The 72,089-nt window shown below is 40.9% G+C and overlaps 1 protein-coding gene and 1 long non-coding RNA gene across 4 annotated transcripts in view; both read left to right on the top strand.

Moving 5' to 3' along the window:
• Window positions 1-17,660: 17,660 nt before the first annotated feature.
• Window positions 17,661-41,622, top strand: LOC136699861 (uncharacterized). 3 transcript variants are annotated; one of them, XM_066674901.1, is made up of 3 exons: window positions 17,661-17,792; window positions 18,406-18,471; window positions 37,089-41,622. In XM_066674901.1, the coding sequence occupies exons 2-3, from the start codon at window positions 18,469-18,471 to the stop codon at window positions 37,890-37,892; spliced, it is 807 nt and encodes a 268-aa protein (XP_066530998.1). In that variant the 5' UTR covers window positions 17,661-17,792; window positions 18,406-18,468; the 3' UTR covers window positions 37,893-41,622. The 3 variants fall into 3 exon arrangements, with proteins under 3 accessions (XP_066530998.1, XP_066530996.1, XP_066530997.1); XM_066674900.1 differs by lacking the exons at window positions 17,661-17,792; window positions 18,406-18,471 and adding exons at window positions 34,795-34,923; window positions 35,531-35,596; XM_066674899.1 differs by lacking the exon at window positions 18,406-18,471.
• A 26,105-nt stretch (window positions 41,623-67,727) lies between these two features.
• Window positions 67,728-72,089, top strand: part of LOC136699832 (uncharacterized) — a 15,312-nt gene continuing 10,950 nt past the window's right edge. The window contains exon 1 of the long non-coding RNA XR_010803678.1: window positions 67,728-68,187. This is a non-coding gene — a long non-coding RNA (uncharacterized lncRNA). The remainder of the gene's footprint in view (window positions 68,188-72,089) is intronic.

The raw sequence follows: 72,089 nt of genomic DNA on the forward strand, positions 1-72,089 counted from the left end.
TGTCATTGCCCACATGAGCTTTGAAGTCCCCCAGCAGAACAATGGAGTCCCCAGAATGAGTGTTCTCCAGCAACCCCTCTAGGGTCCCCAAGAAAGCCTGGTACTCTGAACTGCTGTTCGGTGCATAAGCACAAACAACCGTCAGAGCCCTTTCCCCAACCCGAAGGCGCAGGGAGAGAACACACTCCTACACGGTTTAAAAACATTGGTGAATTATTTACCTGACTCTATTTTAAATGAATTCAAAGTGAATTTAAAATGAATTAAACATGCCCACCCATGTTATTCCTCTTCTTCTTTTTCTAAACCGCTATTTTACAGAGAAGGTCTTACCTTAATTCCCAAGTAAAATCACTCGAGATTAAATCCTTATAATAATTTTCCAGAGGAAATAAATAGGTTTTGTTTGTTTTATGATGGTCAGTAATATTTGTACGTGTTCTAATGTTAGATAGTGTTTTTCCAGGCGATAAAGCAGTTATGTCCAGAGAAAGGGTTTCAAACCATGCGTTAGGCTCCAATAAAAACCTCAGTAAAAGCCCGGGTTCACACTGAACCTGTTTCAGAAATAAACTGCCGCCCTCTAGTGACAATTCACTGTAATGTAGATTTATTCCCACATCTTTACAGGAAAATAAATGTGTTCTCAGTATCTAGAGCCCGTGTTCTCCTGCAGGGGAACACAGAGTGTGTTGTGTGTGATTATTACAGTTAAGAGTAACACAGTCATTGTGTGTTCTACAAACCCCAGTTTTATTAATGCATTCATTCTACTGAAGCTTTATTTAAGAACAGAGTCAAAACAAATCAGAATAAAATCAAATGAAATAAGAGCTGAGGAGTTGGTGTGTTCTCCCTGTGTCTGTGTGGGTTTCCTCCAAGTGACTGTCTGTGAGGAGTGTGGTGTGTTCTCCCTGTGTCTGTGTGGGTTTCCTCCGGGTGACTGTCTGTGAGGAGTGTGGTGTGTTCTCTCTGTGTCTGCGTGGGTTTCCTCCAAGTGACTGTCTGTGAGGAGTTGGTGTGTTCTCCCTGTGTCTGTGTGGGTTTCCTCCAAGTGACTGTCTGTGAGGAGTGTGGTGTGTTCTCTCTGTGTCTGCGTGGGTTTCCTCCAAATGACTGTCTGTGAGGAGTGTGGTGTGTTCTCTCTGTGTCTGCGTGGGTTTCCTCCGGGTGACAGTCTGTGAGGAGTGTGGTGTGTTCTCTCTGTGTCTGCATGAGTTTCCTCCAGGTGACTGTCTGTGAGGAGTGTGGTGTGTTCTCTCTGTGTCTGCGTGGGTTTCCTCCAAATGACTGTCTGTGAGGAGTGTGGTGTGTTCTCTCTGTGTCAGCGTGGGTTTCCTCCGGGTGACAGTCTGTGAGGAGTGTGGTGTGTTCTCTCTGTGTCAGCGTGGGTTTCCTCCGGGTGACAGTCTGTGAGGAGTGTGGTGTGTTCTCTCTGTGTCTGCATGAGTTTCCTCCAGGTGACTGTCTGTGAGGAGTGTGGTGTGTTCTCCCTCCCTACAACAAAGTCCTCATACGTCATCAAGGGGTGGAAAACTGTGGACGGCAGAATCCCGGACAGTTTTGGAATCCCACCTGGACGCTTGTTTTAGGTCCTGAAAAGAAGACATGTCCGGCGAAAAGAGGACGTCCAGTCACCCTAGTTTTATCTACTGCTAACTATACGCTTATATACTGTTTAAACTACTGACTCTGAATATCGCCTTAGCCCAGAATCTGAAAGCTGCATTGCAGCTTCACTGATGGAGAAATATTGGCAGGGCCCCTGTTGGCAGATTTTTCAAGGCTGTGTTTCTCTTGTTGAACAGTAGGTGTCGCAAATGTTCGCTTGCTGTAATTTTCTATTATCCAGACATGGGATCATTTTGACACCTACCGTTAGAAAAGAGAAATACATCCTTGAAATATCTGTCAAAAGTAGCCCTGCCAATATTTCTCCATCTCTAATGTCCATGTGTTTTATTTGATGTGCATTAAAACACATTAATGTGTGTGTGTGTGTGTGTGTGTGTGTGTGTGTGTGTGTGTGTGTGAATCTATGTCTGTGTGCAGTTCTCTGCTCTTGATCTTCCAGAAAATGTTTGGGACTCAGTCACAATCTTCAAATCTAGGCTGAAAACTAGTTTATCTTTTGGTAGTTAATGCTCCACATAGATAAAGGCGGCAGATCCCGGGGGTCCATGGACACGGGGAATTATAGTAAACTGAGACGCTGGTGTCGTCCGCCGCTTCACGCGATCACTCAGGTTTGTTGACGGTGGAGCGGAGGGATGCCAGTGTTTCAGGAAGCTCCCGCGTCTGTGTCTCCTTCTGGTTCTCTCCTTTTAGTTAAAGCTGTCATAGTCAGATCTGCTGGAGTCATTAGCCACACTCTGGAAATGTTCACATTCTCTGCTTCACAAACACCAAACAGATTCCCCCTACATTTTCCAGAGTAAATGACCACCCACCTGTCCGTCTGGACACTGATGGATGACTGTCGATCTCCTGCTCCACGCTTCAGACCAGCTGCCCAGGCTCCAGCCACCACCACTGCCCCCTACACTGAAGTTCTCACTGACTCCTAACTATTATCACAGTTACTATTACCACTATTATTATTATTATTAATATTATTATTATTATTATTATTACCACCACCATCATTATTTTCTTTATTTACTATTAATACTTCTATGATTGTATCAGGACAACATGAGCATAACAGCAGACCTATGCGATGGTACTGTGACCTTTTGTAAGTAATGTGTAGGTAGATTGACCCGAGGAGGGTACGTCCCCCGTGTGAGCCTTGGTTCCTCCCAAGGTTTCATCCTCAGCTCTGAAGGAGATTCTGTGTGTCACTGTTGCCCCTGGCCTCTCTCTCCTGGGGGGATTATTATTATTGTTAGTTACACTTACATAGTGCCTTTTACATACCCAAGGACACTTTATAATTGAGAGGGAAAAAATCATAGGGAGATAAAGTGTTCTGAGAAAAGACAGGATTTGAGCTGACTTTTGAAGACGTACAGAGAAGAGCAGATGGAAAAAGCAGATGGAAGTAGTTCCAAAGTGTGAGGGCAGTAAACAGTGAAACACCTGTCGCCTATAGGAGAGCCTATATCTAGGAATTGTCAGGAACCTAATTCAGAGTATCTGAGTTTATGCACTGGGGTACAGGTTTGTAGAAGTGAGGACAGAGGAGAGGGAACAAGGCCAGGTAAGGCCTCTGAATGTACTGTGATGTGCTGAGTGTATTAGAAGGTAAGCCAAAGAATAGAGAATTACAGTAGTCTAGCTGTGATGTAATGAAACTGAGAGCTTTACAGAAAAGCAGAGGGCGGAGTCTAGCTATACCATGCAGATGGAAAAATGCAGACTTAGAGATTTGATATGTGACACAAAGCTGAGAGTACAATCAAACAGGACCCAGAGGGTTTGTAAAGAGGATGATGGGCTGACAGGGATATCATCTGTAATGAGGGAACAATCTGAATAAGTAGAAATGGCTGACTTGGTACCAACAAACAGAAATAGCTTTAACCAGTATGTTAACTCCTGAATAAAGGGTAACAGTGGGGATGGAGGGAATGATGGAGGGCAGGTGAAAGCCTGTTCTCCATTTATCTGTCCTCTTATCACCAAGGTTATCAATGCTTCACTTAGTTCAGGAATGATCCCAGCTTCTTTGAAACTGACAGCTATTTCTCCACTTCTCAAGAGGCCTGGGTTAGATCCTGAGAATCTCATCAATTACAGGCCCATCTCTAATCCCCCATTCCTTGCTAAACTGTTGGAGCGAACAACTGCTGTAAGTGTAGTGTTTCAGGTCATAGGTCATGTATAAATACTGCACTTGAATTATTAGTAAATATTTGCAGGGGCTGCTACAATATATACTGCTATGTAAATCTCTGTTACTGCTCACAGGGCAACTACTCACATTTCTTGTGTGTGTGTGTGTGTGTGTGTGTGTGTGTGTTCAGCCACCATCATGGAAAACTGAAGTAAATATGATGTCTACCTTTGCATGCAATCAGACAGAAACTGCTTTAGAGCTTGGCATCTTTTGCAGAATAGACTCATACATATATACACACAAGGACATATAGTACGACTATCTTTAGTATAGTATGACTATCTTTACATGTGAGTTCAGTGAAAGCTTTCATTTATGCCAGATATTTTTGTTGATTTTGCTTGTTTAGATTTCTTTTTTCATTTTTTTCCAATAAACTGTGATAAGACGACTACTGCCTCTGGTCTCTTCTCTTTTGACAGCTAGTGGGGGGATGACAGGTAATGGGCCTTTACCTTGACAGTGGGGAGGGGACCTTTCACCTGAGTTTACACACTTATCTCATGCATATTCAATGTAGGAACCAGTGACTGAGAAAAACACTGTAATAATTCGGGTTTGTAGGAGTTGCCAAGGAGCAAGGGAATGAGGTATATGCAGGAGACTTTAAAAACAATAAACAAAAGGTAACTAGACAGAGGTAAGATAACACTAAACAAGACTCGATACTAAATACAAAACACAGGTAAACACTAAACAAAGCTAAACAGCAAACAAAGCTAAACCCTAAACACTAAACAAAGCTAAACCACTAAACAAAGCTAAACCCTAAACAAAGCTAAACCACTAAACAAAGCTAAACACTAAACAAAACTAAACCACTAAACAAAACTAAACCCCAAACAAAGCTAAACCACTAAACAAAGCTAAACCACTAAACAAAGCTAAACACTAAACAAAGCTAAACACTAAACAAAGCTAAACACTAAACAAAGCTAAACACTAAACAAAGCTAAACACTAAACAAAGCTAAACCACTAAACAAAGCTAAACCACTAAACAAAGCTAAACACTAAACAAAGCTAAACACTAAACAAAGCTAAACACTAAACAAAACTAAACCCTAAACAAAGCTAAGCACTAAACAAAGCTAAACACTAAACAAAGCTAAACACTAAACAAAACTAAACCCTAAACAAAGCTAAGCACTAAACAAAGCTTCTAAACATCAAACACGGTTAAGCATTAGACAAGGACTATACAGAACAAAGGGGTGAAACACATAGCAAGGTTAAACATAAAGCAAGGCTAAACACAGAACAAGGCTAAGGAACAGAGTCATTAAGCACAGACCACAAACACACATACAACATTGATACATTCAATGACCCACAACAAGAAACACTGAAGAGGACTATATAAAGACCACACCAACAACAGACACCTGGACACTAGATACACAAGGGAAGGGTATCACATGACCTGAGAACAAGCAGGAAGCAGACACAAGACAGGGGGAAACAGTCTCATGACGAGGGGAGCACAAACAAGAAACAATACAAAACAGAACACAAAACTAAGCACGTTACAAACACAGTGTCACCTCACATTTGTTACGCTCTAAGAATAAAACCACATCCAATTTATAAAAAATACAATCAGCAGTGTCCCAGCTAGCAAGGTAGATCTGGCCCAGTTCCAGCTGCACGTTGGCACTGTCGGCTGGCGAGGCGAATGCCACTGCAGTTAGCACACTACACGGATCAGAGCACTTTATTAAACATCGCGTATTAATCGTATGTGGCCCACATCTAAAAATAAAAGTCAATACTGGTAACTGTCTGGAAAACAATGTAATTAATGTTAAATAAATAGAATCCTTATTTTAACGTGTTAAATGCCATACAGTTATAGGTAAGCTTTGTTAATATTGTAATATTTTAGAATATTGATGTAATGACTGGGACACGAATGACAGAAATGAAGGGAGGGCATTGTTATTTAAGTTTTTGAAGATGACTGGACTGGAACGACAGCTTTAAAATGAATGAACTCTGAATGAGAAAACGGAAGGTGACAGAAGTGAACCGCTGTAAAAACACAGAAGAAGACGATGAAGATACGCACTATATTCAGTGACCGCAGCGCGCGAGCACCTCTCACCAGCCTCAGGGAACAGCTTCATCCCATAAGTATTTCCCGTAAGTAGCCTTTAAGTTATTTAGATGAGATCTTTAGCATCAGTTGTAGCATAATCATTTGTATAACCGTTTGTACTACAACCTGATCATCTTTTACATTTGAAGTTCTGTAGTTAATGAATCTGCATGAATAAGCATTTTACAGTTTTTCGTTAAATATTTTTAAAGAAAATATATTGAAGAGAACAGAACATGTACATAATCTCTATATGTTTAATTACAGAGCTGGAATTCAACAAGGAGTACAACTGAGGTGACTACACTTGAGTGTTCTTTCACTACACTGCACATCCTGAATATGAACAATGTTATTTTGTGTCTTGCTCTGCTTGTGTAAGGTGTCAATGGTCATCTTTTGGACAACTGTCAAGTCATCAGTCTTCCATTTAAAGGCCTTTGCAGGTGTTTTGAGTTAATTCGCTGATTACAGTGTGGCACCAGGTGTCTTTAATATTGAACCTTTTCATAATATTCTAATTTTGTGAGATACTGAATTTGGGGTTTTCATTAGCTGTCAGTTACAGCGCCCTCTATAATTATTGGCACCCCTGGTTAAGAAGCATTCTTTGGCTTCTAATAAATTATTTAAAAAAAAAAGTAATATAGGACAACAATGCAAAAAAGAGAAAAATCTAAGCTTTAATTAATGTGCCTTTATTTGGTGGGAAATAATAACACATTAAGAAATAAATCTTTTAAACGAAATCATGTGTGCCACAGTTATTGGTACTTTGTACAACCTCCTTTTGCCAACAAGACAGCACTTAATCTTCTCCTATAACTATTCACAAGATGGGAGAATACAAAAAGAGGGATCTTCGACCATTCCTCTTTGTACAACCTCTCTAAATCATCCAGAGTCCTGGGTCTTCTCCTACGCTCTCTCCTCTTCAGCTCACTCCACAGGTTTTCTATTGGGTTGAGGTCTGGGGACTGAGATGGCCATGAGAGGAGCTTGATTTTGTGCCTTGTGAACCATTTTTGAGTAGATTTGGCCACATGTTTAGGGTCATTATCTTGCTGAAAGACCCAGTGGCGACCCATTTTCAGCTTTTGGGGAGAGGCCTCCAGATTCTGATTCAAAATGTCCTGATATTTCAAAGAGTTCATGATCCCATGTGTCCTTACAATGTTCCCAGGTCCTTTGGAGGAGAAACAGGCCCACAGCATCACCGATCGTCCCCCATACTTAACAGTAGGCATGAGGTGTTTTTCTGCGTACTCATCCTTGGTGTTACGTCAGACCCACTTAGAGTGTTTGTTGCCAAAAAGCTCTATCTTTGGTCTCATCTGACCAAAGCACACAGTCCCAGTATAATCCCAGTACCGCTGGCAAACTCCACCGGTTTACGCTTATAACTCAGAAAAGACTTTCTCCATGCATGCCTCCCAAACAGCTTGTTGGCATGTAGATAGCACCTGATGGTTGTTTGGGAGACCTCGTAACCCCAAGATGCTACCATTTGATTCAATTCTCTTACAGTGAGCTTTGAAGGACTTTTTACTTCTCTTACCATCCTTCTCACGGTGTGTGGTGGCAAGATACATTTGCGTCCTCTTCCAGGCTTGTTTGTCACAGTTCCAGATGTTTGTCACAGTTCCAGATGTTTGTCACAGTTCCAGATGTTTGAATTTTTTGATGATTGCTCTGACTGTAGATCTGCAGGTGGGTGGCTATTTTCTCGTAGCCATTGCCTGATTTATGAAGGTCACACTTTTTTATGAAGTGTGTTTACACTACAGTAGAAATGACATAAATGGTTCAAATACATTTATTTTCAAGAAATTGTTAAGGATGCCAATAATTGTGGAACAGGTCATTTTATGGAAAATAATTATTTCTTAGTCAGGATTTTCTCTTTATTCTTTTTTTTCACTTGAATTGAAGGATGCTTTTTATATAATTTGTTTTCAGAGTGAGATTATGCTTCTGCAATAAAAAAAAATAATTTATTTTAAGGCTTTTAACACATTTAAACTAGGGGTGCCAATAATTATGGAGGGTGCTGTATAATCATCAAATTAAAAGAAATAAACACTTGAAATATATTAATCTGTGTGTAATGAATGAGTATAATATACAAGTTTCACTTTTTGAATGGAATTACTGAAATAAATCAACTTTTTTATTTGTAGTAAACTCATCCCTTAGCCTGGGCCATGTACCCAAAGCTTTTAAACTAGCAGTTATTAAACCTCTGATCTAATTTAATAAGCTAGCACATGTCTAATTACAGGCCTATTTCTAATCTGCCATTTCTATCCAAGATCTTAGAAAAAGTTCATATCTACATAAGAATCATATATATGAAAAATTCCAATCAGGATTCAGGCCACATCATAGCACTGAGACAGCTCTAGTCAAGATAACAAACAAATTCTTCTTGCCTCTGATCAAGGCCACATTTCCCTGTTGGTGCTTCTTGACCTTCGATACGATAGACCACAATATTCTATTAGAAAGGTTAGAAAACATTACAGGGAATTACAGGGACAGCCCTATCATGGTTCAAATCTTACTTAACGGAATGTTATCTATTTGTAAAAGTAAACAATTTATCTTCCAATTTGGAATTCTGCAAGGCTCTACTTTAGAACCGTTATTATTTACATTATACATGTTACCGCTAGGCACAGTTATAAGAAACCATGACATTAACTTTCACTTTTACGCAGACGACACACAATTGTATATTTCAGCCAAGCCCGATGACAAACACAGATTACAGAAAATAGAGGATTGTGTGAATGATTAGATAGGACAGAGGGAGTTTTTCTTGCCACTGTAACCCTGGCCTCGCTCACGTGGGCATTTTTGCATTCTTTATATTGTTTACATTTTTACATGTCATGTGAAAACTTTGTCTTTACTGGAATGCTGTGAAGCCGCTTTGTGACAACATCCGTTATAAGAAACGCTATACAAATAAATTTGATTTGATTTGACCCTTTACTGACACCGGGGGTTTGTAATCACATTAGATCAGTGTCCAGTGCAAACCGACTAGAGAGCAGCAAATAGTGCAGAAACATCTACTGAATTTTATGAAAAGTGTTTTTGATCACAGTCGTGAACGTTGCCTTCAAGTCTCTGTCTAGGGCTGTGGAACAGGCAGCAGTTACACAGCTCTTTTAGCCCTTTTTCATTCATTCATTTTCTGTAAGTGCTTATCCAGTTCAGGGTCACGGTGGGTCACATTTTCTTCTGTTTATGTTTCGGTTTGAAAACCTCAGCTCTTGCAAAGTAAAACACGTTCATTTATAAAAATATTTTTAATTGTCTGGTAAAATGCTGTGACACAATAATTTTGTCTGTTTTTATGCAGTGCTTTTCTACCATTGAGCAGCTGTGTGGTCTGCTGTCTTCTTAGAATTGACAGAATTGTCTACAGAGTGTTGTCACTGGTCTAAATATCAGTGAAAGGTTTCAGAACGTCTTATTTCTCTCAGCACCTCTTTCATCCTCACACACATGCAGTCATGGGGAGAGCATTTTTAATGAACCAGAAAGCATTTTAAAAATGGTTATAGTGAAGAAACTCAGATAAAGTAAATGTATGTTGCACAACAAGACTGAATGTGAGCCGGTTCAAGAGTTCTTTCGACTATGTGACGTACAAACTCGGGTAAAATTACCATTACCATTTTTGACAATTCTGACTTTGACACCACTATTCCAGTACTGTAACATGTCAAAGTGTGGTGTAAAAGGAAATGGTACCATGATTTTACTTGGTTCTTATGGATTATTTTTTTCACTCTATCGTAATGTAAAACATTTCTTTTATTATACAATTTTACATTGTTTTAATCATTTACTCATTTTAATCTTTTTATGTAATTGTTTTATTGGACTTTTATGATTTTTATTCTGGCTTTTAATTTAACAGTTTTTTGTCTGTAAACCACTTTGAATTGCTTTTGTGTGAAAGATGGTCTATAAAAAGCTCGACTTACCTTGCCTTCTACAGAAAGAGAGGTGAATATTTCTGGGGATTACTGTGTAAAATAAAAGAACACAATGTAAGTTCAGAAGATGAAAGGAGGCGTATGAAATCAACACAATTTAAAAATCCACAATTATAATAGAATAACTTACAATTATGTTCCCGAACTAAAGGGAAGTGAACATATACCCTTGAGAGTTCAAGTTCAAGAAGTTTATTGTCATTTCAGCAGTATACAGTGTTTACAGTACACAGTGAAACGAAATAGCGTTCCTCCAGGACCAAGGTGCTACATAAGACAATACACAACATTAAAGTGCAACTACTGCAAAGCTAGTGCAACATAAAACAGTGCACACACATTAAAGTGCAAAAGATATGGCTAAGAAAATACAAAACAATGTCCATACAGTACAATACACTGCAATTTAAAGTGTATTTGTGCTGTAAACAGTAACTGGATGTAACCATGACGTAAACAGGATATGTGTAAACAGTACACTCATTTTCAGTCCAACAGACCAGTGTTTGCGTGAAGAAGTGTGTGGTGTGTGTGTGTGTGTGTGTGTGTGTGTGTGTGTGTGGGTGCTTCTTCAGTCCAGTCTCAGTCTCTAGGTGTTCAGGAGTCTGATAGCATGTGGGAAGAAGCTGTTACGGAGTCTGGATGTGAGAGCTCGAATGCTTCGATACCTTTTTCCAGACGGCAGTAGGTTGAGGAGTGTGTGTGAAGGGTGTGTGTGATTTCCCACAATGCTGAGTGCTTTGCGGGTGCAGCGAGTGGTGTAGATGTCTGTAATGGAGGGAAGAGACACACCGATAATCTTCTCAGCTGTCCTCACGATCCGCTGGAGGGACTTACGATCTGCCACAGTGCAGTTTCCAAACCAGACAGTGATGCAGGAAGTAGGGTTTTGATGTGCCTCATGACGAGCCTCTCGAAGCACTTTGTGATGACAGGTGTGAGAGTACCATTACAGTGACAGCAAAAGTTAGCACCATGTTGAGTTTACCGACAGTGCAGCAGCAGAACAGTCTAAAAGTGATACACAATAAAACAAGCACTTTACGTGCACTTTTGCAATGTTCAGAAATGTTTCGTACACAACAAGAACATTCTTCAGTTTTTGAAACTTGGGTGTATCTCATGCTCTATATGTCAGAACAAACAAAGGGCACCTTGCCTGAGGTAGGTTGGTAAGTTCATCCATTTCAAGACTGCCTTCTAGGATGATCCTGACACTTGAAGGGTTCAGTAGAGGTGATGCCTAGTTTTGGACCAATGACCTGGAAATCTGCATCATCCAGATTCTATAGAGAGCGAGAGACAAAAACAGTGTTGAGTGTCAATTACAATTTGTCTAAATATAGACAGAAAGACAGAGGTCTATAGATAAATAGTTAGCTGTAGAGGAACAGGTAGAGAGACAGGTGTAGCTAGACAGTCAGGTGTAAAGAAACAGACAGATAAAGAAAAGATACTCACAGAGCTACTTATGAAGAACTTAGAGCCTTGAGGGGACTTCCAATGATGTGTCTATGGCTGTTAGCTCAGGGGTCTGGAAGAGCGTGACATGCATGAGACAATTTGGGTTTTATTTCTCCAGGTTTTAAGAAATTTGTATCTGACATTTTTGCCTTAAGTTATGGTCATATTTCAATATTTATTTTCACAAACAGTATAATGTACAAAGTTTAAATAATTTAATATTAATTTTTAATGTTCCTGATGCTACCAAGGACAAGGCTCAATCCTTGTGCTCTCTTCACACAGAGAAAAGGACAGTATTTGCATTTCCAATAACTTTATCTGTGAGGCTGGTAATGTCTGATATTAACTCTGAGGCCCAGAACATTTAACGAAGTAAAGGAAACTGTTAACCTCAGCCAAACCACTAGGACCAGCACAGATTAAGAATATAAAAGTTCATTTGTCTAGTTAGAAAACTGTGTTTGGTTTACAGTTGAACACAAACCACCTTTACACTTTGTAATGACGCTAAAATTCACACACTGTAATTAATTTTCTAACATAAGATAAGCATAAAATCATCCCAAGACTAGACTCATTGGAACTGACCAATGAAAATCTGGCAAAGTGCTATAGGGTGTGGTCCCGGCTACAAATTGATATTTTAAGTTTGTTCAAATTAAAAATATTAGTGCAGTCAGTTATTCTCTCAAAATAGGAGCACATACTAAAACATTTTAAATAATGCAAAAAAATATAATTTCTTTTGAGTAGTGGTTACTCAAACTGTTTCCATAGAAACAATCTACAGGTTAATAGTGTGGGTTTAAAAAGAGCGTCTCAGAGAGGCAGAGTCTTGCTGGGCTTTTCCTCCACTGTAGTTTCCTGAAGCTGTTCCTTTCTTTCCACTCTGTGGTCCATCAGTGTCCCTGAGATTACACATTCATTTTTTTATTTTTTATTACCATCCACCAAATATTATAAATATAATTGTATATAAATTCAATGATAACATGTATATATTTAAACATTACTTTAAAATGGCCCCTCCCTGGGTCACCACCTTAACGTGGTGGAGGGGTTTGCGTGCCTGCGTGAGCCTAGGAGCTATGTTGTTGGGGGCAATAGCTCCTGGTCTCCCAAGGCAAACTGGTCCTAGGTGATGGGCCAGATAAAGAGAGTAACCAAGATAAACAGATCAAGAACAGGGACACAGCCTCCCTTGCCTGGAGTAGGGTTACCGGGCCCTTACCCTGGAAACAGGCCTGGGGGAGGGGCTCCTTGGCGAGCGTTTGGTGGCCAGACTTTCACTCATAATTTCAATCTATTCACAAGCTCAGGACAAGGTAAATTAGTCTCATCAGCAAACTACACACACATTTAATACTTTATTTGGATTTAACATATAAAATACAATATCATAAAAAACCCAAATAATGGTTCAGAGTCATTGCACAGTTCATAATTAAATTCACAGTATGCATTTCTCATGGAGACAGATGACAGCGTCTTCTCCAGATAAACAGACTCCCTATAACTGCAGAAACAGAACAATACTTCACTATGTGCTTGGCTTTCTTCTTTCCCAGTCCTACAATCCGTAGGCCACGCACACACACACACACACACACACACACACACACACACACACACAGCCTGTGAACGTGCCCTAAACTTCCAAACACCAAGGCAACTACTTTACAGGAGTAGCCACTCTCATTAAGAATCTCCATCAGTGGCTGATACTTTAGGACTTTAGAGGTGTAACACAACTCCATATATCCATCATAAGAACATCCGACTTCTACAATCATCACACTCCTCCTCCCTTCATTAATCAGAACAATGTCAGGAGAATTTGGACAGTTACTAAAAACGACCTGTGACCTCTCCTGGTTCAAAGACAAAAGCCACTCTACCTTAACCCTTTCATTCACATGAATTACCGTTTTTGAACGACACATAAATACAAACTCCTTACTTAATAAACGTACAATTCGGTCATGTCTAAGAATATAAAGTCCTTTAAGAGCTAGACAACCGTTCATGATGTGTGCTACAGATTCAGCCTCTTGATTATCGTGCAATAAACAATAAGGTTTATGCTGTAACGGATACCAAAGAGACAGATTATACTTTGTTGGTAACACTTGGAGGCGAGCTTTAACTACAAAGCTAAAGAACTGTTCATCAAGTTCAGAGCTTCCCAACACAACATGAGACACTGACTGATCCACAAAAGGCAAACATGCTAATTTGCCTTGTAAACGCAGCTCCATCCAGCGCTGTCGCAACCGAGACTGAAAGACATTCAAAATCTCAGTTCTACAGTGATCCATATTCAATTTCTTAAATATCCCATTGTTCTTCCATCTCTGCCTCCACACAGACATTTGAATCTTGTATCAGTTCATCACTAACCTTTACTAACTGACCTCTACTATCCCTCCAACTCAGCTGTATATGAGCCCTGTTACAGAGATCATTTAAATCAGGCCAGTCTGATCGTACTCCAAATCCACTCACATTCACATCCAGCTTCCCATTCAGCTTCTTCCTAAATCCCAAAAAATGATCTTCTCCTTCTGCTCCAGTCGGGATCTTACGCTTAGTGAAATCTAAAATAAGTGAAGCTCGAGCCAACTGTTGAACTGCTAAATCATCATTATTCAACATCCGCAGCAAATGACAAATCCTAGTTGCTACATAGAGCCACTCAATATTTGGGACCCCTAGTCCACCTTCCCTTCTGTTATGAAACAAAACACATCTTGTTGAATGAGAGTTTAAACCTATCCACTTCCTCACCACATCCACTGTTTTATTATTCATCTCATCCAAAGTACATTTTGGTATGTGAATGTTAGCAAACAAGTGCTGCACATTAGCCAGCGCAACTTCATGAACTGCTTGCAGTTTCATAACTACAGGTAAAGGTGAGGAACTTATTAAGTCCAACCTGGAGGTGAAGCTTTTTACAATGTCCTTTCTTTGCTTCTCCCATTCTCCAGCAACATTAAACTGATGTCCTAAATAACTATAAATTTCATGCCTTTTGTACACTCTAATCATCTCTCCATCAATAGTAAATGCAGGTGGTTTATCACTTTTAGCTCTATACCATCTATTCCCCCCGCTGCGTCTTTCATAGAACACAGCGCACTTTGAACTCTTCATCTCTAAGTGAGACCACTGCAGGAACTTGTCCGTACACAGAAGCATGTTTCTGATGACACTCTCCTCCCTCGATGCCAACAGCACATCATCTGCAAAACCTTGAACTGGGATCGGAGATCTTACATCCAAAGGAGCACATTGACAAAGCCACTTGATCCAATGATTTATGGCGATGATAAAATTAACTGCGCTCCAAGGACATCCAGTCTTTATCCCTATGTTAAGTTTGATTGGTTCAGTGATTTGATTTCCACAGATCACTTGCAGAAATGAGCTGCTGTATACATCTCTAATTATGTCCACGTATACTCTTGGTACATTAACTTCTTCCAGCGATTTTATCATTATGTCATGGGGTAGTGTGCCAAAAGCATCTCTAAAGTCCAAAAACACCGCATAAAATTTTGCAGATTCATGCTTAAAATCATCAATTCCAGTTTTCAAACTGAAAACATGCTCGTTCATGCCCTGTCGATTTCTATAGGCTTTTTGATTTGGGGATAACAATCCTGTCTCCTTCAGCCATGGTAATATACGGTTGAGGATACATTTCATAAAAACCTTATAAACAGTAGGAAGCAGAGAGACATCCCTCCATGTAGTCGGGTCATCAGGCACATTGTCCTTTTTCGGGATCCAATGGATAAGAGCACCCTTCCAAGAGTCCGGTACTTTCTTATTAATCAGACAAACATTAAATATTTGTTTCACTATTCCACAAATTCGCTGTTTATTAGCTTTTATAATTTCATATGTGACACCATCTAATCCACTGGCTTTATTCTTTGGAAGGCCCTTAATCACACTTTCAATTTCTTCTAATGAAAATAGGGAAGTATCAGGCTCCTCACTTGGAAGATTTAGATCTAACAGTTCCTTCCACGGAGGACTTCCATAGTTCTCACAGGGTTCACAATCCTGATATTTCGTGCAGTAATATTTATAAACATGATTCACATCGCTGGCACTGGGCACTGTTTCTGGGTATGTGCTGTTATTAAGAACAATCTTTATAGCCTTCGATCTCCTAGTCTTCCACATGTAGGCTAGCTCATCTTTGCCTACCTTCCTCGGTTCTCTTTGTCGTCTCCCTGCCGTTACGTTTTTAAAAGCCGGTTGGATGACTTCTCGCGCGTACCGTAACTGATTCTCCACCCAGTCACTTAGCGTTGCAGCTGTAGGGTCAAGATCCGAGCAGTATATTTCATCAAAGGCACTCCAAAGGGTCGCCCGTCCTTATGACATGCCGAAAACGTTCCATTTTTAACAAAAAGCCTGCTTAGAAACGTTATTAGTCTATTCCAGTGTGTGGGCTCACTCCCAGTAAAAACAACTTTCTGGTCCCCGTTGAGCTGTTTAGTGTCTAAAGTCCTCCTAAATTCTCTCTCCAGGGACTGAAAACACTCCCATTCCTGGTTAGAAAGTGTCCGCACATAGTTTGTAAAGTCTATTTGAGCATAGACTTTATGCTCCCTGTGTTTCCCTGATCAGATGAAGGTTGAGTTGATGTTGTAGAGATAGTGAACCCCTCCTCTACACAGAGTGTGTATTAAAGTTTCTGATGAAAAAGGCTTGTGTTTTGTTAAATTTGTCAGTAATTTGGAGACATTAGTAGGTTTCTATGGACTTGAACATGGCAGTGTTTTGAAGGCTGAAAACAGGAGAACTCCACTGCCTTTTCTGAACACTGCTTCTGACTGTATCCACTTGTTGGTGCTAAGTTACAGTAGATTCAGCCCTGTCCTACAGCTGGGGGGTAGCCTGCTGTTCTATTAATAATGTATTTGCAGTAAGCTCCAGGACTTCTCTTTACAAAGTGATGGATAAACCCCATTTCCAGAAAAGTTGGGGTGCTGTGCAAAATGTAAATTAATACAGAACGCAGTGGTGTTAATTATTAATCCTCTAATATAAAGTAGCACAGATTTCAGACGTTGAAACAGACATTTATTAATAGTTTTAGTTTCAGAGGCCTACTACACTACCTTTCTACACAAACACCCTGTTCCCTTATTGAGAATATAGTCATTCTGATTAATACAATGTAAAGGTCATGTTCATCAAAATGTGTTCTACTGATTGTCTGTTGAATTGTCTTACCCTCCAATACATTTAGGCTTTAGGTCATTGCCTGGGTCATTACCTGCAAAAGTGCTGAACATGTCATAATCTCTCAGGCCTCATTTGTACATTTCTATGAAACCTCTTTGGTAAATTTTGGTAATTTTTCCTAAACTGATTAAATTGTTCTCAGGTGAATCTTGGCTTTCAGTGAAGAAGGGGAATTTGTGAAGGTTTAGATCAAACAATGATCAAACAGCTCTCAACTATAGCTCAGAGGTGCATCTCATGAACCTTCAATTGACAAATACATATAGACACCGAACACTGCAGTGTCACACAGACTCACAGTGGAAAGACAAGGCCGTGAACAGGGTGAACAGTGGAGAAGAGGGGTAAGGCTGGGTGGTGGAAGACTGAGGGGACAAGACAGAGGAAGAGGAAGGAGAGTCCATGCCCATAGGTTTCTCCCAGATGAAATAAGGGCAACAATTGTGGACCATGTTTTAAATCACGGTCTTTGTGCTGAAGCTGGTCGCCGGGGGCAGCCGAATATTGGAAGAACAACTGTGTCTTCAATCGTTCAAACGTGTCGTAGAGAGAACAGGTGTGTGATTCAGAAAAGTGCACTCTGCTGTAATGCTGCACATTGACATCAATTCTGAAATGTTATTCAATCCTATGATTTTTTAAAGAGATGTAGCTGTTTTGTTAATCACTGAACTAACATTTGATTGTTTTACCTTTATTCCTGATAACTGCTTTACGTCTGTTTGGCTGTTGGTAGTCAATTAACATCTGACACCTTCAAACAGATATTCCAGCCCAACCTGATTGGAGTACATTACACAGTTCTGCATTCTTCACATCAAAAAAGTAATGTGTAACCCATATGAAGTATTGGGCTACTAAGCCTGTTTATGTTATTTAAGTTGCAATACTTGTTTGTTCCAGTAGAGTGCGCCTTGGTGATGTATATTTATGAGAGCACGCCACAGCACTCTCCTCACTCTGACTTTGACAATGCCAGAATCAACCAGCAGTTAGCTGAAGCTGACAAGTATAAATAAATAAAAACGATAAATAAACGGGAGTTGATAAACGAGTCTGGACCACAGGAGTGCAAGTAGATGAGGAAATTACACAAGGAAGTCCCGGTTAGTCTCAACCCTGTTTACTGTTAGCCTGAAGCTAATGGCTAATGCTGATAAAATGTAATTTTATCTTGATACTACAGCCAGACATTTTAAATACAAAACCAATCGGGAGTTTATATGAATGTTGTCTAATGTTGCCACGCTTTGGTGCATGCTGTATCATTGCTAATTACGGAAATCAATATTTTATGTATGCTAATGCTAACTTCATAGCATAGATAGCATCTGCTTATGCAGTTGAGATTAGCATAGTGGTGAAACTACACGTGCTGTTAGCCTGTTGTTAATACAGTTCTAAAAACGTAAACATTTTTATTTCATGGTTAAAACTCTTTAAAAAGCTTATTTTAGTTAATATTGCATTCTCTGTTTATATTATACACATGTTAAACCATTGTATTTGGGTGGATGAGTACTGCTAATTATGATGCTTCATCATAATTTTAAGCTGTCTAAGCTGCACTAAAGTTATAGTAGAAATATGTTTACTGTTATGCAGTTATCCTGAGTATTGGATAAAACATTGATGCTCTTTTGAGAGTAACAGGACTAGATGAAGTCTTGTAAAAACTAGATGTGGACATGGATATTTACTTTCTACATTGTTGTGTAGATTGGTTTTTTTGTATAGTGATCTTCGTTCTGTGATGGCGAGCTCAGCCCACGGTGATTGTGAATGGTGAGACGGTGTGGCCAGCCTGAACACCCATTCCCAGGAGAACCCTGAACTGAATATTGTCCACTGGATTACAGATAAGATGCACTTTAAAACACTACCCGGGTAGTAACGGTTGCAACCAAGACTTTGAACACTGCGCAAACATATTTTATTTTGGGAATTTTCTATTTTATTTAGCGTTTTTGTATTTTATTTCTTGAGCATTGTACAGTTGTTTTATTTGTCCTGTGAGGCAATAAACCACAGCTGGTTCATCCGTTTAATAAATTGTGGTGACTAAGTTAAATTACTCCTAGTACCGGACCTAGAAGATGTCTAGTACCTGAGATTACGCTGGTCCACATTAAAGGTGCTACACAAATCTTGGCGAGCCAGCCAGCCAGGAGAGCTATAACTTAAATTAGAATAAATTTAACAGTGAACAGCTTGTTTCTTACCTCACCTGTGAATATTGACATTTCGGGTTAAAATGGAGGTCATTCAAAAACAAAATGTTAAAATACCTAACTCTGTTTTGGTAAAGCCTATCACTGGTACTGAGCTTGATAATAAAGTGCTTGAGTATTTAGCACATGTTGGTTCTATTGAACGAGTCATTAATGTAACCAGTCACGACCCACAATTTAAAGATTCTGCCATAGTGGAATTTAAATCAGGTGAATCCATTTCAGTTCTTACAGGATAGTTTGCCCTTTGAAAAAACTAGCAGTGATCCCACTGTCATCCATAACATTCAGTTGTTATCAGAGCTATATGCTTCAGACAGAGGTTCAAGCATCACTAATGCTTACCTATCTCAGCTTCAAGGTATGGCTAAGCTTGTTGGTGCTGATTTCGAAAAAATTTTGCTAGACGAGCTAGCTCGAATCCAGAAATCCACCACAAACCCTGAAATTGCAGATGTGTCTGTCACATCCCAAGAACCACAGCCCTCAAGCAATGTGGCTCTAAAAATTGCAGATGAGAGCTATCTCTCTAGAGATGAAGACATTTTGAACAACTCACCTGAACACGACTTACCAATATCCATTATGAGTGCAGAAGCATATGCTGCACCCAAAAAAGAGACAGTGCACTTAAATACCAGACATCTTACTACCCCAGATATCCAAAAGGTTGTTGTAGAGCATGTTATATAAAATACTGACTTGCCTTCACACAGTCATGCCAAAATCCGACCCTTCTCAGGTAAAGTACCATGCCCTTACCCCGAGTCTGATTATGACACATGGCGTAGTAATGTTGAGTTCCATCTTTCTGACTCCACTATGTCCAACCAACAGAAGGTCAGAAAAATAATTGAGAGTCTTGTCCCACCTGCTGCTAACATTGTTAGGCACCTTGGGCCAACTTCATCTCCCTATGACTACCTCTCCTTACTCGATTCAGCATATGACACTGTTGATGATGGGGATGAGCTTTTCGCAAAGTTTCTGAATACCAATCAAAACCCAGGCGAAAAGTCCTTTGAATATTTACAGCGCTTGCAAATGGCTCTTAACAAAGTCATCAAACGTGGTGGCATAGTTCCCAGTGACTCAGACCGTCAACTGCTCAAGCAATTTTGCAGAGGCTGTTGGAATAATTCCATCATCACAAGTCTGCAACTGGAGCAAAAGAAAGCCAATCCACCATCGTTCTCTGACTTACTTCTTATGCTTCGCGTAGAAGAGGACAGACAAGCAGCTAAGTCCAATCGAATGAAACTCCATTTTGGCAGCTTCAAAAATAAAGCTCAATCAAACCAACTCACTGTAAACGATGGAGCACGATGCTGTAAATGGCCTACTGATGAAACGTACCCCCCAACGGTAACTGAAAAGATACCTTCAACCAACACCCAGAAGCTTGAAAAGCAGTTTGCTAAACTACAGGCCCAAATGGCATCCCTAAAGGCTTCTTTGTCTAGCACCTCTAACCAGTCTTCTGTTAAATCTGATAAGAAATTCCGACCCAAAATCAAATGCCCAAATAATCCAAGCCCCACCTACTCACCTGAAGCTAACACTTTAAGGAAACCACGTCCAGGGTATTGTTTCAGATGTGGCCAGGACGGCCACATAGTGTCTTCATGTGACAATAGCCCAAATCCAGTGCTAGTCGAAGCCAAACGCAAAGAGTTCAAGCAAAAGCAGAAAGCTTATGAAGAACAACACCACAAACTTTCTTTCAACTGACCTCAGTTCCTGTTGAGGGACATACAGGGGCTGAAGCAAGTCAGAAACGTCCCATCCCAGTTTCAGAACAAGCAAAGAACAAACAACCAAAATTACTTCTTCATTCCCACACTACAGAACAAAAGCAGATCCAAATACCAAAAGGCCTAGTAGGTCAGAAATGCACAGCTAATGTCACAATTGCAGGAGTCCCGTGTAATTGTCTCCTGGACTCCGGGTCCCAGGTGACGACTGTGTCTTCATCCTTCTATCACACTAACCTGTCAGAACATCCCATTTACCCCATTACAGGTTTGGACGTTGAGGCTGCTAGTGGTCAAAATGTTCCATACTTAGGCTATGTAGAACTAAGCTTAAAGTTCCCAAAAACCTTTGTTCAAACTGAGCCTGAAGTGTCCACTTTAGCTTTAGTTGTTCCAGATCTACGGTCAAACTGTGACTTGCCAGTACTCATTGGTACTAATGTACTTGACGTTGTATATGATGAGTACTGCGATGGAAAAAATCCAAATGAACTCTCTCCAGTCTATGGCTATCGACAAATACTTCGAACATTACAACTCAGAAAAACAGTTAACGCAACTGGAAAAGTTGGCTTAATGACACTAAAGTCCAAGATACCGCATGTCATTCCCGCTCAAGGAAGAATGCTTTTGGATGGATATATCAAAGCCAACAGCACTAGTGAATGTGCAATTATCGAGCAGCCATCGACATCTACCCTGCCTGGTGGAATCATTGTGGAGTGCTGTCTTGTAAGCTTACCTAAGCAGCATCCTCAGAGGTTACCTGTCTGGGTTAGGAATGAGACCAGGCACGACATAACACTTCCCAACAATTGCATAATTGCAGAACTCCACACTCCTGAACATATTTATGACCACATAACTGTTCCAGGTAGCGAATCAGATTCCATCCAGTGTTGTGCTGCCACTGTCCAACCTACCCAGTCTTCTACCGGATGCAATTTAACCTTTGACTTTGGAGAGTCTCCTCTTTCGAAAGGATGGAAAGAGAGAGTGACAAACAAACTGAATGAGTATGCAGATATGTTTGCCCATCATGACTTAGATTTTGGGTATGCAACCAAAGTCAGACATCACATAAACTTACATGACAATACACCTTTCAAGCAACGATCTCGCCCAATTCACCCAAGTGACTATGAGGCTGTGAGAAGACACCTGCAAACACTGCTGGAAGCAGGAGTAATTTGTGAATCAGAATCACCATACTCCTCTCCAATAGTAGTGGTTCGCAAAAAGAACGGGGAAGTCCGGCTATGCATTGACTATCGCAAACTCAACACCTTGACAATACGCGATGCATATGCACTTCCCAATCTTGAGGAAGCTTTTTCGGCTCTCTCTGGTTCTAAATGGTTTTCAGTTATGGACCTAAAATCAGGCTATTACCAGATTGAGATGGAAGAACGTGACAAGCCAAAAACTGCTTTTGTCTGCCGATTGGGGTTTTATGAGTTTAATCGCATGCCCCAGGGCATTACCAATGCCCCCAGTACTTTCCAACGCTTAATGGAGAAGTGTATGGGAAATTTGCACCTCAAGGAAGTGCTTGTCTTTTTGGACGACATCATAGTGTTTTCCAGTTCACTGGAAGAACATGAGTCCAGGCTTGTACACGTCCTCCAACAGCTAAGAGAGAACGGCTTGAAACTTTCTCCTTCCAAGTGTCGCTTCTTTCAAACTTCTGTAAGATATTTAGGACATGTAGTTTCAAGAAATGGTGTCCAAACTGACCCAGAAAAGGTTGCAGCTCTTCGTACTTGGCCAAGACCTCAGACACTCAAGGAGCTGAAATCATTTTTAGGCTTTGCAGGGTACTACCGTAGGTTTGTCCAAGATTACTCCAAGATTGTCAAGCCCCTGAATGATCTAACTGGAGGCTACCCTCCTGCAAGGAAAGGCAAGAAGTCTAATCCCTGCCCTGAAGGGTACTACAACCCCACAGAGCCCTTGACAAACCGGTGGATCCCCAAATGCCAGCAAGCCTTTGAGCAAATCATTGAAAAACTCACTACTGCACCAGTACTTGGATTTGCTAATCCAAAGTTACCGTATGTTCTCCACACTGATGCAAGCACTAATGGTTTGGGGGCAGCCCTTTACCAGGAACAAGACGGTGAAATGCGAGTTATTGCCTACGCTAGTCGAAGGCTCTCGTCCAGTGAAAAGCGATACCCCGCACATAAGCTAGAATTCTTAGCTTTAAAATGGTCAGTGGTGGAGAAGTTTCAAGACTATCTTTACGGTACAACATTCACAGTTATAACGGATAACAATCCGTTAACATATGTTTTGAAGTCGGCAAAGCTAGATGCAGCCAGTTACCGTTGGCTAGCTGCTCTTTCAACATTCAATTTCAGTATTAAGTACCGTGCAGGGAAGAGCAACCAAGATGCTGACGTTCTTTCCAGACGCCCTCACGACACCCTGAGTGATGACTATGCATCTCTGGAGGAGAGAGAGAGGTTGAAACAGTTTACCTCTCACCATCTGGCAACGTCACCTAACCAAGAAGTTCTTCTAGCTAACACAGTAGATGTTTTGTGTCACCGCCATCTGTTAGACCAAGTTGAGAACTTACCCTCTATCACCTTGGTAGAATCCCTTGCCATGCATGTAGATGCAGTACCTGATCTTTACGCAAGTGAAGAAATGCTAGGCTGTACCACCATACCAGCTTACACAGAGGCAGAACTCCAACAACTCCAACAATCTGATCCACTTATCAAAACTGTCATTAGTCTAATACAAGCTGGGGAAACCCCAACTGTTGATTCTCACTCTGACTCCCTCTACCTTAAGCTTATGCTTAAAGAATGGAAATGGCTTACTTTGAGAAATGGTCTGCTCTACAGAGCCCGTCAGCTTGAAGGTGACATCAACTATCAGTTTGTTGTCCCTACTTCTTTACGACCTACCATCCTCACATGTCTCCATGATGATATGGGGCACATGGGTCTCGAAAGAACACTTGACCTTGTCAGATCCAGGTTTTATTGGCCTAGGATGATCCTGGATGTGGAAAAAAAAATTAAATCCTGCGGTCGATGTGTCCGAAGGAAGACACCCCCTGAGAAAAGTGCTCCTCTTATAAACATTCAAACCACCCGCCCCATGGAACTTGTGTGCATGGACTATTTGTCCTTAGAGCCAGATAGTCACAACACCAAAGACATCTTGGTCATAACTGACCATTTTACAAAATATGCTGTGGCTATACCCACTAAAGATCAGAAGGCTACCACAGTCGCAAAGAGCTTATGGGAGCAGTTTTTTGTGCACTATGGATTTCCGGAGCGCCTGCTGAGTGATCAAGGCAGAGATTTCGAGTCTCAGCTAATTAAAGAACTCTGTACCCTAGTTGGCGTTACAAAAGTCCGCACAAGTCCCTATCATCCAAGAGGAAATCCGGTTGAAAGGTTCAACCGAACTCTTCTTTCCATGCTTGGAACTCTAAAAAACAAGGAAAAAAGTCACTGGCGTGATTATGTAAAACCGCTAACACACGCCTATAACTGCACTAAGAATGAGGTGACTGGGTACAGTCCATATGAGTTGATGTTTGGGCGCCAGCCCCGGCTCCCAATTGACATCTCATTCCATTTGCCTGTTAAAGATGTTTCTCCAAAATCTCACTCTCAGTACGTTAAAAACCTAAAAGCACGTCTTGCGGAAAGCTATGAAGTAGCCACTGAAGATAAAAATGTTTCTTTGGACCGTTCTCAAAGTATTTAAAATTTACCAACTCATGAGAAAATAACAAAAAGGTCCAAAATACACTCTCCCTCTTCGGGGGAGGCATGTCCATTACGAGAGAGTCGCAGACACCAGTCGAGTGAAGTTCAAAGCAAATCAAAGTATTTATTTACCAAAATACTGGATCCAGGAGAACTTACACATTGAGAACAGTCTAATACCCCTCCCAAGTGAAAATTCTGACCTCCCATGATCTGACTCCAAGTTATACCCTAGATGACGTATAGCCTGTGGTGAGGCGTTTCTGGCTGATTAGCGTATATTAATATGCATAATTTCACGTGTTAGTACTCAGCTCTTCACGTGCAATATTCAGGTGCCTGTTGTGACCCTGAAGACATTCTTTATCTGGTCAGGCTGACAATGGGCCTCTCTTCTCAGCACTTTTTCCCAAGAGACTAAAATTTAGGGAGTTAGAAATACACTTCAAGGCCACAAACAGAAGCTACAGATCAGCGCCTCCGTGCCCAACACTATGATGTCAGTGTGTTACAATCCTGGAGTGCACATCTGTTCAAGGTTAGACGTTAAGAATTAAAACTGTGTGTAAATATCAAGTTATCATGCCATATAGTGAAGTTAGCTTATAATATGTCTTTAGGAGTAATTATCATATGAGTTAGTAGTGCAGGATCAAGCAAAAATGTTTAACTACATGTGTAAGTAATTCATAATGTAAATGCTGGTTAGTCATTCATATAAATGCATATAGGGTACAGGATTTCACACATGAGTATGTAGTTATAAATGTTAATTTAACTAATCATCATTTAAGGATATTTGTCAACAAACACAAAGTAATAAAATTGTTTTCTACAACAATTCCCCCTTTTGACCTGTCCAACTGACAGGTCAATACATTTAGATAAATGGTAAGCAATTAATGTTAGATTGGTCTGCCTAGGTCACTCCCGGGTTGGCGAGTGACTTAGGTAGAGCGTGATGGCAGATTGTGGTGGTAGCGGGCAATTACACCGCTCCTGTTGGGAGTGGACACCTCTGTCCTACCACTCACCCTCTGGACTAAGAGATTACAATGAGCCCTATATGTGTATGTGTTAAAGTGTATTCTTCATCCGTTGGTAGGGATCTGCGCTGGGGGCAAGGATAAACTTTCCTTGTCGTGCCCCTGCCTCAGGGGATTATTCTGCCCCTATGTTGGTTGAGGCTGCTTGATCAGCCTCTTCTGAGGTGTTGTTTTTCCTTCAGTGAATGTTTGATGTTAGGTGTCGGTGCGACTCTGCACTGTGTGAGGTGGTACCACTATAAGCCTTTACCCTTCAGCCGGACTGCACAACTGGTTCTCTCTGTCACCTGGTAGGGTCCTGTCCAGCGAGGTTCGTACCACTTCCACTTGATGACCTTCAGGAGGACCCAGGGTGAGACTGTCACTTCTGGATCCTTCTCCTCCGTTTCTTCTCCTTCTCTCCTTTCCTGCACCTGTATAGAGAAATCTTTACAAACAGCTTTTAGTTCTTCATATAGCTGTCGGTACTCTGCTTGACGTGGTTTCTGTGGGGACGCAAGCGCATTGTTGGGGCCCGGAAATGGCATGCCTCTCACTAATTCAAAAGTAGTAAATCCTATAGTTCTATTTACTGAACTACAGACACTAATTAAATAAATTGGAAGGGCCTCAAGCCAATTCATGCCCGTGGCCAGTTTGATTTTTTGCTAATTTGGTTTTCAAAGTTTGATTCATCCTCTCCACCTGACCTTGTGAGGCAGGATGATACACACAACCATAGCTATGGCGCAGCCCCAACGACTGCTCCACCCACTGCAGTGTTTTACTCGTGAAATGACTCCCGTTATCTGAAAAAAAAAATTTTCCTAGGGAACCCATGGTTCGCAATCCAACAATTAATCAGAAACTTACAGACTGATTTTGCATCTTCCCTCAGAGTGGGGAGTGCCTCCACCCACCCCGAGAATCTATCTACAACGACCAGGAGATATCTATATCTCCTAATGGGGTCAATCATATCTGTGTAATCCATTTGAATCTCATGTCCATGAGAATCTGGCAATGGAAACCTTCCTGGAGCTAGTTTAAATGCTTTTGCTACGTTCTGAGTGTTACAAATCTGACATTTAGTGATGTAATCAACCACTAATGCTGACATGTATGGGTGCCACCATTGTTTTAGATTTTCCAGTGTCTGTTTTCTTCCTACGTGTGCCACTGAGTGTGTTTCTTCTAAGACCGCTTCTGCTAGTGACATTGGTAAAACTACTTGTCCTTCTTGTGACGTCCACTCCTGACTGTTTGGGCTAGCCCCCTTTGCTAGCCATACTGACTTTTCTTCTGGACTTCCCTGATCCTGTATGTGTCTAAGCTCTTGTCCTGTGGGAATCGGTTCCCAGGGTACACTGGAGTCCAACACAAGCATGTTGTTGGGTTCCGTGTATCCTGCTGCTCTTTTCGCTGCCTTATCTGCAGCTTCATTCCCCCTGTTTATTATTGTGTCTCCCTTTTGTTGTCCTTTACACTTCACAATCGCTACCTTGTTTGGTTTGTGTATAGCTGCTTCTAATCGCATCCGTTCTGTCTTGTGTTTGACTGGTTTCCCTGTGCTTGTGACATATCCAGCCTGCTTCCAGTGTGGAATGTCTACGTGCGCGGCTGTCACTACGTACGCTGAGTCATTATAAATAGTAACGTCCCTTCCTTCTGTCACTTCTAATGCTGAAATTACTGCTAGCAGTTCTGCCTTCTGTGCTGATGGATTTTGTTTCACTTCCTCTGCTATGACTGTCTGAAACTCATGCGTTTCCCCCTTTGCTTCCTGAACTACTGCGTATCCTGCTCTGACTTCACCTGTATCTGCCCTGTACCCACACCCATCTGTCCATAAATTCCATGACCCTGGAATGGGTGTGGCTTGTATGTCTGGTCTTACTTTTCCTTGCCTTTCTACCTGTTCCTCACACTCATGTGGTGGACCTTTCAACATCCCATCTGCCATATTAACTCCTTCGTGTGTATAGGTGATGTTGGGTGCAGTCAATGCTTTGTGAATGCGTCTCTGTCTCAATGGAGTGAGTGTGAACATCTGTGAGTTTATGTACGCTACTACTCCGTGTGTGGTTAGAATGCGCAATGGGTATCCTGCTACCAGATGTGCTGTTTTCTGGACTAATTTGGTCAGTCCTGCTACATGTCTTGTGCACTGTGGTTGTCTCCTCTCTATAAGGTCCAATGGGACACTTAAGTACATTATTACTGCTCTACCTTCCCCCTTTTTCTGAAACAGTACACCATGAATCACAGTGTCTGTTTCAGAAACATCCATGTAAAAAGGTAGTGAATAGTCACGTCTGGCTAAGTCAACTGCAACGGATAAGGTTTGTTTAACATCTATAAACGCCTGTTCAGACTCCACCATCCAAGTGAGCTTACCAGACAAATTTCTCATCCCTAGAGATTTCACCATATCTCTAAGAGGTTGTGTACGTCCGACAAAATCAAGAATCTATTATCTGCTGTAGCCAGTCAGTCCTAAAAATGCTAACATGTCTTACACAGTCTCTGGTTTTGTGTTTATATTGGTGAATCCAAATTGGTTGTGTAATATTCATACAAAAAGAGACAGGTGTCTGATTAATGTATCCTACATCATCTGGTCCTGTGGACCACAATGTGTCAGGCAGTGATGCTAATAATACCTCCATCTGTAGATGATCAGAGTCCTCACAACCATGGTGTCTAGGCAGCAATTGATGGTGCAATGTGACTTGGATGGATGAGTTATCAGTGATGTGATACGTCTGTGTTGACTGAAAACATGACACCAGGCAGCAGGGTCCAGACCCAATCCGTGGCCTCATTTGCTCTTTTTACCATAGGGCCCAACTGCTTGGCCTCGTGCTTCCGATGAAGAGCTAATAATATGTGTGATGCCGCCGTGTCAGACAGTTTATACCAATAATGTTGTTGTGGTGTTAGTGAGACAGGAGATGCCACCCCTTTGAGGACCCACATAAATCCCTGTGGTATCAGCCGACCACTGTGTGCCCTCTAATTCTGTTTGAAAAGCTTCATAGTAAGTTAAATCTTCCCCTACATCATAGAACAGGGTGACACGGAATGGGTCGGGCAGAGGGACATAGGGTGCCATGGCTGTAATCCAAGGCGACCACTGTTGGAACAAGTCAATTAGTGGTGGTGACGGGTCCGTCTGTCCAGTCACTAAACCCCAGTAAATGTCTACCGACTCATCCTGTTGAGGTCTCATCAGGTGTGCGGGTAATACTGTGTTGATGGCTGACCATGTGGCTCCCGTGTCTACCAGAAAAGTGATTTTGGAGGCCCCCACAGTTAATGACAGCATGGGTTCTGCCCTGGCCCTGCTGTCCTGGTGCTCCTCTGGGCCCCGTCAATGTCCATCCCACGGCTCCATGCTGTATTGGCCAGCAGGAAGATGTGATATTTCCGGTTTTGGTGCCTCATGTGGCTGTGGTGCCTGGTGTGGATAGCTGGTGTCAGTAAAGAGTGGTGCCTTCCATTGTGCTGCCCAGTGGCCCATGGCTCCACATCTTAGGCATGCCCCGGTCTGTTGGTGGACCCTGCCCCTCCACCTACCATTACCCCGCCACCTGCCCCATGAGTAGGGCTGATATGGGAAATATGAAATTAGTCCATAATTATACGGTGGGTTTTGTGGTGGCCCTGTTTGGGTTGGCATATATGTTTGTGTTCATGTATGTTTGTGGTGGTTGAATGTTTGGTTGTGGTAGTGCAGTCATAGGCATCATGGTGTCAGACTTTGTTTGCTTTTTATTATCATTAATAGATTTCCTGGCTTCTGCTAATTGAGCAGTCAGTAGTTCTCTTTCTAACTTAACTGTCTCCTTGTCTTTATTATCTAATTTTTAATGGTACATATTTATATGTTCCTGTACTAGTGGCCACTAATGGAAGCATAGTGCCGACGTTAGTGTCAGTCCTATATCTGTCAGGCAGGTGTCGGTGTCTAGTGCTTCTTCTCAAAATGTCTGTTTTGTCTGAGGTGTGCATGTGCGTTCTAAAGTCTGTTGTTTTAATTCCAATTGTCTCTTTTCTTCTAATATGAGGTTTTCCATGATACGCAATGTATTGTTCAAATCAGTCATCCGTCTATCACCACATCGTCCGTTTGCACTGTCCTCATCATCTGCTGTGTGTCCGTCATCATGGTCAGAGTCATCATCAGTTGTGACATGGCCCTCTAAATGTGCTTTAATCCTAATGTTTTGTTTAGTTTTTTGTGGCATCTGGTTCTTAAATGGTGTTTTCAGTGTTTGTTTATGGTGAAGGCGCGGTTTATCCTGTTCTATATAATTTCCCGTGGTATCTATAATGTCAGAACAGTCGGTGTTAATATTTGTGTGTGCAATTAAAATTGACTCTCGTGGCCTCCGCAATTCAAAAAGATTTTCTGTGTGTGCGTTTGTGTGTTTGTAACTGTGTGCTGCCTGCTCACAGAGCCCCTCCCGTCTGTGTCTGCGTTTGTGTGTGTGTCTCTGTAAACTCACTGTGCCCGAGTCTACACTGAAGACAGGCTGGATGGTGTCAGCTGGTGGGACGTGGCCTAAGTTGTATGGCGGAGGCGGGGCAGTAGGCCCCTCCCCTTTGTGTTTTGTATACTCACTTTCCACTTCCGCGTTCCTCGGCAGTAGGTGAAGCTGCCGTCGGCTGTGACGGACCTGGTGTTTTCAGTGTAACAAGCTGTGGAGTCATGCTCAGAAACGCAATTGTGATAGCTGTAAGCTCCGCTATGTCCTTCTTAGCTGTGTTCAAGCTTTTCTTTGCCTTAGCTCTTTTGAAAAGGCTAGCCCTACTAACCTCTGCTTCAGCCTGACTTAATATTTGCTCCTTTTCTCTTTTCAACTGATTAATGCAGGTTATCAAAGAAGCAGTGTCCCCTGTGTGTGTTTTAACCCAGTCATCAAATCTCTTGAGCACACTTTTGTGCACAATATCCTGCTTTTTCAAATTTATTACTCCCCTTTTCACTCCCTCAGCGATCATTTCAATTTGCTGAACTAACGGTTTCCATTCCCAATTCCCCACGCCGTAAATGGCGTTTAATTCATTATGCAAGTCCCTAGTAGTAGCCATGTTGTCTGTAAGGTGCTGATTAAATATGGATCTCACCTGAATTGGTCTTCGTTCTATTTCACTCTCAAACGCGGATCAGTTAACACCGCAAGGTTTCACCACAATTCAGAGTGAACAGAACAGTGTCCCAGGGTCTTCCCCACACAGCGCCCACGCAACACTTAGCGCTTTCCGGCTCAGTTTATATAAAAAAGAAAAGAAAAGTTTTAAAGTCAAGTTTTCAAGCTCAGCCAAGAAAAGCAGGACCACCTCAGCCCTGTGAAGAATTTCACAGGCTGATAAGAAACGTAGTGCGTGTCTTCAAACACAGTATTGAATTAGAAGCAAGCCAAGCCTAATGTACATTAATTATCAAACCGACTCACGAACCGAAAAAGCTCTTTAGTCAGACGCAAATAACACACCAATATATGAAATAGAATTTGTAATAAACAGAAAAAACCAAAGACTATGGTTTAGATAACCGAACACACTTATCAGTCAACAAGCCACCATCGTGCCTATTATGTGGAGTATCAGTTTCCAACCGAACAAAACAAACATCATCAGCACACCATCAATAAGCAGTCAAATTACAAGATATATTATAAAAAGTGAAAACAAAATTTTGAGAACTACAGAAATAGCAAGCAGGTTACAAAATATGTTATGATGAACGAAAAATTCAAACCGAGGCAGAAAATAAATTTTTAACACCAACTACCACAGTCAAAAAAAAAAAAATGCAAACTGAACCGGAAAAAAAATTCTTAGGACAATAAGCAGTAAACAAAATACCAAATATATTTTCATCCACCACAAGTCTAAATTAACCCCAATAACAAAGACACCAGATTCAAAATTAGAGCAAGTGTTCAAGTAACAATTTTCCCTTTAATTCCCATGTTTAAACCTTACAGTTTCCCCAATGTACCCTATTAATTCCTCAGCTTTACACCTTGCTCTCCTTTCTCCTATTCTCAACCTCTAAAAACGTCTTTCTGTAGCTCATTGTCTATATTTTCTTAATGTATAGTCTCCAAGAAAGCTCATTTATTTTTACTTTATATATTTTTACTTTAAAAATGTCTTCCGTTCAGGCTCATTGTCATAAATAAACAAACCCCTCATTTTATTGAGGTTCATATTCTTTAAATAACTGTCCTTGAACGAAGCTCATAATTGTTACCATTACAAATATCTTTCCCTGTTGATTTCTAAATCATTCATGCTTTATCACATTTCCCCACTTCCGTTAAACACTTTCTTCAAACACTTTCTTCACTCTTTCTGACAGTCTTTCTCTCTGACACTCTCTAGACAGAGATGTCCTTTCCCCACTTTTCTCTAAACACACCCACAAAAAATTCATGGCTTTTTACAGCACATGGAGAAACTAGTTCTCCCCAGACACAAGCAACCACAGAAGAAAGGGGGTTGATCAGTCCCCTACTTTCTCCTTTTTCTCCCAAAAAAAAAATTCTTTCAGCTGACACACACACAGTTACAGACAAGGGACAAAGTTATAAGATGGAAAAAGGTAGGGGTGAGACACACACACTCAGCTGACACATACACATACACAACAGTCAAGTAAACAGCCTCTAAGAATAACACAAGCTCTCAGAACAGACATAAAAAATTAATACACAATCAAATTCCATTAAAATACACACCAAAACCAGGTGGGAACAACTTCCACCTTTATAAAACCTGCGGGAAAAACATCCGCTTCCGATATACTATAAATTTTATTTAAATCCACAATAACCCATGGTGGGAAATAACTTCCACCTTTATAAAACCTGCGGGAACAACATCCGCTTCTAGATTATACTTTAGGGGGAACCAATCCCACGGACGGACCACTCCGACCGGGCCATTATCTCGACACCTCGTCAGGTCCGAGGGGGGCACGCCAGCTCCCAGTTCCAAAGATGGGAACCAATCTCCATCTATTCTATTTTAAATTCCATAATTAATTTTCCAAACAAGCAACCCCAAATGTATAAACTGATAAAAAATTATAAAAACATATTTAAAATAAATTGATTTGCTCAATACCCCACTCCGGACCGCCGTCGGGGCTCCACACCACTCCAATTTAAAAAGTCCAATATGCAGAATTTGAATAAAACAGGGTCTGCACACCCACCTTAGTATGTTGCGGCCGCGAGTGGAAAGGAGTCCGAAGTCGTCCGCCGTCTGGACCTCCCGCACGTCGGGGGTCACCAATTTGAAGATAAAAATGTTTCTTTGGACCGTTCTCAAAGTATTTAAAATTTACCAACTCATGAGAAAATAACAAAAAGGTCCAAAATACACTCTCCCTCTTCGGGGGAGGCGTGTCCGTTACGAGAGAGTCGCAGACACCAGTCGAGTGAAGTTCAAAGCAAATCAAAGTATTTATTTACCAAAATACTGGATCCAGGAGAACTAACACATTGCGAACAGTCTAATACCCCTCCCAAGTGAAAATTCTGACCTCCCATGATCTGACTCCAAGTTATACCCCAGATGACGTATAGCCTGTGGTGAGGCGTTTCTGGCTGATTAGCGTATATTAATATGCATAATTTCACGTGTTAGTACTCAGCTCTTCACGTGCAATATTCAGGTGCCTGTTGTGACCCTGAAGACATTCTTTATCTGGCCAGGCCGACAATGGGCCTCTCTTCTCAGCACTTTTTCCCAAGAGACTAAAATTTAGGGAGTTAGAAATACACTTCAAGGCCACAAGAAGAAGCTACAGATCAGCGCCTCCGTGCCCAACACTATGATGTCAGTGTGTTACAATCCTGGAGTGCACATCTGTTCAAGGTTAGACGTTAAGAATTAAAACTGTGTGTAAATATCAAGTTATCATGCCATATAGTGAAGTTAGCTTATAATATGTCTTTAGGAGTAATTATCATATGAGTTAGTAGTGCAGGATCAAGCAAAAATGTTTAACTACATGTGTAAGTAATTCATAATGTAAATGCTGGTTAGTCATTCATATAAATGCATATAGGGTACAGGATTTCACACATGAGTATGTAGTTATAAATGCTAATTTAACTAATCATCATTTAAGGATATTTGTCAACAAACACAAAGTAATAAAATTGTTTTCTACAACACCACCAAGAATTCACAAAAGGTTGCTGATCGAAACAAGCGTCGCTTTGACAAAGTAGTGAGAGAATCAACCTTGGAAACAGGTGATCAGGTCCTAGTTAGGAACCTTCGTCTGCGTAATAAACACAAGCTTGCAGATAAGTGGGAGCAAACAGTATATAAGGTTCTCACCAAAGTTTCAGACCTACCTGTGTACACTGTAGAGCCTATCAATGGAGACGGCCCCATTAGAACCCTACATAGAGACCACTTACTCCCTTGTGGTAACCTATGTGAAGAAGAAGAAATTGCACAACCAGAACCTAAACCTGGTCGACCAAAAACCAGGCGTAATCCACCTAAAATCCATGAGGAAAATTCTGAGTCAGATGACGAGTTACCTTGTTGTACCATTCACTTACCTGTCACCCAGGAGTGAAGGTACACTCAAGTATGTGAAATCCCACAACCACCACCTGTAAGTCATTCAACATCCCTGACTCAGTCTTACCAGCCTGAGCCTCAAGTCTCTGACTTGCCTGCAAACTCTATTCTGACATCCCTGCCCTGTGAACTGACAGTTGAGCAAAATCAAGATAGCGGAAACCTACTGGATATGACAAATGAAAGTGTAAACCTACCTGACATGAACACCGGAAATGGAAACCTACTGGAAATGACAAATGAGGGTACGAACCTAACGGAGATAATACACAAAACCCCCGCACATGAGAAAGTTCAAAAGGATGCTGATTTAACCAATTTTCTTACCTCTGACACTCCTAAGGAAAGGAAAGAAGGTGAAACAGTTCCAGACCTGAGCAACCCTACTCGAAGGTCAGAGCGGTCACGCCGACTCCCTGACCGATTTCATTACATTCAGTTGGGTAAACCCTTAATCTCCTTTGCCCAGAGTTTCCTGGACAGTTTCAACAAAGCACTTGCTGCTGTTGGTGATGCTGATTATGATGTTAGTCATCAATTAAAGCATGAAGGGACTCATGCAGAGTTAAGGGGGGAGGGTGTAACCCATATGAAGTATTGAGCTACTAAGCCTGTTTATGTTATTTAAGTTGCAATACTTGTTTGTTCCAGTAGAGTGCGCCTTGGTGATGTATATTTATGAGAGCACGCCACAGCAAACTCTACACTCTGACTTTGACAATGCCAGAATCAACCAGCAGTTAGCTGAAGCTGACAAGTGATAAAAAGCTTATGAAAAATAAATAAAACGATAAATAAGCGGGAGTTGATAAACGAGTCTGGACCACAGGAGTGCAAGTAGATGAGGAAATTACACAAGGAAGTCCCGGTTAGTCTCAACCCTGTTTACTGTTAGCCTGAAGCTAATGGCTAATGCTGATAAAATGTAATTTTATCTTGATACTACAGCCAGACACTTTAAATACAAAACCAATCGGGAGTTTATATGAATGTTGTCTAATGTTGCCACGCTTTGGTGCATGCTGTATCATTGCTAATTACGGAAATCAATATTTTATGTATGCTAATGCTAACTTCATAGCATAGATAGCATCTGCTTATGCAGTTGAGATTAGCATAGTGGTGAAACTACACGTGCTGTTAGCCTGTTGTTAATACAGTTCTAAAAACGTAAACATTTTTATTTCATGGTTAAAACTCTTTAAAAAGCTTATTTTAGTTAATATTGCATTCTCTGTTTATATTATACACATGTTAAACCATTGTATTTGGGTGGATGAGTACTGCTAATTATGATGCTTCATCATAATTTTAAGCTGTCTAAGCTGCACTAAAGTTATAGTAGAAATATGTTTACTGTTATGCAGTTATCCTGAGTATTGAATAAAACATTGACGCTCTTTTGAGAGTAAAAGGACAAGTCTTGTAAAAACTAGATGTGGACATGGATATTTACTTTCTACATTGTTGTGTAGATTGGTTTTTTTGTATAGTGATCTTCGTTCTGTGATGGCGAGCTCAGCCCACGGTGATTGCGAATGGTGAGACGGTGTGGCCAGCCTGAACACCCATTCCCAGGAGAACCCTGAACTGAATATTGTCCACTGGATTACAGATAAGATGCACTTTAAAACACTACCCGGGTAGTAACGGTTGCAACCAAGACTTTGAACACTGCGCAAACATATTTTATTTTGGGAATTTTCTATTTTATTTAGCGTTTTTGTATTTTATTTCTTGAGCATTGTACAGTTGTTTTATTTGTCCTGTGAGGCAATAAACCTTCTCTGCTTTTGAGCTGGTTACTGATTCACACATTCTTGAAATTATTTCTAAATCTAAAACCACAACCTGCTGTCTTGATCCCCTCCCTACACCCCTAACCAAAGCCTGTATACCCACTCTGGTCCCCCACCTCACAGCCATTATTAATCAGTCATTGCTCAATAGCCACGTCCCCTCAATCTACAAAGTTGCAGCAGTAACTCCAATTCTCAAAAAACCTGGTCTTGATCAGAATAACAATTTTCTCCCTATCTCTAAGCTCCCATTCATTTCCAAAGTTCTCGAAAGAGCAGTGGCTAATCAACTTAAAACCTTTCTTGAATAAAATAATCTTTCTGATCCACTTCAGTCTGCTTTCCGTCCATGTCACAGTACCGAAACTGCACTGGTTAAAGTCGTCAGTTACTTGCTGGTAACTGCAGATAATGGTGGCTTTAGTGTACTTGTTCTATTAGATCTAAGTGCCGCCTTTGATACAGTAAGCCACTCTATCCTCCTTTCAAGGCTGTACAAGCTGGGCATTACTGGAACTGCCCTTGACTGGTTCAAGTCCTATCTATCAGACCGCAAACAGTATGTCACTCTCTCTGGTTATCGCTCTGTCACATCCACTGTTACACATGGTGTCTCTCAAGGCTCTGTGTTGGGACCCTTGTTGTTTATTATTTACATGCTCCCACTAGGCCAAATCATCTGTCACTTTAACCAGGAGTTCCATTGCTATGCAGACGACACCCAAATTTATCTTCAGACCGAGACCTTTACTAACCCACCTCTCCATAATTTAGAATTATGTCTTTTGGAAATCAGAAACTGGATGAAGGACAACTCACTGAAGTTAAATAGTAATAAAACTGAACTTATTCTTATCAGTTCTAAGACTCAACAAAGTCAGTCCTTTCAGTCTCTCTATTGGTGACGTCATTGTGTCTCCTTCTATAACAGTTTGAAACCTGGGGATAACACTTAACTCCACCCTTAAACTTGATCTACACGTTAACTCGTTGTTGGTGTCGTCATTTCCGGCTGACAGTTCGCGCGCTCAGTTTGTTTGCTTGCTGCTGTTTAGTACTGTTCCTAAGCTCTTTACTTTACTTTACTGTTAATACCTTGTTAACTTATCCTTATTAGTTGTGCTTAGTGTTAGTTGTACACTGTTAATACCACTACCATTTTATTATTGTTGTTTTCATATTAATAACTTCTCTCAATTAATAACTCCTTCTCTCCTGATTATGGCGACCGCAGAGGAGCGATCTCTCTCCAGGCTCAGCACGGAGCTCGAGCAGTTGGGCCGCCGAATTCAGCGTCTCCTGGAGAAGCAGACGGAGCTCCAGCGGGAGAAGACGAGGCTCGAGGCTGCCCGTGATGCCTCCTCCGTCGCGACGGCTCCCCGGGACGGCCGTCTTCACTCCAGCCCCGAGCTGGGAGCGTCAGTGTGGGCGTGGGAAGCCGAGGTCGTCTCCCCCTCTACCGCAGCCAGTCTTCACCTCTACTAACCGGTTTGAGGTGCTCAGCTCCTGGCCCTCACCTGCACCGAGAACTAAACAGGGCGGTATTCTTATCATCGGCAACTCTATAGTCAGACATTTAAGAGTCTCAGGCACAAAGAGTAACGCTACTGTGTCCTGTCTTCCAGGTGCTCGTGTCCTGGATGTTGCCAGGCGACTTCCCTCGGCGCTGCGGCAGCGTGAGGATCTCGGCACCGTCGTTCTCCACGTGGGGATGAACGACACTTCCGCCCGCCGCAGCGAGGTCCTGAAGGAGCACTACCGTTCGCTTCTGGATACCGCTCGGAAGAAGACGGACGCCAGGATCGTCGTCTCCGGCCCCCTACCCACCTACAGACGAGGATGTGAGGCGTACAGCAGGCTCTTCGCACTCCACTCCTGGCTCCGGGTTTGGTGTGGCACTGTCGGCGTGGACTACGTCGACCACTGGGAGTGTTTTCGGGAACGTCCTGCCCTCTACCGCCGGGATGGGCTTCACCCTAGTCGTCTAGGTTCTGCAGTTCTCTCTGGGAACATCAAGGATGTTCTTCGCCAGGCTTGACTAACCCCACCCACCAGCACAAACCAGGCAAGTAGATTACACAGCGAACAGGTAAGTGATTTTAAGGATACACTTACAGATAATGGCCATTTGTTTGCCCATAGTAAGGGTGTATCTACAAAGCTTGCTTTAAGAAATATAAAAATTTGTTACAGTATCAAGACTGTGTCTGTCCCCCGAATCAAACTTAAACCCAGAAAATATCAAACAGCGTGCCCCAATAACCTAATCACTATTAAACCATCAGAAACAGAGGGTAGTATCATCCCCACAGACCTAAAGTTTGGCCTACTCAATATAAGAGCACTTAACTCTAAAGCAGTCATTATACATGAAATAATAATGGATCAGAAATTTGAAGTTTTATGCCTTAGTGAAACTTGGGTCAGAAATGATGAATATTTAGCACTAAATCAAGCCACTCCTACAGGCTATAAATATGTACACAGCCCCAGACTGACAGGCAAAGGGGGTGGATTATGTATAATTTACAAAAATAATTTAATTATTAACCAAAAACATGGTTACAGCTGTACTTCCTTCGAAATTATGTACATTAACATAATTAACCCCGCCACAAATAAGAACACTATCTCCTTATTAAACATTTATAGACCACCAGGGCCCTATTCAGAATTTATAAAATAATTTGGTGAACTAGCTGCTAATTTAGCAGTGTCCTGTGATACGTTAATAATTGTAGACTTTAACATTCATTTTGAGAAAAGTGATGATCCCCTAAAAAAGAACATTCACATCAATCATAGATTCTGTTGGTTTCACACAAAATGTATCAGGTCCTACTCATTATTGTAATCACACACTAGACTTGGTTTTGACCCTGGGCACGAACATAAAAAACCTAAATATTCTCCCTCAGTCTTCCACAGTCTCAGACCACTACCTAATTTCATATGAACTGAGTTTAGATATTAAAAAATATACATGCCCACATTATTATCTAAAGCGCTCACTAACCCCATCTACAGCCCCTAAATTTACTGAAAACATCACTGATTTATTGACCTCAGTCAGTAGTCCAGCGGACCCACTGGAGCTGGACAGACTAACGGACTACTTAGATAACACTCTTCGATCAACTTTAGATAGTGTAGCACCACTTAAGCGTAAAAAGCTACAACAGAAAAAACTCGCTCCCTGGTATAATGAAGAAACACTCACCTTAAAACAAACCGTAAGGAAATTAGAGCGGAAATTGCGGTCGACTAAACTGGAAGTATTTCACTGTGCCTGGAAAGACAGCCTTATCCAATATAGAAGGGCACTCATCAATGCACGTTCAGCACATCTGTCCTCACTAATTGAAAATAATAAACATAATCCTAGAGCACTCTTTAATGTAATCTCTAAACTTACAAACAATCGGGCAGCTACTGATCCACAGATCCCAGCTGTTCACACCAGCAATGCTTTTATGGACTTTTTTTAACAATAAGATTGAAAATATTAGACAAACAATAAATACCATATTACTAAATCCAGCCTGTCTGTCATCTGGTGTGGATGATATAGAACAAAACATAGAAGAAAGACTAGAGGACTTTGACCCACTACCACAGCTAGAATTGGAGAAAATCATCTACTCGTCAAATTGTACGACCTGCACACTTGATGCAATACCAACAAAACTATTTAAAGAAGTATTACCAGTCATAATCAATCCCATTTTAACAATCATAAATTCGTCCCTTAGACTGGGTCACATACCCAAAGCATTTAAACTAGCAGTTATTAAACCCCTGATCAAGAAACCAAATCTTGATCCTAGTGTACTATCCAATTACAGACCCATCTCTAACCTTCCCTTCATATCTAAGATATTAGAAAAAGTTGTGGCGCAACAACTTGGGTCACACTTGCATAAGAATAACATATATGAAAAATTTCAATCTGGTTTTAGGCCACACCATAGCACCAAAACAGCTTTAGTTAAGATAACAAACGACCTTCTTCTCGCCTCTGATCGAGGCTGCGTATCCATGCTAGTTCTCTAGACCTCAGTGCAGCTTTCGATACAATTGATCATACTATTCTGCTAGAAAGATTAAAAAACATGGTTGGAATAACAGGAACAGCCCTATCATGGTTTAAGTCTTATCTCACAGATCGCTACCAGTTTGTAAAAGTAAATAATGTTTCTTCTACTCATACAAAAATGAGATTTGGAGTTCCCCAAGGCTCCATTTTAGGACCTTTACTATTCATATTATACATGCTGCCACTGGGCAGAGTTATTAGCAGGCATGGCATTACCTTCCACAGTTACGCAGATGACACACAGTTATACATATCAGCCAAACCATATGACAAACCAACACTAAAGAAAATGGAGGACTGTGTTAAAGAAGTGAAGCATTGGATGTCATACAATTTCCTTCTGCTAAACAGCGACAAAACCGAGGTTCTCCTTCTAGGTCCAAAACCTGCTATAAATAAGGTATCAGACTTAATACATAATTTTGACTTCCCTGTTCTCCCGAGCTCATCAGCTAAAAATCTGGGTGTTATAATTGATTCAGATCTATCATTTGATCAGCATATAGGTAATATCTATCATATCTATCATTTGATAGCATATAAAAACAGCTTTCCTACTTCTTCGGAACCTCGCTAAGTTAAGAAATTCCTTATCCCTCCCAGATGTGGAAAAATTAGTTCACGCTTTTATTACATCAAGATTAGATTATTGCAATGCACTTTTATCAGGATGCTCCAGCAGAAACTTGAGTAAACTCCAGCTAATTCAAAATGCTGCAGCCAGGGTCCTCACTAAAACTAGAAAATTTGATCATGTCAGCCCAGTCTTATCGGCCCTTCACTGGCTTCCAGTTAAATTCCGTATTGATTACAAAATTCTTTTACTCACGTATAAATCCTTACATGGTCTCGCTCCTGAATACTTGCAAGACCTCATCACACACTATGAACCACCAAGATTACTCAGATCTCAGGGCGCCGGCCTCTTACTAGTACCCAGAATTCATAAGACTTCAGCGGGGGGAAAAGCTTTCTCCTACAAAGCCCCTCAGCTCTGGAACAATCTTCCAGCTAGTGTTCGGGACGCAGACACAGTCACTATGTTTAAGTCTAGGCTCAAAACACACTTGTTCAGTTTAGCCTTTGGCAACTAACCTCTGTCTAGTTTAAGGTTGTCATTTCAGGAACTCATGGACATGGGGAATCAGGGTAAACCCGGATGATGTGCTCACAATTTCTCTTGTTTGGAACGAAAGGATGTCTTTGTCTGAGCTCCTTCTGGTTTCCCTACTCCCAGTCTGTTACAGTCTGATCCGTCACTACACTAAAGAAAATATTCACATGCTCTTATTCTCTGCTGCACTCAACTAAACTAACTGCTTCCCTTTACTGTTTTACTGTTTTCTGAGAGAATGGTGGCCCACTGATGGAAGATTGTTCGCTGGATTCTCCTGCAGACCAGACCAGACCAGCTGCTCACCTTATTATTATTATTATTATGTAGCATAATGACACTTCATTGGTGATCATTTAAAATTCAATCTATAGTTTGATCAGAGGAGGATGGGTCCCCTTTGTGAGTCTTGGTTCCTCCCAAGGTTTCTTCCTCCAGCCTTGAGGGAGTTTTTCCTTGCCACTGTCGCCTTCAGCTTGCTCGCATTGGGCTTTGATTTAAATGTTCTGTTCTGATACTAACTATGAGAAGCTGCTTTGTGACAACGTCAGTTGTAAAAGGCGCTATACAAATAAATTTGATTTGATTTGATTTGAACTCTCTTGTCAAAACCTCATTATTCAACTTACAAAACATAGCAGAAAATCAGATCATCCCTCTCTGTCTGCTGCAGAAAAACTCATCCATGCATTCATCTCAAACCATCTTGATTACTGTAACTCTTCCCAGCAAACCCTCGACACAGGTTTAGACCTGCCAGGTCTGTCCAGCATCCTCCCCTGCCATCTGATCCATCTCACCACCAGGTGGTGATCAGTTGACAGCTCAGCACCTCTCTTCACCCGAGTGTCCAGAACATATGGCTGCAGGGCCGATGAAACGACTATAAAGTCGATCATCGAAGTGCGGCCTAGGGTATCCTGATGCCAGGTGTACTTGTGGACACCCTTATGCTCAAACATGGTGCTCGTAATAGATAAACTGTGACGGGCACAGGGGATCCAATAACTGAACACCACTCGGGTTCAGATCAGCGGGGCCGTTCCTCCCAATCACGCCCCTCCAGGTCTCACTGTCATTGCCCACGTGAGTGCTGAAGTCCCCCAGCAGAACAATGGAGTCCCCAGAATGAGTGTTCTCCAGCAACCTCTCTAGGGTCCCCAAGAAGGCCTGGTACTCTGAACTGCTCTTCAGTGCATAAGCACAAACAACAACCAGAGCCCTTTGCCCAACCTGAAGGCGCAGGGAGAGAACACACTCCTACACGGTTTAAAAACATTGGTGAATTATTTACCAGACTTTTTTTTTAATGAATTCAAAGTGAATTTAAAATTAATTAAACATGCCCACCCATGTTATTCCTCTTCTTCTCTTTTTTTAAACCTCTATTTTACAGAGAAGGTCTTACCTTAAATCCCTAATAAAATCACTCGAGATTAAATCCTTATAATAATTTTCCAGAGGAAATAAATAGGTTTTGTTTGTTTTATGGTGTTCAGTAATATTTGTACGTGTTCTAATGTTAGACAGTGTTTTTCCAGGCGATAAAGCAGTTATGTCCAGAGAAAGGGTTTCAAACCATGCGTTAGGCTCCAATAAAAACCTCAGTAAAAGCCCGGGTTCACACTGAACCTGTTTCTGAAATAAACTGCCGCCCTCTAGTGACAATTCACTGTAATGTAGATTTATTCCCACATCTTTACAGGAAAATAAATGTGTTCTCAGTATCTAGAGCCTAACACAAGTGTGTTGTGTGTGATTATTACAGTTAAGAGTAACACAGTCATTGTGTGTTCTACAAACCCCAGTTTTATTAATGCATTCATTCTACTGAAGCTTTATTTAAGAACAGTCAAAACTAATCAGAATAATATCAAATGAAATAAGAGTTGAGGAGTGTGGTGTGTTCTCTCTGTGTCTGCATGGGTTTCCTCCGGGTGACTGTCTGTGAGGAGTGTGGTGTGTTCTCTCTGTGTCTGTGTGGGTTTCCTCCGGGTGACTGTCTGTGAGGAGTGTGGTGTGTTCTCTCTGTGTCTGCGTGGGTTTCCTCCAGGTGACTGTCTGTGAGGAGTGTGGTGTGTTCTCTCTGTGTCTGCATGGGTTTCCTCCAGGTGACTGTCTGTGAGGAGTGTGGTGTGTTCTCTCTGTGTCTGCGTGGGTTTCCTCCAAGTGACTGTCTGTGAGGAGTGTGGTGTGTTCTCTCTGTGTCTGTGTGGGTTTCCTCCGGGTGACTGTCTGTGAGGAGTGTGGTGTGTTCTCTCTGTGTCTGCGTAGGTTTCCTCCAAGTGACTGTCTGTGAGGAGTGTGGTGTGTTCTCTCTGTGTCTGCGTGGGTTTCCTCCAGGTGACTGTCTGTGAGGAGTGTGGTGTGTTCTCCCTCCCTACAACAAAGTCCTCATACGTCATCAAGGGGTGGAAGACTGTGGACGGCAGAATCCCGGACAGTTTTGGAATCCCGCCTGGACGCTTGTTTTAGGTCCTGAAAAGAGGACGTGTCCGGCGAAAAGAAGACATGTCCGGCGAAAAGAGGACGTCCAGTCACCCTAGTTTTATCTACTGCTAACTATACGCTTATATACTGTTTAAACTAATGACTCTGAACATCGGGTTAGCCCAGAATCTGAAAGCTGCATTGCAGCTTCACTCCAACTGATGGAGAAATATTGGCAGGGCCCCTGTTGGCATATTTTTCAAGGCTGTGTTTCTCTTGTTGAACAGTAGGTGTCGCAAATGTTCGCTTGCTGTAATTTTCTATAATGCAGACATGGGATCATTTTGACACCTACCGTTAGAAAAGAGAAATACATCCTTGAAATATCTGTCGAAAGTAGCCCTGCCAATATTTCCCCATCTCTAATGTCCATGTGTTTTATTTAATCTGCATTAAAACACATTAATGTGTGTGTGTGTGTGTGTGTGTGTGTGTGTGTGTGTGAATCTATGTCTGTGTGCAGTTCTCTGTTCTTGATCTTCCAGAAAATGTTTGGGACTCAGTCACAATCTTCAAATCTAGGCTGAAAACTAGTTTATCTTTTGGTAGTTAATTCTCCACATAGATAAAGGCGGCAGATCCAGGGGGTCCATGGACACAGGGAATTATAGTAAACTGAGACGCTGGTGTCGTCCGCCGCTTCACGCGATCACTCAGGTTTGTTGACGGTGGAGCGGAGGGATGCCAGTGTTTCAGGATGCTCCCGTGTCTGTGTGTCCTTCTGGTTCTCTCCTTTTAGTTAAAGGTGTCATAGTCAGATCTGCTGGAGTCATTAGCCACACTCTGGAAATGTTCACATTCTCTGCTTCACAAACACCAAACAGATTCCCCCTACATTTTCCAGAGTAAATGACCACCCACCTGTCCGTCTGGACACTGATGGATGACTGTCGATCTCCTGCTCCACGCTTCAGACCAGCTGGCCAGGCTCCAGACACCACCACTGGCCTCGGAGCTGCCCCTACACTGAAGTTCTCACTGACCCCTAACTATTATCACAGTTACTATTACCACTATTATTATTATTATTATTATTATTACCACCACCATCATTTTCTTTATTTACTATTAATACTTCTATGATTGTATCAGGACACATGAGCATAACAGCAGACCTATGCAATGGTACTGTGACCTTTTGTAAGTAATGTGTAGGTAGATTGACCCGAGGAGGGTACGTCCCCCGTGTGAGCCTTGGTTCCTCCCAAGGTTTCTTCCTCAGCTCTGAAGGAGATTCTGTGTGTCACTGTTGCCCCTGGCCTCTCTCTCCTGGGGGGATTATTATTATTGTTAGTTACACTTACATAGTGCCTTTTACATACCCAAGGACACTTTACAATTGAGAGGGAAAAAATCATAGGGAGATAAAGTGTTCTGAGAAAAGACAGGATTTGAGCTGACTTTTGAAGACGTACAGAGAAGAGCAGATGGAAAAAGCAGATGGAAGTAGTTCCAAAGTGTGAGGGCAGTAAACAGTGAAACACCTGTCGCCTGTAGGAGAGCCTATATCTAGGAATTGTCAGGAACCTAATTCAGAGTATCTGAGTTTATGCACTGGGGTACAGGTTTGTAGAAGTGAGGACAGAGGAGAGGGAACAAGGCCAGGTAAGGCCTCTGAATGTACTGTGATGTGCTGAGTGTATTAGAAGGTAAGCCAAATAATAGAGAATTACAGTAGTCTAGCTGTGATGTAATGAAACTGAGAGCTTTACTGAAAAGCAGAGGGCGGAGTCTAGCTATACCATGCAGATGGAAAATGCAGACTTAGAGATTTGATATGTGAAACAAAGCTGAGAGTACAATCAAACAGGACCCAGAGGGTTTGTAAAGAGGATGATGGGCTGACAGGGATATCATCTGTAATGAGGGAACAATCTGAATAAGAAGAAATGGCTGACTTGGTACCAACAAACAGAAATTCAGCTTTTTTAGGGTTAGCTTTAACCAGTATGTTAACTCCTGAATAAAGGGTAACAGTGGGGATGGAGGGAATGATGGAGGGCAGGTGAAAGCCTGTTCTCCATTTATCTGTCCTCTTATCACCAAGGTTATCAATGCTTCACTTAGTTCAGGAATGATCCCAGCTTCTTTGAAACTGACAGCTATTTCTCCAGTTCTCAAGAGGCCTGGGTTAGATCCTGAGAATCTCATCAATTATAGGCCCATCTCTAATCCCCCATTCCTTGCTAAACTGTTGGAGCGAACAACTGCTGTAAGTGTAGTGTTTCAGGTCATAGGTCATGTATAAATACTGCACTTGAATTATTAGTAAATATTTGCAGGGGCTGCTACAATATATACTGCTATGTACATCTCTGTTACTTCTCACAGGGCAACTACTCACATTTCGTTGTGTGTGTGTGTGTGTTCAGCCACCATCATGGAAAACTGAAGTAAATATGATGTCTACCTTTGCATGCAATCAGACAGAAACTGCTTTAGAGCTTGGCATCTTTTGCAGAATAGACTCATACATATATACACACAAGGACATATAGTACGACTATCTTTAGTATAGTACGACTATCTTTACATGTGAGTTCAGTGAAAGCTTTCATTTATGCCAGATATTTTTGTTGATTTTGCTTGTTTAGATTTGTTTTGTTCATTTTTTTCTCAATAAACTGTGATAAGACGACTTCTGCCTCTGGTCTCTTCTCTTTTGACAGCTAGTGGGGGGATGACAGGTAATGGGCCTTTACCTTGACAGTGGGGAGGGGACCTTTCACCTGAGTTTTCACACTTATCTCATGCATATTCAATGTAGGAATGTGATGATGTACAGTACCTGTGACACATCACCAAGAGAAACCATTATGTATACTTACCTGTACTTACTCACCTGCATACGGGTCATGTGAGAGGGAAAAGAGTACTATCTCTTGATGCTGAGTTTTACTTACCTGGTTGAATCCATTCTCCACAGAGGGAAGGGGGAACTAGCATCTAGAAGAGGGAAAAGATATTATCTAATAAATATTGATATTATGAATGAACGTTAAACATGCCATGGCTGTAACTGAATCTTGGTACAGTTGTTAGTTCATTGTTAATTTTTATTGTGTATGAAACTTGTGTCCAAGATACTTTAACTTATACCTCTTAAGGGAATGGTATATTCTAAGGGGCGGGGCTACCTATATATATACCACACAAGGGTAAAAGAGAGAGACTCTGCTAGACCGTAGCGAGAGGAGCATAACCTAAGGGCATAATAAGACTCAATTGATTTAGTTGTCTTTATCCTTTTTGTCTCTGCTTATAGAGAATTTTCTTTTGTTAATTTTTTTGTTCACAAGGAGCGCGCGTGTATATATATTGTAAATAGTAATTTAAAGTCTGGTGTGTAAATAAAGGTGGAAGGGAACCAAAAATCGAACCTCTCGGTGTCATTTCAAGTCGACCTTATAACATCTCAGGCCTCTCGCCCGACTCTACCCATAGAGAACACCTCCCACCATTTCACTTTGCGATGGTGTAGGGGTGAGCTTTATCACAAGGAACCAGTGACTGAGAAAAACACTGTAATAATTCAGGTGTGTAGGAGTGGTCAAGGAGCAAGGGAATGAGGTATATGCAGGAGACTTTAATAACAATAAACAAAAGGTAACTAGACAGAGGTAAGATAACACTAAACAAGACTCAATACTAAATACAAAACAAAGCTAAACACTAAACAAAGCTAAACCACTAAACAAAGCTAAGCCCTAAACAAAGCTAAACCCTAAACAAAGCTTCTAAACATCAAACACAGTTAAGCATTAGACAAGGACTATACAGAACAAAGGGGTGAAACACATAGCAAGGTTAAACATAGAGCAAGGCTAAGGAACAGAGTCATTAAGCACAGACCACAAACATACATACAACACACATACAACATTGATACATTCAATGACCCACAACAAGAAACACTGAAGAGGACTATATAAAGACCACACCAACAACAGACACCTGGACACTAGATACACAAGGGAAGGGTATCACATGACCTGAGAACAAGCAGGAAGCAGACACAAGACAGGGGGAAACAGTCTTATGATGAGGGGAGCACAAACAAGAAACAATACAAAACAGAACACAAAACTAAGCACGTTACAAACACAGTGTCACCTCACATTTGTTACGTTCTAAGAATAAAACCACATCCAATTTATAAAAAATACAATCAGCAGTGTCCCAGCTAGCAAGGTAGATCTGGCCCAGTTCCAGCTGCACGTTGGCACTGTCGGCTGGCGAGGCGAATGCCACTGCAGTTAGCACACTACACGGATCAGAGCACTTTATTAAACATGGCGTATTAATCGTATGTGGCCCACATCTAAAAATAAAAGTCAATACTGGTAACTGTCTGGAAAACAATGTAATTAATGTTAAATAAATAGAGTCATTATTTTAACGTGTTAAATGCCATACAGTTATAGGTAAGCTTTGTTAATATTGTAATATTTTAGAATATTGATGTAATGACTGGGACACGAATGACAGAAATGAAGGGAGGACATTGTTATTTAAGTTTTTGAAGATGACTGGACTGGAACGACAGCTTTAAAATGAATGAACTCTGAATGAGAAAACAGAAGGTGACAGAAGTGAACCGCTGTAAAAACACAGAAGAAGACGATGATACGCACTATTTTCAGTGACCGCAGCGCGCGAGCACCTCTCACCAGCCTCAGGGAACAGCTTCATCCCATAAGTATTTCAGTTTAACCTTATATTTTTAGATACATATGTATTTTGGTATCGCCCAAATGTAGTTAACATCGTTAATGTGATGTACGTTATTCTATCAACTGCTATATGTTACATACGTAATATTGAACCGTTTTTTTTTTTTTCAAATGACAGACTTTAGCTAACCTGTTTAACTCTAGCTAGCTCTTTTTTTCCTCTGACATAGAAAACATTTAAATGACATGACACTTGCTCATACATGAGTTATTATAATTTGAGTAATTATGTGGTTTGATGGCGTATTTTACAAGACGATGTGAGCATCTTTGTGGGGTTTTATGTCCACAGAACCTCATACCTTAGTATAAGAAATAAAATAAGAAATAAACTGCTTAAACACATTAAGAAGTACTAGCTAAGTAGGTTAAAATACATTCTCAAACTCAGTGCTGGTTTCTGGTGTAATGTAATGTGATTTTGGGCTAGTGATTAATGGGTTGAAGGAGGTTATATTGAAAATGATAGAAGCATATTCACTGAGAGAAAAAAAAATCATGTGAAGTAGTTTATTTTGGAGTTAGTTAAATTTTTCAAAATTATCTATGAACATGAACTAATTAATTTTCTTTGTGTAATTAAGTAAAGATGGACTGCAGTAAGAAAACTAGTGGGCAGTGAAAAATGCAGGTGGGCAGGGAGAAACGCAGATAGGTTAATTTAAAGGCTAAGCACCACTTAATGGACCTCCATGAATATTTCACATTATTGTAGTTACTGACATATATAAGTATGAATTAAAATGAAAATAGCAGCTTAATTTGCTTTAAAACTGACAATTTTATTAAATTGCCGAAAAAACCAAAGCATAAAATCATGTTTCCTTTCAGTCACTTAGTTAGGAACTCAAACTCCACTGTATTTATTTGTTTGACACTTTCATAGAGATGCTGCTTAGCCTTTAAGTTATTTAGATGAGATCTTTAGCATCAGTTGTAGCATAATCATTTGTATAACCGTTTGTACTACAACCTGATCATCTTTTACATTTGAAGTTCTGTAGTTAATGAATCTGCATGAATAAGCATTTTACAGTTTTTCGTTAAATATTTTTAAAGAAAATATATTGAAGAGAACAGAACATGTACATAATCTCTATATGTTTAATTATAGAGCTGGAATTCAACAAGGAGTACAACTGAGGTGACTGCACTTGAGTGTTCTTTCACTACACTGCACATCCTGAAGACCCTTGTTGTCCAGGCTGCCAGAGATGAGGATACGGCTGATATCTCCATCATTGTTGAGGGCAGTGAGGTATTGACAAAGTGTGAAAACACAGCAGAGGCTTGCAAACTGTTGATGGAACTGATGTATGCCATGAATAAGTGTCAAATGTGTACTTCCACACATTTCAGGAAACTCAAACTGTTTTAAAGTACACTTCTGCCATTTTTTATTTTTTTTCTAAACCTACTGGTGAAATATTTTTGTTTTTGTAAGTGTTTTATTATATGGCCTTAGCGTAGTACATGAATAACATATTTTTAAAGAAAAGTCTGAATGTAAAAGGCAGTTCTTAGGGTGTAAATCCAATTGTTTCTTTGAAAAACAGGATTTGAATGTTAATTGGGTTTAGGAAGTCATGACACTGCCAATTTCAAATTTCAATGTCAGTTATAAATGTATTTTCTATGCATTGATTTTATGTACTGTTTATATACATTGCAATTGCTTTATGTTTACATTGTTTCAAGGTTGTATGAAAAGCACACTTACTAATATTACATTGTCAGATATGTTGTCATTGTGGTGGTACTCTCAATTGTACATATTTTTGCATTTAATTAGGGAACATTATTATATTATTATTGTAGATTTTAAAATGTGTTGATTTCATACACCCTGTTTCATCTCCAAGACTTTTATTATGTTTTTTGTTATATGACATTTCTATAATGAAATATTACAAACATGTATCTCGCCCTCTGGAGAAGAGAATGCAATGGGGGCAAAAATTTCCTGAATTTTGCTAGCTGGGGTGTGGCCAACACCCATGTTTACAAAGTTCTGACCACAAAAGTCTTGTCAAGAAATGTTTAGAACGTGTTTTTTCACAATATTTCAGAAATCAGGTTTTTGGAAAGTCTAAGTTTAGAGTAAATTTAATAAAAAACATAGATGTATGACACTCTTACTGATTCATTATTGTTGTTGCAGAGATTATTCTGAAGAAAAGCATGTGTAACACTTTGGGAAGAAATAATTTGAGATGGGTGTAATTTGTAAAAAAAATCAAGGCCTGTCAGACTACACCAGAGTGTCTGAAAACCATTGCTGTCTCAGTACTGTGATGACAGTGAAAACCAATTGGAATGTCTCAAAGACAAAGCTTCAGAAGAGAGTTTGGAGCAGGGTCATGTAGACAAGATGAAACTGTAGAGATTATATGTGATACAATACTATGCAAAATGTACTTTCATCAGAGAACATAACTTTGGACCACTCAGCAGCAGTCCAGTCCTTTTTGTCTTTAGCTCAGACGAGACACGTTTGACGCTGTCTCTTGTTCAAGAGTGACTTGACACAAGGAATGCGACGCTGAAACCCATGTCTTGAATATGTCTGTGCATGGTGGTTCTTGCTTTTACACTTTTTTCTACCACATCTTTTCCTTCCCTCCACCTCTGTATTAATGTGCTTGGACACAGAGATCTATGAACAGCCAGCCTCTTTAACAATGTTATTTTGTGTCTTGCTCTGCTTGTGTAAGGTGTCAATGGTCATCTTTTGGACAACTGTCAAGTCAGCAGTCTTCCATTTAAAGGCCTTTGCAGGTGTTTTGAGTTAATTCGCTGATTACAGTGTGGCACCAGGTGTCTTCAATATTGAACCTTTTCATAATATTCTAATTTTGTGAGATACTGAATTTGGGGTTTTCATTAGCTGTCAGTAACAGCGCCCTCTATAATTATTGGCACCCCTGGTTAAGAAGCATTCTTTGGCTTCTAATAAATTATTTTAAAAAAAGTAATATAGGACAACAACCTCCTTTTGCCAACAAGACAGCACTTAATCTTCTCCTATAACTATTCACAAGATGGGAGAATACAAAAAGAGGGATCTTCGACCATTCCTCTTTGTACAACCTCTCTAAATCATCCAGAGTCCTGGGTCTTCTCCTACGCTCTCTCCTCTTCAGCTCACTCCACAGGTTTTCTATTGGGTTGAGGTCTGGGGACTGAGATGGCCATGAGAGGAGCTTGATTTTGTGCCTTGTGAACCATTTTTGAGTAAATTTGGCCACATGTTTAGGGTCATTATCTTGCTGAAAGATCCAGTGGCGACCCATTTTCAGCTTTCGGTGAGAGGCCTCCAGATTCTGATTCAAAATGTCCTGATATTTCAAAGAGTTCATGATCCCATGTGTCCTTACAATGTTCCCAGGTCCTTTGGAGGAGAAACAGGCCCACAGCATCACTGATCGTCCCCCATACTTAACAGTAGGCATGAGGTGTTTTTCTGCGTACTCATCCTTGGTGTTACGTCAGACCCACTTAGAGTGTTTGTTGCCAAAAATCTTTGGTCTCATCTGACCAAAGCACACAGTCCCAGTATAATCCCAGTACCGCTGGCAAACTTCACCGGTTTACGCTTATAAATCAGAAAAGGCTTTCTCCATGCATGCCTCCCAAACAGCTTGTTGGCATGTAGATAGCACCTGATGGTTGTTTGGGAGACCTCGTAACCCCAAGATGCTACCATTTGATTCAATTCTCTTACAGTGAGCTTTGAAGAACTTTTTACTTCTCTTACTATCCTTCTCACGGTGTGTGGTGTCAAGATACATTTGCGTCCTCTTCCAGGCTTGTTTGTCACGGTTCCAGATGTTTGTCACAGTTCCAGATGTTTGTCACAGTTCCAGATGTTTGAACTTTTTGATGATTGCTCTGACTGTAGATAAGGACATCTGCAGGTGGGTGGCTATTTTCTCGTAGCCATTGCCTGATTTATGAAGGTCACACTTTTTTATGAAGTGTGTTTACACTACAGTAGAAATGACATAAATGGTTCAAATACATTTATTTTCAAGAAATTGTTAAGAATGCCAATAATTGTGGAACAGGTCATTTTATGGAAAATAATTATTTCTTAGTCAGGATTTTCTCTTTATTCTTTTTTTTCCACTTGAATTGAAGGATGCTATTTATATAACTTGTTCTCAGAGTGAGATTATGCTTCTGCAATAAAAAATTAATTTATTTTAAGGCTTTTAACACATTTTAACTAGGGGTGCCAATAATTATGGAGGGTGCTGTATAATCATTAAATTAAAAGAAATAAACACTTGAAATATATCAATCTGTGTGTAATGAATGAGTATAATATACAAGTAGAATGGAATTACTGAAATAAATCAACTTTTTTATTTGTAGTAAACTCATCCCTTAGCCTGGGCCATGTACCCAAAGCTTTTAAACTAGCAGTTATTAAACCTCTGATCTAATTTAATAAGCTAGCACATGTCTAATTACAAGCCTATTTCTAATCTGCCATTTCTATCCAAGATCTTAGAAAAAGTTCATATCTACATAAGAATCATATATATGAAAAATTCCAATCAGGATTCAGGCCACATCATAGCACTGAGACAGCTCTAGTCAAGATAACGAACAAATTCTTCTTGCCTCTGATCAAGGCCACATTTCCCTGTTGGTGCTTCTTGACCTTCGATACGATAGACCACAATATTCTATTAGAAAGGTTAGAAAACATTACAGGGAATTACAGGGACAGCCCTATCATGGTTCAAATCTTACTTAACGGAATGTTATCAATTTGTAAAAGTAAACAATTTATCTTCCAATTTGGAATTCTGCAAGGCTCTACTTTAGAACCGTTATTAATTACAATATACGTTACCGCTAGGCACAGTTATAAGAAACCATGACATTCACTTTCACTGTTACGCAGACGACACACAATTGTATATTTCAGCCAAGCCCGATGACAAACACAGATTACAGAAAATAGAGGATTGTGTGAATGATTAGATAGGACAGAGGGAGTTTTTCTTGCCACTGTAACCCTGGCCTCGCTCACGTGGGGATTTTTACATTCTTTATAGTGTTTACATTTTTACATGTCATGTCAAATCTTTGTCTTTACTGGAATGCTGTGAAGCTGCTTTGTGACAACATCAGTTATAAGAAACGCTATACAAATAAATTTGATTTGATTTGACCCTTTACTGACACCGGGGGTTTGTAATCACATTAGATCAGTGTCCAGTGCAAACCGACTAGAGAGCAGCAAATAGTGCAGAAACATCTACTGAATTTTATGAAAAGTGTTTTTTGATCACAGTCGTGAACGTTGCCTTCAAGTCTCTGTCTAGGGCTGTGGAACAGGGAGCAGTTACACAGCTCTTTTAGCCCTTTTTCATTCATTCATTTTCTGTAAGTGCTTATCCAGTTCAGGGTCACGGTGGGTCACATTTTCTTCTGTTTATGTTTCGGTTTGAAAACCTCAGCTCTTGCAAAGTAAAACACGTTCATTTATAAAAATATGTTTAATTGTCTGGGGTCCTTTATTTAAAATGCTGTGACACAATAATTTTGTCTGTTTTTATGCAGTGCTTTTCTACCATTGAGCAGCTGTGTGGCCTGCTGTCTTCTTAGAATTGACAGAATTGTCTACAGAGTGTTGTCACTGGTCTAAATATCAGTGAAAGGTTTCAGAACGTCTTACTTCTCTCAGCACCTCTTTCATCCTCACACACATGCAGTCATGGGGAGAGCATTTTTAATGAACCAGAAAGCATTTTAAAAATGGTTATAGTGAAGAAACTCAGATAAAGTAAATGTATGTTGCACAACAAGACTGAATGTGAGCCGGTTCAAGAGTTCTTTCGACTATGTGACGTACAAACTCGGGTAAAATTACCATTACCATTTTTGACAATTCTGACTTTGACACCACTATTCCAGTACTGTAACATGTCAGAGTGTGGTGTAAAAGGAAATGGTACAGAGGACCATGATTTTACTTGGTTCTTATGGATTTTTTTCACTCTATCGTAATGTAAAACATACACATATAATTACATAATTACAACACTGCAGAATTACTGAAGACTGTTTATTCAGTAATTTTCAGTATTTTAGTGAAAGTTTATTATGCAGCACTTTGTTAATTTTCTTATTAACTTCCTGTGTACATGTACCGCATAAATGTGAAAGTGTGTGTGTTTGTAGAACCGTAATCCAGATCTCTTGTTCTTTACAATGTTCCTTTTAACCTAAGCACTTAAAACCTGATGAGCATTTCAGTATAATTAAACTAGACAGTGTTGGTACTTACCATCATGTTACCCGTGTTTGTACCTCACATAGTCAAAAGAACTCTTGAGACACAGATTGGCTGCGGATCTGGACTCGAGAGCCTTCAAATCTAAAGAACTGGCTCACAACCTTGGTGTATTAATGGACTCAGATCAGTTTTAGTCTCATATTAAAGCGGTTACTAGATCAGCATTTTACCATCTTAAGAACATCAGAGATTTTCTGACTAAACCAGAGCTGGAGAAACTTATCCATGATTTTATTTCTAGCATTGATTACTGTAATGGTCTCTTAACTGGACTTCCACAAAAGACCATTAAACATCTTCAGCTGATTCAAAATGCAGCCCCAGAGTCTCCCTCGGAGCAAAAGAAGAGAATACATCACCCCCCCCCCCTTCATCCTCAAATCCTTACACTGGAGACCAGTCTTTTACAGAATAGACTTTAAGGTGTTATTACTGGTCTATAAATGTCTTAATGGGGTAGGAACAGTGTATTTATCAGATCTGCTACAGAGATATGAGCCGAGCAGAGCTCTCAGATCTTTAGGAACTAGACTTAGTCTTGCCTCAGGTCAAAACTAAACATGGAGAGGCAGCGTTTCTAAAGTGTCTGAAGCCCTGACTTTAGACACTTTTAAATCAAGGCTTCAAACATTCCTGTTTGAGCAGCTACAGCTCAGTTTAAAACACTCTGCACTTTTATTCTGTAACAGCACTTCAGTTCTTTTCTTTTATTATATCATTTTACATTGTTTTAATAATTTTTAATCATTTACTCATTTTAATCTTTTTATGTAATTGTTTTATTGGACTTTTATGATTTTTAAAATAAATAAAATCAAAATAAAACAAGCACATTACGTGCACTTTTGCAATGTTCAGAAATGTTTCGTACACAACAAGAACATTCTTCAGCTTTTGAAACTTGGGTGTATCTCATGCTCTATTTGTCAGAACAAACAAAGGGCACCTTGCCTGAGGTAGGTTGGTAAGTTCATCCATTTCAAGACTGCCTTCTAGGATGATCCTGACACTTGAAGGGTTCAGTAGAGGTGATGCCTGGTTTTGGACCAATGACCTGGAAATCTGCATCATCCAGAGTCTATAGAGAGTGAGAGACAAAAAACAGTGTTGAGTGTCAATTACAATTTGTCTAAATATAGACAGAAAGACAGAGGTCTATAGATAAATAGTTAGCTGTAGATGAACAGATAGATAGACAGGTGTAGCTAGACAGTCAGGTGTAAAGAAATGGACAGATAAAGAAAAGATACTCACAGAGCTACTTATGAAGAACTTAGAGCCTTGAGGGGACTTCCAATGATGTGTCTATGGCTGTTAGCTCAGGGTTCTGGAAGAGCGTGACATGCATGAGATAATTTGGGTTTTATTTCTCCAGGTTTTAAGAAATTTGTCTCTGACATTTTTGCCTTAAGTTATGGTCATATTTCTATATTTATTTTCAGAAACAGTATAATGTACAAAGTTTAAATAATTTAATATTAATTTTTAATGTTCCTGATGCTACCAAGGACAAGGCTCAATCCTTGTGCTCTCTTCACACAGAGAAAAGAAAAAATATCTGCATTTCCAATAACTTTATCTGTGAGGCTGGTAATGTCTGATATTAACTCTGAGGCCCAGAACATTTAACGAAGTAAAGGAAACTGTTAACCTCAGCCAAACCACTAGGACCAGCACAGATTAAGAATATAAAAGTTCATTTGTCTAGTTAGAAAACTGTGTTTGGTTTACAGCTGAACACAAACCACCTTTACACTTTGTAATGACTCTAAAATTCACACACTGTAATTAATTTTCTAACATAAGATAAGCATAAAATAATTTTTTCTTTTCAGTCACTTACTTATGGAAAACAACTCACCAATTTCCAGAGCTTGAGGGAAAAAAAGAGCTTGAGGGAAAAGAAAGACATCTTGTTTGTGTGACTGTAATTAGCTCTTCTCTGAAGAAAAGAAGAAATGAAATCTATGTCCTAAAAAGGTATTTGCCCAAGGAAAAAAGTAAAATGCAGAAAACACCAAATCTTATTGTGTAAAAATGAGAAAAAGGCTTCCAAACTTGTACAGGGTCTTCCACAAAACAAACCAAGACTAGACTCATTGGAACTGGCCAATGAAAATCTGGCAAAGTGCTATAGGGTGTGGTCCTGGCTACAAATTGATATTTTAAGTTCGTTCAAATTAAAAATATTAGTGCAGTCAGTTATTCTCTCAAAATAGGAGCACATACTAAAACATTTTAAATAATGCAAAAAAATATAATTTCTTTTGAGTAGTGGTTACTCAAACTGTTCCCATAGAAACAATCTACAGGTTAATAGTGTGGGTTTAAAAAGAGCGTCTCAGAGAGGCAGAGTCTTGCTTGGCTTTTCCTCCACTGTAGTTTCCTGAAGCTGTTCCTTTCTTTCCACTCTGTGGTCCATCAGTGTCCCTGAGATTACACATTTACTTTTTTATTTTTTATTACCATCCACCGAATATTATAAATATAATTTTATAAAAATTCAATGATAACATGTATATATTTAAACATTACTTTAAAATGGATCATTTCAATCTATTCACAAGCTCAGGACAATGTAAATTAGTCTCATCAGCAAACTACACTCACTCACACACACACACACACACACAGCCACAGAGACAACACACACACACACACACACACAGCAAAGATTTTAAAGGTGGTTCCTCTGAAAATAAAAATGAAGAAATCTTTTCTGCAGAGAAATGAACAAATCTAGTATCCATCCATCCATCCATTATCCACCGCTTATCTGAGTCCGGGTCGCGGGGGAAGCAGTCAGAGTAAAGAACCCAGACCTCCCTCTCTCCAGCCACTGATCCCAGCTCCTCCGTGGGTATACCGAGGCCTCCTCCCTGTTAGACATGCCAGGAACACCTCACCAGTAAGGCGTCCAGGAGGCATCTGGACCAGGTGCCTGAACCACATCAACTGACTCCTCTCGACGTGGAGGAGCAACGGTTACACTCCAAGTCTCCCCCGGATGTCTGAGCTCCTAACCCTGTCTCTAAGGGAGGGTCCAGACACCCTGCGGAGAAAACTCTTTTCAGCCGCTTGTACCCACGATGTCATTCTTTCGGTCACTATCCAAAGCTTGTGACCATAGGTGAGGGGGACGTAGATTGAACGGTAAATCGAGAGCTTTGCTTTTCTGCTCAGCTCTCTCTTCACCACAACGGACCGGTACAGAGCCCGCATTACTGCTGACGCTGCACCGATCCACCGATCTCCTGCTTCATCTTTCCCTCACTCGTGAACAAAACCCTGAGGTATTTAAACTCCTCCACTTGAGGCAAGATCTCACTTCTAACCTGGAGAGAGCACTCCACTCTTTTCTAACTAAGTACCATGGACTCAGATTTGAAGGTGCTGATTCTCAACCCTACCGCTGCACACTCAGCTGGAAGCTGGTCCAGCAAGAGCTGTAGGTCCCAGCTCGATGAAGCCAACAAGACCACATTATCCACAAAATCAGACATGGGCTCCTGAGACCACCGATCCGGACTTCTTCCCTCACTTGGCTATGCTGAGAAATTCTGTCCATAAAAATTATGAACAGAACCCTTGACAACGGGCAGCCCTGATGGAGTCAAACTCCAATTGGAAACCAGTCAGACTTACTGCCAGCCATACGAACCAGACTACTGCTCTGTTTATACAGGCACTGGATGGCTTGTAGCAAAGAGCCCAATACCCCATACACCCAGAGCAACCCCCACAGAATATCCAGAGGGACATGGTGGAATGGCTTCTCCAGATCTACAAAACTGTGATGGGCATAGGGGATCCAATAACTGAACACCACTCTGATTCAGATCAGCGGGGCTGTTCCTACCAATCATGCCCCTCCAGGTCTCACTGTCAACAAATGTATAGAAAAAATAAAGAATAATACTTTGCGAGCTTAAGAGGTGTTTAGCTACTGTTGTTACTGCAGCTGCTGCCGCTGCTGAGGTCGGGTTTCTCTCTTTTATGGATCTGCTCGTGTGCTTTAAGGTGGCCTGACTGGCTGAAGCTCTTGCCGCAATGGCAGCAGTTGAAGAGCTCCTCACCCATGTGAACTTGCTGGTGGTGGCGGAAACTCATCTCCTTGGCGAAGGTCTTGCCGCAGTGCGAGCAGCAGAAGGGCCTTTCCCCGGTGTGGCTCAGCTGGTGGGCTTTCAGTTCCTTTGACTGGCAGAAGATCTTGCCTCACTTGGTGTCACCCGTGTGGACCCTCTGGTGCGAGTGGAGGTGGTGCACCTTGGTGAAGCCTTTGAGGCAGTGGGCACAGGTGTAGGGCTTCTGCCCCATGTGGATGAGCTGGTGTCTCTTCAGGTTGCCTGCATGGCCGCACTCTTGAAGCTCTTGCCACACTGCAAGCAGGTGTAAGGCCTCTCTCCGGTGTGGATTCACTGGTGAGTTTTCAGGTTACCCAAAGTGCTGAAGTCTTTGCCGCACTGCATGCAGGTGTCTCCCGTGAGATTGCAAGGTATGCGAGAGTGCGATTTTGTGCCGGCCTTGGGGCCCTTACCTGCCTCGGCCAACCGCAGCTCGTACAGGTGTCCTGTCTGGACCTCGGGGTCCATCTTGACCATGCCTTCATTTGGGTGCAGCTTGTTGAGCTCAGTGCGCAGTTCCGCCATGTGCATAGACTCTAGGCCAGGGGTCTCAAACTCAATTTACCCGGGGGCCGCACGAGGTAGAGTCTGGGTGAGGCTGGGCCGCATCAGGTTTTCCACAAGAAACGCTCTTACAAAAACATTCCAATGTTATCAAATGTCTTTATTTTTATTTTTTAACACAAAATAAGATGAAAAAATAAATAAATTAACAATTCATAAGAAAAAAAATAAAATCAATCAGTAATAAATAAATAAAATGAAAATAATAATAATGATAATAATAATAATAATAATACAGCAGATATAGAACACTGAAGAAACCACATATAGTTGCTGACTAGAGAAATGTAATTATTATTATTCAGATTCAAATGTCTGTATTAACAGTTCTTTAACCTTTAACTTTCTGAATATGAATGGAACATTGAACATAAACAGTTATGAACATGGCTTCTTCTGCCTACTTCTTACTGCTAGAGATCTGGCAGCGCTTCCTCTTGCATAGCCGAGCCACATTTGGCTTAAGGGAGGAGGCAGTTGAGACCCTCAGTAGGGCTTGAAGATGCTCGTCAGTAAGTCTGGACCTGTACTTGGACTTATTGAAGTTCACGGTAGAGAAGAGCTTTTTGCACAAGTATGTGCTCCCTAAAAGACACATGGTCCGCTTGAACATTCGGGAAAGCTCAGGGATCCTGGGAGGCAATTCTCTCAAAAATTGCCCAAGCTTGTCTGCTTTTCCACTCACCTCCCTGAACTTGGCTCTGAGTTCAGAGTTGCACTGCAGGTCAATGAGCTCCATTTGAAGCACAGGGGGGGCATCTTGCACATCAAAGGAGAAGGGGTCCGCAAAAATTTGAAATGCGGCTCTGTGCGTCTTTAAGTCTGCAAATCTATAATCAAACTCCTCCTGTAGCATCAAAATGGCATCCACATACTTCTCACCACTGAATGGTGTGCCTGCATCCATGAGTGCCTTGCATGCTGGGAAATGGCAAAGGTTTGTTTGAGAAAGCTGGGCTTTCCATAACATAAGTTTCGCAGAGAATGCTCTCACGTTGTCATAGGCAGCACTGACAAGTTGCCCCTGGCCTTGTAACTTCTTGTTCAGTACATTAAGCTCATGTGTAATATCAACAAGAAAAGCTAAGTCCATGAGCCATTTGGGATCACTTAGCACGGGAACAGCAACCCCATCTTTCTCCATGAAGGCTTTCACTTCCGCTGTCAACTCAAAAAATCTCTTCAATATGTTTCCCCTGCTGAGCCAACGTACCTCGGTGAAGTAGAGCACATCCCCATATTCTGACTCCATTTCCTCTAATAAAGCACGGAACCTTCTGTGCTTTAAGCTCCTGGATCTGATTTGTTGATGCATTTCACAACTACAGACATCACATTGTCAAACCTCAGGCATTTGCTGCAAAGGGCCTGCTGATGGATAATGCAGTGCAGAGCAATGGCCTCCTCCACACTCTCCTCTTCCAGTTTTTTTTTAACAAGTGCCACCAGTCCATTTTTCCTCCCTGTCATTGATGGCGCTCCATCGGTTGTTATTCCAACAAACCTCTTCCATGGCAAACCGGCATTCTCAATGGCATCACACAGCTGGTGAAATATCTCCTGAGCGGTGGTCTGGCCATGCATTGGAATTACTGTGAGCAACTCCTCTGTAACTTCAAAATTGTCATCAACACCACGGACATAGATTGCGAGCTGGGCAGTGTCGGTGTTGTCTGTGGACTCATCAAGAGCGACTGAGTATACACTGAAACGTTTTGCTTTCTCACACAGTTGATCATAAACGCCACTTGACAGGTCAGAAATGCGCTCTGCCACGGTGTTGGCAGAAAGGCTGATGTTGCTAAACTGACCTTTCTTTTCTGGACAGACAATACTTGCAGCCTGTAATATGCACTTTTTGACAAATTCACCTTCTATGAATAATAATAATAATAATAATAATAATACATTTTATTTAATAGCGCCTTTCTAACACTCAAGGACACTTTACAATTACAACAGCAAAGAAATAAAATAAATACATTTATACATAAAATACAAGTAAAAGAAACGATTAAAATATGACACAGTTAAAAACATGGATCAGTTAAACATTAAAAGCAATCTTGTACAGGTGAGTTTTTATTGAGGATTTGAACTGTAGAAGTGAGTTCATGTTCCTTATGTCAGGTGGCAGCGAATTCCAAAGCGACTGAAAGCTCTACTCCCCATGGTAGTGAGACGAGCGCAGGGGACAGTCAGGTGAATAGAGGAGGAAGATCTGAGAGTGCGAGATGGAGTAGTGACAGTGAGAAGATCAGAGAGATAGGGTGGGCCGAGGTTATGGATGGCTTTGAAAGTGAGTAGAAGGATTTTATAGTCTATACGGAACTTGATTGGGAGCCAGTGGAGTTGAAACAGTACAGGAGTGATGTGGTGGAATGAAGGGGTTTTTGTGATGATACGGGCAGCTGAGTTTTGAACCAATTGAAGCTTATGGAGAGATTTGTGTGGAAGACCAAAAAGCAGAGAATTGCAATAGTCAAGGCGGGAAGTCACGAGGCTGTGCACGAGGATGGCAGAGGTATGTGGTGTAAGGGCAGGACGAAGGCGACTGATATTACGTAGATGAAAGTAGGCGGACTGGGTAATTTTATTGATATGTGATTTAAATGATAAAGAATTGTCGAGGATGACACCCAGGCTTTTTATCTGAGAGGAAGGGAAAACAGATGTGTTATCAATGTCAATTAAGGGACTGTTAGTTTTTGAGAGTATTGATTTAGTGCCAACAAGTAGAACCTCAGTTTTATCACAGTTTAGTTTTAATAGATTTGCAGTGAACCAGGATTTTATTTCTGTCAAACAATCAGTAAGGGTGGAGAGTGGGATGTGGAGAGTGGGTTTACAGGAGAAATAGAGCTGGGTGTCATCTGCATAACAGTGGAAGCTAATGTTGTGTTTTCAAAAGATATGGCCAAGGGGAAGGAGATAGATAATGAAAAGAAGGGGCCCCAAAACAGAGCCCTGGGGCACACCTGAAATAACAGGGAAAGATTGAGAAGTAAATGATTTGATATGAACGAACTGAGTGCGGCAAGAGAGATATGATTTAAACCAGTTTAGGGGAGTTTGAGTGATTCCAATGGAGGAAAGTCTGTTTAGGAGGGTCGAATGCTGCACTTAAGTCAAGGAGGATAAGGATGGAGAGTAGTCCTGAATCGACCGCCATAAGGAGGTCATTTGTGACTTTTATAAGGGCGGTTTCCGTGCTGTGTAGTGGGCGGAATCCAGATTGGAACTGTTCATAGAGGTTATTATTTTTTAAGTGATTGTGGAGTTGCGAAGCTACTACCTTTTCTAGAATTTTTGATATAAAGGGAAGATTAGAGATGGACCGTAGGTTATTAAAATCAGTGGGGTCTGAGCCGGTTTTTTTTCAGAATTGGAGTTATTGCAGTAGTTTTAAAATGAGCAGGAACAGTCCCAGTGGAAAGGTAAGAGTGTGTAATATTGGTGATGATGGGGACTAGTGAAGGCTGACAGGCTTTCACTAGGACTGAAGGGAGAGGGTCTAGTATGCAGGTGGAAGGCTTTAGCTTCTGGATGATATCAGAGATATCTGAGGTAGTGGGAAGCTGAAAGGCAGACCAAGAATGAGCAGAAGGAGAAAAATCAGGGAGCAAACTGGGAGTGGATTGTACATTAAGAAGGTGGTGGATTGTATGGATTTTGTCAGTGAAGAATGACATGAGTGAGTTACAGAAATCAGTAGAGTACAGGTGAGATGGGATAGAGTCCGGGGCTTGGGTAATACTTTTATATAATGAGAAAAGTGACTTGGCATTACCTTCATTAGAGCAGATTATATCAGTATAATGATTTGTTTTTGTATGGATAATACATTCCTTATATTGTAACATATGATTTTTATACATTTCCTTATGAACAGATAGTCCGGTTTTCTTATAGAGCCGCTCTAGCTTCCGTCCTTTGGCCTTCATAAGCCGAAGTTCGGGTGTAAACCAAGGGGCTGAATTTGTGAAGGTTACTGACTTAGTTTTTAGTGGGGCTAGTGAGTCAAGTACAGAATGAAGACCAGTGTTATAGCGAGCAATAAGGTCGTCAAGGGTGGTTAGGTGATGAGTGTCAAAGATGGAGTTAATACTAGAGGAGAGCAAATCCAAATTAATGTCCTTAATATTTCGGAAAGAAATGAAGCGGGGAAGTTTGGTGACATTTAGTAAAAGACTGACATTGAATGAGAGGAGGAAATGATCAGTTATTGGGAGTTCATCAGCTGTAAGGTCCAGAGGAGAGACACCTGAGCAGCAAATTAAGTCCAGAATATGACCCTTGGGGTGAGTGGGAGCATTGGTGTACTGCCGAAACCCAAAACCCTCAAGACAGCACATAAAATCTTTGGTGAGAGGGTTGTTTATGTTGTCCATATGAATATTAAAATCACCCAGCACGATGTTATTAGGTGACAGGGTTGACAGGTGTGTGAGTAGAGTGGCAAAGTCATAGAATGGCTTTCCTGCTTTAGCAATCATCTCACGAACCACGTAGCTAGCTTCGACTGCTGCATTATTCTCTTTGGTTGCTTTCTTAAAGAAATCTTGTTGCCTCAGTAGACATGTTTTAAGATTAGCAACCCGGTTGTCTCTCTCATCTTCCTGGTATTTTGCATACTCCTCAGCATGTCTAGTTGTGTAATGACGTTTCAAATTGTACTCTTTGTGCACTGCAACTTTCTCTGTGCAAATAAGACACGTCGGGATGCCCCTGTGCTCAACAAAGAAATATTGCACTTCCCACTTTTCCTGAAATTGTCTGTGCTCATCACAAATCTTTCTCTTCACTGCAGGCTTTGAAAAAGACATGTTTGGGGCTGTATAATATATATAATTCCACTTGGTGTTGCTGTGGCGTTGAAGTTTCCGTTTCAGTGTTTAGCCGATGAGTCTTTTCCACTTCTTTATCTGTCCCGTTGAGCAGCAACTTCCGGGTTCAGACTGGACGCCGAAGCGCGTGAAGCGAAAAGCGGGATGCATATATTCCAGAAAATGTTCGGGACTCAGACACAGTCGCAATCTTCAAATGTAGGCTAAAAACTCATTTGTTTAGTTTATCATTTGGTAGCTAATGCTCCCCCATAGATAAAGGCGGCAGATCCGGGGGGTGCATGGACACGGGGAATTATAGTAAACTGAGACGCTGGTGCTGTCGTCCCAAAACTAATTCCATCCCTTTACATCTTTCCGAGTAAACGACTGCCCACCTGTCTGTCTGGACACTGATGGATGACTGTCGAGATCCTCCTCCACGCTTCAGACCAGCTGCCCACGCTCCAGCAACCACCAAGTGCCTTGAAGCTGCCCCTACACTGAAGTTCTCACGGACTACTAACTATTATCACCAGTAGATTGACCAGAGGACGATGGGTCACCCCTTGTGAGCCTTGGTTCCTCCCAAGGTTTCTTCCTCAGCTGGGGGAGATTTTTCTTGCCACTGTCGCCCCTGGCTTGCTCACTTGAGGGCTTTACAATTTGTTTTTACATTTCATTTCAAATCTTGTCTTACTGGAATTTTGTGAAGTCGCTTTGTGACAACATCAGTTGTGAAAAGCGCTATATAAATAAATTTCATTTGATTTGATTTGATTAGAGAACACAGCTACACACACAATAAACACACAGCTCCCTGGTGTAGTAGCACTGAAGGTCGGCGTGCTGCTCTGATTTGATGTACTCCAGGCTGTCGGGCACATGGGTGATGTAGTCGAAGACGAGGCTGGGTTCGCCGCTGATCTCCATCTTGATCTGCTCAGAGCCCAGCTCAGCCGTGCTCAGTGGCTGGATCTCTGAGAGGTCCACCATGTGGATGGAATCCAGGTCCAGCTCAGCCTTGACGCAGGGCAGCATGGCCATGGGCTCTCCAATGCCTGAGGTGAGTGTGCTGTGAAAGGTTTTAGAAGGTTTTGTTTCTCTCAGCACCTCATTCTTCCTCTCGTTGTGATCTGACCTTCTGTGAATCTTAGTGCCAGGCTGCCACTGTAAATAAGAAGCTGTTCTTAATGACTCTCTAGGTTAAATAAACAAAATAATCATAGTCTATTAGACATTGCCACAGTTGTCTTCAGCTGCTCAGCTGGGGCTCTCTGATTCACACAGTGGAGCTGGACGAGATGAGTGACGAGACTAAGAAGAACACCCTGAAAATACATTTTCTAAACTCTTACCACAGCAACACACCTATGTCACATGGACCAGACGCCCGAACCACCTCAACTGGCTCCCCTCAACGTGGAGGAGCAGTGGCTCCACTCTGAGTTTCTCCCAGATGTCTGAGCTCCTAACCCTGTCTCTAAGGGAGAGTCCAAATGGCCTGCTGAGAAAACTCAATGTCATTCCTTCTGTCACTACCCAAAGCTCGTGACCATAGGTGAGGGTTGGGACGTAGATTGAACATTGCTTTTCTGCTCAGCTCTCTCTCACCACAATGGACCGGTACAGAGCCCGCATTAATGCTGACGCTGCACCAATCCGCCTGTCAATCTCCCGCTCCATCTTTCCCTCACTCGTGAACAAGACCCAGGGGTGTTTAAACTCCTCCACTTGAGGCAGGTTCTCACTTCCAACCTGGAGAGAGCACTCCACCCTTTTCTGACTCAGTACCATGGACTCAGATTCGGAGGTGCTGATTCTCATCCGTACCACTTCACACTCAGCTGCAGACTGGTCCAGCAAGAGCTGTAGGTCCCGGCTCGATGAAGCCAACAAGACCATGTCATCCGCAAAAAGCAGACAGGGGATTCTGAGACCTTCAATCCAGACACCTTCCGCCACTCTGACTTTCCGGTGAAGAGAGGTGCTGAGCTGATCACCACCTAGAGATCGGTTTCAGAGCCCATACTCTGTGTCGAGGTGAGCCCAACTATATCAAGCTGATACCTCTGAAGGTCACCCACCAGCTCAAGCTCCTTTCCCACCAGAGAGGTTACATTCCATGTTCCAAGAGCCAGTTTCATTAACCGAGGATCAGAACGCCAGGGTCCCTGCCCTCAGCTTCCACCCGCTCCACGTTGCACCAGACCCAGATTACTACCTAAAGGTATTATTAATTATAATTAGAGATTTCTTGACAAAACAAAATCCTCCAAATATGAATCCACTGCAATGGCCTTCAGATACTGGTTTTGGACCTTGTGTCTTTCATATAGCAATGTCTCTGGATTCTCTGAATCTTCTAATGATATTATGGGGCTGTAGATGATGAAATCCCCAGGTTCTTTAATATTTAAGGTTGAGAAAGATTATTTTTGAATTATTTCACTGTTTATCCACACAGTTGTTGACAGAGCAGTGAACCCCTCCCCATCTTTACTTCTGACAGACTCTGCCTCTCATAGACACTCTCCTTAAACCCAAATATGTCATTGTCCTGTCACTACTTAACCACATTTATATTTTTGTAGGATTAACCAGTGTTTTGTTTTCAGTCCCAACCTTTTCAAAATTCAAAATTGGTGAATGAAAAAACAAAAACAAAAACAGAAAAAAAAAACAGTTTCTTAGTTTCAACATGTGAAATATTGACTTTATCATCATTTCCATTAAAGTTAGGTTTTAAATGATTTGCTCATCATTGTGTTCTGTTTTTGTTTACATTTGGCACAGAACTGGCTACAGAGTGTTATCACAGGTCTAAACATCAGTTAAAGGTTTCAGAACGTCTCATTTCTCTGAGCACCTCATTCATCCTCCCACTGAGCTCTGACCTTCTTTAAATCTTAGACTCGTAAAGACATGAGCTGGGACTATAACTGCATAATAAGCCCTTTATCAGCAACAGACAGAGAAAGAAATTAATCCACACGCAGTCATGTGAAGAACATTTGTAATGAATCAGGAGGCATTTTATTAACAGTCCAGGCCTTTTTTCCATTTTCCGTCTGAAACTACATACCCAAATCTAGAGGCTATCTGTTCAGGCAGTGAATAAACTAGAGGCATTATCATGATTTATTTTTACAGAAAACCCTTCAAATTTGTAAAATAAACCATTTTGAGATCCTGAAATATATTTGAAGTGGTGAAAAGCTTATGAAAACCACAAAAAAATGTAGGCGCTTTTCTTATTTTTGAAAAAAAACAAAATGTTAGTGACTATAAACTGAAGAGTTCATGAGTCCCATTACTTTTTTCTTGTTAAAAGTGTGTCTCCAGGGGTCTATTTTCACAGGCTAAAATTTGGAGTTGATACCTCATACTGATTTGGAGTTATTGTAGCTGGAGCAGACAGTGGACAGGTGGCCTCTCCAAGTGTCTCTTTGCGTCCCAAGCTCTCCATAATCAAAATTATTAATTTTTCTGCAAAATTACAGTCAAACTGCGTTCAGTTCTCACCGAGGTGCGTGTCCCTTTAAATTCTGAGGCTCGGAGGCGGGATCAGCTGTGGCTGTGAGGCCAGCGGCTGAGGCGCTTCGGTCGGCCATTTAAATGGACATTTAAATGGCAAATAAAGAAATATAAGCTCTCAGAACACGTTTATTGACTTGATTACTGTTTGTGGAGCCTCTCGCAGGTAAACCGAACCGTTTGAGTCTCTCTCGGGGCGTCTGGTCTGTTGTCGCGACCGAATTTAGCGCTTTAGCAGCGCGCTAAAGCTAAGGCCAGGGATAACCCGCCTCTCCCGGATGTTTACGCTTCTGTCCCTTCCTCTTGAACGAGTCGTCAGCGGGTTCAAACGCGTTTGGCTGCTCAGCAGGGAGGAGGGAGAAACTGCCGGGCTCACTGTTATGGCGGATCTTTGCGAGCGAGATTTTTAAAACATTTTCGTATTTTGTCAGAAGATTTTTCCGGACCAGCACTCCTGACACAAACATGAGGATTATACGCGAACGGTTTCCCGGAAAGACTCGCATTTGGTCTCGTTTGGAAGAAGACTTCTTAAAGTAAGTGTTAGCGGTGAAACTCCTTTGTTTTGGCGGTTTTCCCCGGTTTAGGAACAAAGACGCACACGCGTTTCTTCAGACCTGAATCAGACCTGACGCTTGAAATATCTCATTCTTTCGGCTTTATTTCCCTAGTTCTACATTTTAGCGTATAATGTCTTATATCCTCGTAATCCTGAGAGTCTGCCCGTTCGAATGGCGGATGGCTTGTGAAAATTCAAATATGGCGCCGTGAAAAATAAAAACTTGTGTAATATGACGATTATTTTGCATAACAACAATCCTGGCAAGGTGTATTTCGACCAAAAATACATGTTTTTAAAATGGAAATATATATAAATGGTCAGAATCAATAAAAAGCCGAGACTTAAAGCTTTAATTTCGTACCTTGAGTGTCTATATTGGTTAAGCGACTGTGTAGCTATATTTAATATAAAAAACAGACGGAGGGCCAGACCCTGGGAACAGGAATTATTGTGAAGAAACTCAGATAAAATAAAAGTATGTTGCACAATAAAGACTGGATATGAATCGGTTAAAGAGTTCTTTTGACCATGTGATGTACAAACTCTGGTTACATGATGGTAAGTGCCAGGAAAGTCTATTTCAATTATACTGAAATGTCCAACAAGTTGTACATATTTACTTGGAAAGGAATATGGCAAAGTACCAGAGATCTGGCATAAGACCCTACAAACAGACGCACACACTTTCACAGTGATATGGTGCATGTAAAAAACAGGAAGTCAATAAAAAACAAAATACCAAAGTGGTGAATTGGCACATTGGCACATTTACCTGAACTGAACCTCCGCATGCCCACGGACCGCATCACGGTTCTCACCTCAGGTCAAAACTAAACATGGAGAGGCAGCGTTTCTAAAGTGTCTGAAGCCCTGACTTTAGACACTTTTAAATCAAGGCTTAAAACATTCCTGTTTGAGCAGCTACAGCTCAGTTTAAAACACTCTGCACTTTTATTCTGTAACGGCACTTCAGTTCTTTTCTTTTATTATATCATTTTAAATTGTTTTAATCATTTACTCATTTTAATCTTTTTATGTAATTGTTTTGTTGGACTTCTATGATTTTTATTCTGTCTTTAAATTTAACAGTTTTTTTTTTCTGTAAAGCATTTTGAATTGCTTTTGTGTGAAAGATGGTCTATAAAAAACTCAACTTGCCTTTGTCTTCTACAGAAAGAGAGGTGAATATTTGTGGGGATTACTGTGTAAAATAAAATAACACAATATAAGTCCAGGAGATGAAAGGAGGCGTATGAAATCAACAATCAATTAAATAATCCACAATTATAATAAAATAACTTACAATTATGTTCCTGAACTAAAGGGAAGTGAACATATACCCTTGAGAGTACCATTACAGTGACAGCAAAAGTTAGCACCATGTTGAGTTTACCGTCAGTGCAGCAGCAGGAAGATACAGAACAAAGGGGTGAAACACATAGCAAGGTTAAACATAGAGCAAGGCTAAGGAACAGAGTCATTAAGCACAGACCACAAACATACATACAACACACATACAACATTGATACATTCAATGACCCACAACAAGAAACACTGAAGAGGACTATATAAAGACCACACCAACAACAGACACCTGGACACTAGATACACAAGGGAAGGGTATCACACACATGACCTGAGAACAAGCAGGAAGCAGACACAAGACAGGGGGAAACAGTCTTATGACGAGGGGAGCACAAACAAGAAACAATACAAAACAGAACACAAAACTAAGCACGTTACAAACAGAGTGTCACCTCACATTTGTTACGCTCTAAGAATAAAACCACATCCAATTTATAAAAAATACAATCAGCAGTGTCCCAGCTAGCAAGGTAGATCTGGCCCAGTTCCAGCTGCACGTTGGCACTGTCGGCTGGCGAGGCGAATGCCACTGCAGTTAGCACACTACACGGATCAGAGCACTTTATTAAACATGGCGTATTAATCGTATGTGGCCCACATCTAAAAATAAAAGTCAATACTGGTAACTGTCTGGAAAACAATGTAATTAATGTTAAATAAATAGAGTCATTATTTTAACGTGTTAAATGCCCTACAGTTATAGGTAAGCTTTGTTAATATTGTAATATTTTAGAATATTGATGTAATGACTGGGACACGAATGACAGAAATGAAGGGAGGGCATTGTTATTTAAGTTTTTGAAGATGACTGAACTGGAACGACAGCTTTAAAATGAATGAACTCTGAATGAGAAAACAGAAGGTGACAGAAGTGAACCGCTGTAAAAACACAGAAGAATATGATGAAAATACGCACTATTTTCAGTGACCGCAGCGCGCGAGCACCTCTCACCAGCCTCAGGGAACAGCTTCATCCTGTAAGTATTTCAGTTTAACCTTATATTTTCAGATACATGTATTTTGGTATCGCCCAAATGTAGTTAACATCGTTAATGTGATGTACGTTATTCTATCAACTGCTATATGTTACATACGTAATATTGAACCGTTTTTTTTTTTCAAATGACAGACTTTAGCTAACCTGTTTAACTCTAGCGAGCTCTTTTTTTCCTCTGACATAGAAAACATTTAAATGACATGACACTTGCTCATACATGAGTTATTATAATTTGAGTAATTATGTGGTTTGATGGCGTATTTTACAAGACGATGTGAGCATCTTTGTGGGGTTTTATGTCACAGAACTGCATACCTTAGTATAAGAAATAAAATAAGAAATAAACTGCTTAAACACATTAAGAAGTACTAGCTAAGTAGGTTAAAATACATTCTCAAACTCAGTGCTGGTTTCTTGTGTAATGTAATGTTATAAATATATAATTCCACATACACTAATCCTTTGTTAGGGAGTAGCAGTGATTTTGGGCTAGTGATTAATGGGTTGAAGGAGGTTATATTGAAAATGATAGAAGCATATTTACTGAGAGAAAAAAAAATCATGTGAAGTAGTTTATTTTGGAGTTAGTTAAATTTTTCAAAATTATCTATGAACATGAACTAATTAATTTTCTTTGTGTAATTAAGTAAAGATGGACTGCAGTAAGAAAACTAGTGGGCAGTGAAAAATGCAGGTGGGCAGGGAGAAACACAGATAGGTTAATTTAAAGGCTAAGCACCACTTAATGGACCTCCGTGAATATTTCACATTATTGTAGTTACTGACATATATAAGTATGAATTAAAATGAAAATAGCAGCTTAATTTCCTTTAAAACTGACAATTTTATTAAATTGCCGGAAAAACCAGAGCATAAAATCATTTTTCTTCTCAGTCACTTAGTTAGGAACTCAAACTCCACTGTATTTATTTGTTTGACACTTTCATAGAGCTGCTGCTTAGCCTTTAAGTTATTTAGATGAGATCTTTAGCATCAGTTGTAGCATAATCATTTGTATAACCGTTTGTACTACAACCTGATCATCTTTTACACTTGAAGTTCTGTAGTTAATGAATCTGCATGAATAAGCATTTTACAGTTTTTCGTTAAATATTTTTAAAGAAAATATATTGAAGAGAACAGAACATGTACATAATCTCTATATGTTTAATTACAGAGCTGGAATTCAACAAGGAGTACAACTGAGGTGACTGCACTTGAGTGTTCTTTCACTACACTGCACCTCCTGAAGATCCCTGTGGTCCAGGCTGCCAGAGATGAGGATACGGCTGATATCTCCATCATTGTTGAGGGCAGTGAGGTATTGACAAAGTGTGACAACACAGCAGAGGCTTGCAAACTGTTGATGGAACTGATGTATGCCATGAATAAGTGTCAAATGTGTACTTCCACACATTTCAGGAAACTCAAACTGTTTTAAAGTACACTTCTGCCATTTTTTTTTTTACTTTTCTAAACCTACTGGTGAAATATTTTTGTTTTTTAAGTGTTTT

The sequence above is a fragment of the Hoplias malabaricus genome, chromosome 6 (assembly GCF_029633855.1).
Source record: "Hoplias malabaricus isolate fHopMal1 chromosome 6, fHopMal1.hap1, whole genome shotgun sequence".
Lineage (NCBI taxonomy): Eukaryota > Metazoa > Chordata > Actinopteri > Characiformes > Erythrinidae > Hoplias > Hoplias malabaricus.

Excerpts from the sequence above, each read along its gene's own strand:
- LOC136699861 (XM_066674899.1), top strand. The coding sequence starts at position 17,766 with ATGAGGAAATTACACAAGGAAGTCCCG. Across the intron at positions 17,793-37,088 it reads AATTACACAAGGAAGTCCCG|AGGAGCGATCTCTCTCCAGG; the intron begins GTTAGTCTCAAC and ends TGGCGACCGCAG.